This window comes from Miscanthus floridulus, chromosome 10 (assembly GCF_019320115.1).
Source record: "Miscanthus floridulus cultivar M001 chromosome 10, ASM1932011v1, whole genome shotgun sequence".
NCBI classification, from domain to species: domain Eukaryota; kingdom Viridiplantae; phylum Streptophyta; class Magnoliopsida; order Poales; family Poaceae; genus Miscanthus; species Miscanthus floridulus.
The window spans coordinates 64,214,174-64,286,262 of NC_089589.1; the positions used below are offsets into that span (position 1 = coordinate 64,214,174).

At 43.7% G+C, this 72,089-nt stretch overlaps 1 protein-coding gene and 2 pseudogenes across 1 annotated transcript; 1 reads left to right on the forward strand and 2 right to left on the reverse strand.

Annotated features, from left to right (window-relative positions):
- The first annotated feature begins 8,624 nt into the window (after positions 1-8,624).
- LOC136488768 (uncharacterized) lies at positions 8,625-20,957 on the forward strand (annotated as a pseudogene).
- Positions 20,958-28,144: 7,187 nt separating this feature from the next.
- Positions 28,145-34,573, reverse strand: LOC136486679 (calmodulin-interacting protein 111-like; annotated as a pseudogene).
- A 6,496-nt stretch (positions 34,574-41,069) lies between these two features.
- LOC136484795 (xylanase inhibitor protein 1-like) lies at positions 41,070-42,033 on the reverse strand. Its single transcript, XM_066481751.1, has one exon. The coding sequence runs from the start codon at positions 42,011-42,013 to the stop codon at positions 41,096-41,098; it is 918 nt and encodes a 305-aa protein (XP_066337848.1). The 5' UTR covers positions 42,014-42,033; the 3' UTR covers positions 41,070-41,095.
- Between the last annotated feature and the right edge of the window lie 30,056 nt (positions 42,034-72,089).

A 72,089-nucleotide genomic window follows, 5' to 3' on the forward strand; every position in this document is an offset into this window, starting at 1 on the left:
GGAGGACCAAGACACAAGTGATCTACCAAGCAAATGGCACCCTCCGGATGTGCTTTTTCTATCAACTATGTACCCGGCATAATCCGAATCAGAATAGCCAATTAATTCAAATCTAGCTCCTTTGGGATACCAAAGGCTAATGCTTGGTGTGTGCTTAAGATACCTAAGGATTCTTTTTACGGCAATTAAATGAGTTTCCTTAGGATTAGCTTGAAATCTAGCACACATACACACACTAAACATGATGTCGGGCCTAGATGCGGTTAAATATAACAAGCTACCAATCATAGAATGGTAGAGAGTTTGATCAACCTTGTTACCTCCCTCATCTAGGTCGAGATGTCCATTAGTTGGCATTGGTGTCTTGATTGGCTTACATTCATTCATCTTGAATCTCTTGAGAAGATCATTTGTATATTTCTCTTGAGAGATGAAAATCCCTTCTCTCATTTGCTTGACTTGAAAACCAAGAAAGAATGTAAGCTCTTCAATCATTGACATCTTGAACTCCTTCGACATCAATTCACCAAATTCTTTGCAAGAATCTTCATTTGATGATCCAAAGATGATATCATCAACATATACTTGACAAATGAAGATATGCCCATCAAGCTTCTTGGTGAATAGTGTGGTGTCGACCTTCCCAATGGTGAAGCCCTTCTCAATGAGGAAGTCCTGAAGGCGCTCATACCAAGCTCTTGGGGCTTGCTTAAGCCCATATAATGCCTTGGACAACCTATAAACATGATTAGGATATCTAGGGTCTTCAAACCCAGGAGGTTGATCAACATAGACTAGTTCATTAATAAAGCCATTTAAAAATACACTTTTCACATCCATTTGATATAATTTCATTTCATGATGTGATGCATATGCAAGAAGGATACGGATGGCTTCTAATCTTGCAACCGGTGCAAAGGTCTCTCCAAAATCCAAACCTTCAACTTGAGAGAACCCCTTTGCAACTAGTCTTGCCTTGTTCCTCACAACAACGCCTTGATCATCTTGCTAGTTTCGGAACACCCACTTTGTTCCAATGACTCTTGCACCTTTTGGCCGCTCTTCAAGAGTCCACACTTCATTGCGGGTGAAGTTGTTCAACCCTTCATGCATGGCATTTAGCCAATCCGGATCTTGAAGAGCTTCTTCAACCTTAGTAGGCTCAAAGCAAGAGACAAAAGAGTGATGAGCAATAAATGAAGCAAGTTTTTGTGAACGAGTCATTACACCCTTTGATGGACTCCCAATGATGAGATCTTGTGGATGATCTTGTAGTAGAGGTGTATTTCTTCTATTGACCACTTGAGGAGGAGGTTGTGGAGCATTAACATCTTGTGCTTGTACCACCATTTGCTCATGGGAGACATGAGTGTCTTCATTTTCTACTCTCCTATCTTTTTCACCATCTTGTGGCACATTTGATGAAGAGGGTGGATCAATCACTTGTACATCATCTTCATTATCTTTAGGCTTGATGTCTCCAACCGGAATGTTCTTCATAGCCTCCCTCAATGGTTCATCACCTACATCATCAAGATTCTCATGTGCTCCTTGAGAGCCATTAGATTCATCAAATTCCACATCATATGTTTCTTCAACCAAGTCAGTGGCATGATTAAATACTCTATAAGCTTTGGACTTTGATGAGTAACCAACAAGAAAACCAATATCACAACATCTTTAGAACTTCCCTAGGTGTTGCCGCTTCTTATAGATGTAGCATTTGCAACCAAACACCCTAAAGAAGGAGACGTCCGGCTTCTTCCCATTGAGCAACTCATAAGGTGTCTTGCCAAGGAACTTTTGAAGGAATAGGCAGTTGGATGCATAGCATGCGGTGTTGATTGCTTCCGCCCATAGAGCTTCGGGGGTGTTGTACTCATCAAGCATTGTTCTTGCAAGAGTGATCAATGTCCGGTTCTTCCTCTCAACTACACCATTTTGTTGAGGAGTATAAGTCGCGGAGACTTCATGTTTGATTCCAACTTCATCACAATAAGCTTCTATGTTTGTGTTGTCAAATTCCTTCCCATTGTCACTTCTTATCTTCTTTAGCTTCACTTCAAATTCATTTTGAGCTCTCTTGGCAAACTTCTTGAAGCAAGATGCAACTTCGGATTTGTCATGAAGGAAGAATACCCATGTATACCTTGAATAATCATCAACAATCACAAGACAATAAAGATTTCCTCCCAAACTCTTGTATGTTGTTGGTCCAAATAAATTCATGTGAAGGAGTTCTAGCACTCTTGTGGTTGACATGAAAGCTTTGATTGGATAAGTATTTGCAACTTACTTGTCGGCTTGATATGCACTACAAAGATTGTCCTTCTCAAACTTCACATCCTTCAACCCTCTCACCAAATCATTCTTCATTAGCTTCTTGAGTGAGTTCATCACAACATGAGTAAGTCTTCTATACCATAGCCACCCAAGTGTTGTTTTGGTGAATAGGCAAGTCTTCAAATTTGCATCTTCGGAGGTGAAATCCACTAGATATAGGTTGTTGTATCTAAATCCTTTGAATATCACTTGATCATCATCCTTCTTAGATACAACAACTTCCTTCTCGGTAAACAAGCATTGAAAGCCAAGATCACACAATTGTCCAATGGATAGCAAGTTAAAGCTCAATGAAGCAACATATAGCACATTTGAGATTGAATGATCATTTGATATTGCCACTTTGCCCAATCCTTAAACCTTGCCCTTTGAATTATCCCCAAATGTGATTCTTTCTTGTCCATCTACTTCTTCATCTAGTGAGGTGAACATACGAGGATCACCGGTCATATGTTATGTGCAACCACTATCAATAACCCAATGACTTCCACCGGTCTTGTAGTTCACCTACACACAAGAGATCAAGCTTTAGGAACCCAAACTTGTTGAGGGCCCTTCACCTTCTCAACAACTGACTTTGCAACCCAAATTTTCTTAGGCATATTCTTATTGGGAGGTCCTAAGAACATCACTTTCATCTTTCCACTAGAATCCTTTCTAAGCATGTAGTGAGCATTGAAGGCAAATGGTCTAGCATGCTTGGGCAAGGGTTGTGGTGGTGGAGTTTGGCACTCATGAGCAAAGTGGCCTTCTTGTCCACACTCAAAGCATCTCTTTGGCTTTGGCTTTGGCTTTGATTGTTGTTGTTGAGTTTGAGCCTTCTTCTTCTCTTGATTTGCCATGTACCCAATGCCACTTCTATCCATCTTCATGACGGTGTTCATAAGTAGCTCACTTTGAAGATACTTGCCTCTTGTGAACTTGCTCAATCCAATCTTGAGATGCTCTTTTTCCAACATGAGCTTCTTGTTCTCTTCCTTAAGAGCATCATTGTTCTTCTCTTCCTTGAGCTTCTTGTTTTCTTCTTTGAGCTTCTCATTCTCAAGGATCAAGTCACCATCATGATCAAGAGTTTCTAGCACAATGGTGTTGTGGCTTTTGATTTCTTCAAGATCTTTCTTGAGCTTTGCATTGTCATTCTTGAGCTTGACAAACTCATCATAATCATCGGCCTCAACCATTTGCTTGCCCTTGCTACTAGAACCTTGCTCAATGCTCTCAATGATCAAGTCATCACATGATGTAGCTATATCAATCTTAACAACATGGTTAGTAGCATCATGTGGCTCATTTGATAGAAATTCTTGAGCAATAACAAGATTATCATGATTAATCTTAAGAGTGGTATATTCTTCTTTTAGCTTGTTGTGGCTAGTGATGAGCTCTTTGTGCACCCACTCAAGTTTATCATGTTGATCTTTAAGCTCTTTCTTAGAAGATTTGAGCTCCTTGAGTTTGGATGACATAGCTTCATTTGCTTCTCTAAGCTCAACACTAGGCTTTTCGGCTATGTCACATTTAGCTAAGAGAGAATCATTCTTAATCTCAAGCTTTTCATTTTTAGCTCTAGTCTTTATAATGATCTTAGTGTATTTCTTTAGCAATTTAGCAAGATCATCATAAGAAGGTGATTCATATTCATCATCATCGCTATCACTATCACTATCATCATTATGAGCATGATCATCACCACTACTATCATCATCATGTGATACCTTTCGTTCACCTTTGGCCATAAGGCATAGGTGTGTAGAGGATGATGGCAGTGGTGGCGGTGAAGATGATGAAGAATCAATAACAATGGCGGCCACCTTCTCGTCGTCACTATCATCATCGGATGATCCACTAGATGAATCAATGTCCGTGAGCCAATCACCGATGATGTAAGCCTTTTCACTCTTCTTCTTCTTGTGGAAGTCCTTCTTGCCATCTCTCTTCTTGTATGGCTTGTTCTTTTTCTTCTCATCTTCATCTTCATTGCTTGAGTCATCTTTCTTGCCCTTGTTCTTGTTCTTGAACTTGTCTTTCTTGGGCTTTGTGCATTGGTGAGCTAGATGACCAAGTTCTCCACAATTGTAGCAATCCATCTCGGAGATTGGCTTCCTTCTAGAGCTTGTGAAGAACTTCTTCTTCTTGCCATCAAACTTGATGCCACTCTTGTTGAGCTTCTTTAGCATCTTGGCGGTTTTCTTCACCATGAGAGCAAGACTTTCATCATCAACTTCATCATCACTTGAGCTCTCATACTCAAGTCTTACTTTGCCCTTCTCTTGGCTAGCCTTGAATGCTAAGTCTTTTTCTTTCTTCTTTATAGAGGATGCGCCATCTTGAGGTGTGATGTGCATGTACATCTCATGAGCATTGATCTTTCCCAATATTTGTGTCGGTGTAGCGGTGGAAAGATCACCTTGATGTAGCACGGTCACAATATGCCCATATTTCTCAATGGGGAGGACACTCAAAATCTTTCTTACAACATCGGATGGTTGCATTTGAGTAAGTCCAAGCCCATTGACTTCCTCTACAAGAACATTCAAACGTGAATACATTTCATTAGCACATTCTTTAGGAAGCATTTCAAAAGAGTTGAGCTTTTTCATGATCAGATGATAGCGTTCCTCACGCTCACTCTTTGTTCCCTCATGGAGCGCATAAACGTCCGACCATAGTGCATGGGCGTCTTTGTGGTTCCTCACCCGGTTGAACACATCTTTACAAAGACCTCTAAATATGGTGTTTCTAGCCTTTGCATTCCATTTTTCATAGTTCAACTCATCGCCTTGTGGGTGTGCGGCATCCCGAGGTTTTGGGAAACCTTGTGAGGCGGCTCTAAGAATTCCAACATCTAGAGCTTCTAGATACGCCTCCATTCGAATTTTCCAATATGGAAAATCGTCCCCCTCAAAGATAGGAGGAGGTCCATCTCCGTGAGACATCTTTCACTAGGTGGTTAAGCCTAAATATGTGAGCACGAGGCTCCGATACCAATTGAAAGGATCAAGATGCCCAAGAGGAGGGGTGAATTGGGCTAATTCTAAATTTCTTTGTAATAATTAAATCCTACGGTTAGCCCAATTGACCCCTTGTGCCTAAAAAGTGTTTCTAGTTGTTCTACCGCATAAAAGACTTGCAACCTATGTTCCAATCCTACTCTAGCATGGCAATTCTAAGAATATAAATGACAAGAATTGAATTGCTCAAAGTAAATGCTCAAAGTAAAGAGAGGAGGAAGAACGCGACGATGTTTTGCCAAGGTATCGGAGAGTCGCCACTCCCCACTAGTCCTCATTGGAGCACCCGCGCAAGGGTGTAGCTCCCCCTTGATCCGCGCAAGGATCAAGTGCTCTCTACGGGTTGATTCTTCGACACTCCGTCGCGGTGAATCACCCACAACCGCTCACAACTTGAGTTGGGTCATCCACAAGCTCTCCGGATGATCACCAAGCTCCCAATCACCACCAAGCCGTCTAGGTGATGGCGATCACCAAGAGTAACAAGCACGAACTCTCACTTGACCACGACAAGCCTAATGAGAAGGGTGGATGCACACTTTGCTACTCTTGATCTCACTAATGAGGGCTCTCTTTGGGATTCTCAAATCTCAATCACCTCACTAGGACCTTGCTCTTCTTGGCACTCTCTAAGGTGTTTCTCAGCTGTTGGAATGAGCAAAAGTACCCCCACACACGAGTGGAGGTTCTATTTATAACACCGGCTGAAAAACGGACCGTTATGTGCCTCTGCGGGGTGATCGGACGCTTCGGTCATGTTGACCGGACGCTCTGGTCAGTACACCCCGAACTCCAGTGTTTATAGTGTGACCGGATGCTCCGCACTGACCGGACATGTCCGGTCGCAATTTTCCCTCTCTGGAACCTTACTGTAAACGACCGGATGCTGGCTCTCAGCGTCCGGTCACATGACCTTCCAGCATCCGGTCACACTGAACGAAATCTCCTCGGTCAAATGAACTGACCGGACTCTGCACCAGCATCCGGTCGCACCGAAGCCAGCGTTCGGTCAGTATTTGACCCTCCATTCACTTCCAACTCTCGATCATACGTGAATGAAGTTTGCTCCATTGGATCTAAGGGCTATGTAGGAGCTACCTAGCGCTAGTTTTAGCAAGTGTGCACCACACCTAACCCACTAGACTCACCTAGGTCAAGCTACCCGTCCGTACCCCCCTTAATAGTATGGCCAAAGGAAAAACAAAGTCCTAAACTACTCTAAGTGTCACTCCAACCCCAATCGACACTTAGAACTAGTCCATTCTTAACCTTGTCATCCATCCTTTGAAAACCGAAACGATTTCCATCGTAGGGCATGACCATCACGATGGCCCAATCGATCTCCATTACCATGACCTAACTCAATTGCATCTGCAAAACACACGTTAGTCACAGTAATCATGTATTGTCATTAATCGCCGAAACCCAACTAGGGGCCTAGATGCTTTCACCTTGGACGTCGGGCGAGGCGGAGCCCGCCCTTAGCCGTCGGGCGAGGCGGAGCCCGCCCTTAGCCATCGGGCGAGACGGAGCCCAGCCCTCGGGGGTCGGGCGAGGCGGAGCCTTCCGTCGTTCGGGCAAGAAGCGCAGTAGCGTTCTCGTCTGACCGAAAGTGTTAACGTTCGATGGTTATTAGTTCCTCCTCATTAGGTACCCCGGTATTAGGTCCCCGACAGGTCGGGACTTCCGACTGTCGAGAGTTCTGACTCACGTCGGGACTTCCGACGGCCACAGTCACTGTGCAGGCTAAGTGACTAGGCGTCAGGATTTTCGGCATGAGTCGTGACTTCCGACGGTTGGGAGTTTCGGCTTACGTCGGGACTTCCAACACCAACAGTCACTGAAAACACCACCTCGGTGCCATAGATAATGGCGCCAAACTCGGCGCCAAGATCTACGGCACCGAGCTCGGTGCCAAGTTTGGCGCTAGGATAATAACAAGAATAAAGGAGATAAGAAAGATAACAAAAAGACTAATCCTAAATAATATAAATGCCTTTTGAGATCATTTGGGGGGCAACAAAAACACAAATTGCAATTAACTAGCTAATAAAAGTGTGTACTAAAGTAGATGTTTTAGGCAATAATAATAAAGCAAAAGAGATGAAGAAAATAATAGGAAGACTTAATCCTTAATTATATATAAGACGTTTTAGAGATTAATATAGAGGGAGGACAATGAATCAAATCATAAATAGCAACATTAACTTGCTAATTGGACAACTATAAGGGCACTCACAATGCAAGAAACTATTAACAGTTTCTATAGCATAGGACATCGCACCAAGAAACTATCCTTCCCGGTGCAAGATTTTCTATAGCATAGGAAATAAGTAGTGATAGAAACCAAGTTTGCTCTCCCAATGCAGTTTGAGTAGTTTCTTGTCCATCGATAACTGTGAAGACCTAGTTTCTTAGTTAGACTTGGTTTCTTGGATTTTTTTCTCTCTCCTTATTAAATCACTTGCCACGTCAGCAAATTGCCTACGTGGCAATGCAATTAATATCTATAGAAACTACCATAGTTTCTGCATTTTGAGTGCCCTAAGTAGCTAATTGTGGAGGTGCAATGTGGGAGCATAAAAATGTTAGAGGGTCCCGAGCCCCCCTCAGTCCTCTTCCCTCTGCCATTGTTTGGCGACATTGCCTGTCGTCCACCCTTGTTTCTCAACCCTACTGTCGTGGGTTGGTTGCCGCGGTAAGCATCGTTGTTCGTCGGGTGTCACTGAGTGTGGGTCTCCGGTGGACTCAAGAACACAAGAGAAGACACGACGATGTATCCTGGTTCAGGCTATCGGAGCCCTACGTCCAGCAGTGGTTGTTCTTTATTTATATTTGAGAGCACCCGAATCGGGGGGGGGGGTTTACAACGAAAGAGTAAGAGATTTGACAGGGGGTCGCTCGGTGCTATCATAAGGCTCGTCGGCGGTGAGGTTTTTTCCCCGGTGGGGGAGAAGAACGCTCTTCTCTCTTGCCGGGTTGTTGGGGGGAGGAATGCTCGACCGTTCCTCTCAGCTTGCTCTGCTCTCGGGGCGGAGCTCAAAATGCTCTCTGTTCTGTTTTGACCTCCCCCTCTCTAGGAGCCAACCTCCCCCTTATATTCTAAGGAAGGTCAGGTACAAGCGGTTCGAGGTTTCTGTCTATGGTCTACGTGCGCCGAAGTCTAGGAGGGTGATGCTGCGGCGTGGATGGACCCTGGCGTTGTCGTGGAGTCGAGGGAGCCTCGGGCGCCACCTGGTTCTTCTGCCCTGACGCTCTGACCGTCAGGGGATGTCTGCTTGGACAGGCCTCCACTGGGTGAGCCTTCTCGAAGCTTCCATGGCGGTGAAGACGCCTGGCTTGGGGGGCTGACGAGCGGGCCCGGGAGACCAGGAGCCCCTGGAGCCGGTGGAGGGATTTGTCCACTTGTGTCATGCTACCTGCGTGACTTTATTAGAGGAGTGGGCGTAGCGCCGCGCGCCCGTCGGTCGGGGCGGCACTAGGAGCCCCTGAGCCTTGGATGCTCGGCGTGCTGGTCGATGCTCGGTGTCAGATATATGGGCCAGGGGTACCCTCAACTGCCCGTATATACGACCATGTCCAAGCCGTCGGCCCAGGAGCCATCAAGGAGGAGGCCCACGAAGCCCGAGGAGACGCGCGGGAGGATTTGGGGGCTTGGCCCAGACCCAACGGGAATGGGGTCTGGAGGTATGATTTGGGCGCCCAGCTAAATTTTAGGGCCACAGTAGGGGCCCCGCTGAAGCACGTTTTTTGGCCTGAGCCCCTATATTTAGCTATAGGGGCTCAAGTAGGGGCCCTGCTGGAGTTGCTATGACAAAGGCTGAGAGGTCTTCCTTTTTTTTATCATATATAAGCTGGTGAGAATTCTTGCCAAACACGGGCATAGTTAGTTACATCATTAAATCATTAAATGTGCCAACCTACCATTCTTCCGTCTCTGCCTTAAAATTTCTCAAAACTGGATATACTTTCAAAGTACGTAAAATTTGTCAATACCATGTGGGAGAAAAAGTTGTACGCCCTGGCTTAAACGTGGGTAAGGTAGTCCCTTACATAATTATCAGTAGAAAACACAATTGCTCTGTATTAATGAGAGTTTGTTTGACAGGGTGTACTAAATGGAAAAGAGATTGCCCTAAAGATACTTCGTGACATGGCTGCACTTGATGATAATGCCTTTAGGAATGAGTTCCAAAACCTTGCAAGACTCGATCATCGAAATATTGTACAGTTAGTGGGCTACTGTGACGAATCGGAGAAACAAACTGTAGAGCGTGACGATGGAACAGAAGTTATTGCTGAAAAGATGCATGTGCCCTCTGCTTCCAATACGTAGAAAATGGCAGCCTTCACAAGCATATTTCAGGCAAATAACTTGATTCTCAACAGGCCATACATGCAATTTCATTTACATTATAACAAATGATTCTTTGCCGAAGTATATTTAAGTGTTCTTTAATGTTTTCTTTTGTATGTACAGATGAATATCAGGGGCTTCACTGGCATATTCGCTACAAAATAATTAAGGGGATTTGTGAGGGTTTAAAACACCTTCGTGTGGGGTTGGAATCACCTGTATTGCATTTGGACTTAAAACCTGAAAATATATTGCTAGACAAGGAAATGGTGCCCAAAATCGCAGATTTCGGTTTATCAAGATTAATTGGAGAAGAAAGAACAAAACAAACAATAAATTCGGTTGGGACATGGTAAGCTTAAGTATGCCTCGACAAGTTGATTTGAAAAGGTTAAGGGTTCCTCTACGTGGGTATCATAATGACCAACCCTTCATTTTTCTTGCTATTTTAGCTTTTCATAACGATGCACAATTTTGAACATTGACATGCTAATATGTTTTTCCTCTTTAGTCACTGTGTATAACAATATTCCTATCTATGATGATGTGCAGTGGATATTGGCCACCAGAGTACGTGAAATTCCAGTTGCTCTCAGAAGCATTTGACATATTTAGTTTGGGTGTTATAATTACAAAAATAATGATTGGAAATGAAGGATACCACAGCTTCGCTGATATGTTACCTCGAAAACTTGTTAAGCATGTAAGAATACGTTTGGTCTTATATCAATCTTATTATTTATTTTTAAACAAAAAATGCATTTTGTGTTTAAACTTTGTTTGCAATATATATCTGCCTTCTAATTATAGGTCCTAATGTTGCAGGTACATAATAATTGGAAGAAAAGGCTACAGGAAACAATTGAGCCTACATCACTGGAACTAGAAGCATACTACTGCCAACAGGTGAAGACATGCATTAAGATGGCATCAAAATGTTTGAGCGAGGATCGGAAGGAAAGGCCAAGCATACAAGAAATTGTCTGTGCTTTAAATGAGGCTGAAATAATGATGCGAAACATACCGTTGCAAATAGAAAAGGTATGATCTCTCGTGGAGTATTGACAGAGTTAATAATTAATAACTGGACGCTCTCACACGGGGTACAACCTTAGAAGACATAAGCATTACTTATTAATTTATACATCTAACTAATAAAAAATACTTATATTAAATTATGTGTTTTTCTTTCTGTTCATTTTCTAACACAATAGCGTAACACTAAGACAAAACGGTTTTTGTCGATGCTACGGATTTATTCTACTAGCAACTCAGAAAGAAGAGGCGCCAGTAGAAATAGAATTGTATGCCCATGGCTATAACTGCCAGAGGAGATATCTTTACCGGCGGATTTCCTGATGGTATGAACCGTTGGTGTAAATTGGATTTATACTAGTGGGTGTTTTTAAGCTTATGACTAGTGTCAACATAAATCTAGGATTTCTACTGGCGGTAATCTTAAGAAAACCGTCCGTATAGATATGTTTACACTGGCGACTTTCTTAACCTGCCGCTAGTACAAATAATTTGAAATCGATTTTTTAAATTTTCAAATAACTTCAGATGAAGAAATGACCTAAACCAGAGTTGTAGTCCTCGAAGAGGTCAAAAAATTTCTGATTCAATCTATTTTCAGTTGAAGTCGTTTAGGGTCTCAACTATGCATTACAATATTCACTAAAATGAATACAAAAGGAATGTATTAACCACTTAGTCATAAGTGAATCTAAGGTTTAGTGGTAAGGAAATAATACAATATAAGATTGAAGTTGTGAGTTTGATTCCTGGCAGAAATGTTTTTTTGTACTAGTGTAATGATACTTTGCAATCTCATATATATAAGAGTAATATTGTTCTCGGTACTAGTGTAATGATACTTTGCAATCTCATATATATGCGAGTAATATTTCCCATTTGAATGATACATTTTTAGAACATAATGATACAATTATTTTGACGAGGAGGAAATGGTATCATAATCGTGGTAGATGCTATGTGTATCATACATCATACTGAAAACTTTTCCCTTTTGTGTAACAAATATTTGTTCAAACAAACAGAAGGTGGACCGCACATATGTGATGAAATACTATCCATATGAATTACTAAGAAGAATAACAGATAATTTCTCAGAAGAAAGATTACTAGGTGAAGGTGGGTTCGGACGCGTTTACAAGGTATGGTTAGCATTTACACTTACAAGGCATCCAAAAATCATCAGAGAACTCATTTTCCTAAAATGAGAAATTAATTAGGGAATTCATGAAGATGGACGAGAAATTGCGGTGAAGGTTCTTCGTTACTTTTCTGCATTCGATCCTGAGCATTTCCAAGCTGAGGTTGAAACTGTGGCAAGGTTCCGGCACGAAAATATCATACAATTAGCTGGATACTGCTATGAAACAGAACAGGAAATTTTACCATACAAGGGGAGACTTGTCGTTGCTGACCGCATCCATAGTGCAATCTGCTTCGAGTATTTGCAAAATGGAAGCATTGAACGGCATATTTTAGGTACCGCAATGCACCATGCAACATATATACAGTATAATTGATAATAAAAGTAAATAGTAATTCATGACTTATAAGTTAATTTGATATGCGAAATTTGTTTTGTTTTCCAGACGAATCTGATGGACTTGATTGGTGCACACGCTATAAAATAATTAAGGGGATTTGTAATGGTTTACGATACCTTCACGAGGGACTGCCTTATCCTATTATACATTTAGACCTGAAACCAAGCAATATACTTCTGGATGGGAACATGGTCCCTAAAATATCAGATTTTGGTCTGGAAAGAGTCTTCGGTGAAGATAAAATGAGGACAATAATGGGTTTCAGCCCAATGTGAGCAGCCGTAACTGAATGTTTGTTTTCTGTTTGGTAGTCATACACTTGCTCGTAGCAGAACTGTGTCAGATAACTACGATGTCGTGCAGGAGATACCTACCGCCAGAGTTCGTGACTATGCAAATAGTATCAAAAGAATTCGACATATACAGCTTGGGGATAATAATCTTAGAAATGATGGCAGGGATTTCAGCACACTCCTTATTGCATGACATGACTTCTGAAGAATTTATCAAGTTTGTAAGAAAAAAGTTAAATTTCGTATATGTACTATATGATCAATAAACATTTCTCTATCAATTCATTTGAGTAAATGTCCAATGTTTGTAACCACCATTCTATGTAACTATATACTGTTATGACCCTGTAGGTACTTGGGAAGTGGAGGAAAAGGCTAGAAGCAACATTGACAGGCCACCATCTATTAATAGTGGATATATATTGCAACCAAGTGAAGAAATGCATAGAAATTGCATTGGAATGCGTGGAGGCTGACAGGCAGAGAAGACCCAGCATAGGCCATATTGTCAATGCGTTGGACGAAACAGAAAACAGAATTCATGAAGCTGGTAAGCTGCTCAATTGATAACGTGCACCCGATGGAACGCCGCCTCTCTTTCAAGCCAAAATATTATCTTTTCCTTAGTTTTCGTTAGTGGTGAACTTTTTTAATTTTCTAATCTTATTAATCAAAAGCATGTCACTACCACAAAAATAATTTTAGGAGACAACCTCTGTTGTTAACGGCTGGCGGCCACCTTCATAAATGGTCGGGCGGCCTCATGGAAAATGCCTGTCTCCAAAAATTATTTACAGAGGCCAACGTCCCAAGGCGACCACCTATAAAAGTCATCGATTAACAAAGGCGGTCATCTTAGGACGCCTGTCTTTGTAAATTGATTTTCAGAGGCGGACACTTTAAGATGTCCATCTCCATAAATTGATTTCTAGAGGCGGACACCCGTCTCCATAAATTGATTTCGGGGAAGACGGAGCCCACGCGTGACCTCGTCTGGGTGCCTGCTGAGTTCGCCATGGGAGACCAGCTCACCCACTGCTGCGGAGCTTGCCCGTTGTGGGGGCCGAGCCCGCCCGCCCGCCGGGGAAGACGGAGATGGTGCGTGACCTTGGAGGGGCGCCCGCTGGGGCCGCCGCTGGGCCCAGCACGCCCGCCATCGGGGAAAACGGAGAGGGGTTGGAGGAGCTCTGCCACCGCCGGTTGGAGGAGATGCCGGCGCGGGCTTCTCTTGACGAGCGCGCTCGCCTCTTTCACGCCGGTTGGTGGACACTTTTGTTTTTGTCAAATTTACTCCTAAACACCACATCCAATAAAAATATTAATTTCTTGCTCCTGAGGAGAGAGAACAGCGGTGAAATATCTTTTTCGCCCTTTGTTCTTCGCTCCCATTTCTTTTCTTCCCCCTTCCACTTCGTTCCATGAAGACGCGCGCGGAGTGCAAGGCCACGACGAGCAGAGGCCGGGCTGGCCACGATCAAAGACCACACGGGCCATGGCGGGGAGGCCGTCGGCCTCGAGTTTGCCAGCTGCAGGGGCTTTCGACCGCTAGAGCGCGAGCTGCCGAGGGCAGCCAACTGCGATGGTACAGAAAGCGCGCGTGGTCGTCGGCCGCAACCTCACCAATTGCAGGGGCTGCCAGCCCCGGGAGGACCAGCCGCGAAGGCAAAAAGGGAGGAGCCCGGGCGAGGTGCTGGAGGAGCCCTGCAGAGCAGAGCTGGGGTCCTGGGCGGATGGGGACCGCGGCGGTCTAGGCGCTTCCGCGCTGGCGACCACCTTGTCGACCTCTCCCGCGCACTTCTTCGCGGCCTATGGCCTGCCCGATGCGGCCAACAGGCATCCATCTAGGTGACCGTCCAGCTCACCGTGCTGTCCTCCTCTCCCGGCGCGAGCACTCGCTGCTCGCCGCGGGCACTGACCGAGGCCACAACCACACCACCTGAGGGACCGTCAAGCTCGCCGGTCACCCGTGTCCGCGCGGAGGGGAGGAAGACAGAGAGAGGGGCAGAAGGACATTTCACCACTCTTCTCTCTCTCCTCCAAAGTAGAAATGAATATTTTATTGGGCACGGTGTCCTCTAGCAAATTTGGCAAGAAGCAAAGTGTCCAACATTTTCGGTGTCCACCAGCAAAAGGAGGTCACTTTCCAGTGTCCTGTAGCAAATTTTACCATTATGTATATATGTCCCATGCATAACACTGACTCCCGTTCCGTATATATTTTGTTTTATCAGAATCAGAGTGGAACGATGAAGATAGCAGATCTAGTTACACAAAGAATAGTTCGAACCGTCCATACAAGACAAGAAATTATTCATATAAATTACTGAGAGAAATAACAAATGATTTCTCAGAAGATAGACTAATTGGTCGAGGAGGGTCTGGAAACGTTTACAAGGTATGATGAGCATTTGCACCTCCAAGGCATCCAAAGGTCAGTACCATTGGAGAGAATAATTAAGAGCTTAACCTACTAAAATGAGATATTAAACAGGGAGTCAATGAAGATGGAAGGGACATTGCTGTGAAGATTCTTCATTTTAACGGCTTCAGTGGAGTCGATACTGAGCACTTCCAGAATGAAGTTTATAGTATGGGAATGATCCAGCATGAAAATATTGTACGATTAGTTGGCTACTGTGATGAAACAGAAAAGTTACTTGTAGAACACCATGGAAGAGTAGTTCTTGCTGATAAAATTCATCGAGCACTCTGCTTCGAGTATTTGCAGAATGGAAGCCTTACAAAGCATATTTCATCAGGTAAGGTACTACAACAATGAACAAATAATATATTATCTGTAACTGAAGAAAATTGTTGTTTGAAGTTAGAAACTATATATGTTTTGCAAAATAGAGTCAACTTTAGATGCACAAAATATCTGTTTTGCAGACGAATGTGATGGACTGGATTGGTGCAGACTGTACAAAATACTCAAAGGAATTTGTGATGGTTTAAGATACCTTCACGAGGAACTGCCTATTAGTCCAATTTTGCATTTGGATCTTAAACCAAGCCATATATTGCTGGATGAGAACATGGTACCAAAGATATCAGATTTTACTCTGTCAAGATGCCTTCAAGAAGGTCATACCGTGGTAACATCATCTATATACGGAACGCTGTGAGCTAATTTTGCAAACTAAACCCTCATTTTTATAAGCTCAAAGTCAAACTGCATTTATTTTACCAGAACTGTTTATGATATTTATGATGTTGTGCAGGGGATACATGCCGCCAGAGTTTATAAATAAAGGCATTATTTCAGTAAAATCCGACATTTACAGCTTGGGTGTCACGATTATATATATGTTAACAGGGAGGCGGGGATATACTATTGAGGATGAGATCATTTCCCAAGAGTTTATGGAGGATGTAATAAAAAGTTTACTTTAGTCTATGTACTAAGATTAAGAAAGATCAATAGACAATTATGTTTGACCAATTCGTTATGTCTTCATTTGTGTTAACTCCGTAGGTATTCAAAAACTGGAGGAGAAGGCTACAGGAATCATTGAAGGGCCGGTCACTGGAAGGATATTGCCAACAAGTGAAGAAATGCATTGAAATAGCATCGCAGTGTGTGGAGGGAGACAGGCACAAAAGACCCAACATAGGAGCCATCGTCCGTATGTTGGATGAAACCGAAACCATGATTATGGTTCATGATGCCGGTAAGCTGCTTGACGTGCATCCGATGGAACTCCGATTCCCGTTGAAGCCAAAAAAGGTTCGCCTCCCCCTTGCTGCGGCTACGCAACAAGGAAGACCACCGTGTGGCATTCAGGCTTGTGTCCAAAGGCCAGAAGATGTACCACACCAACCTGCCCCTCCTCGGCATTGTGCCACCAAAGTGTACCTACACCATCGCCCTGAGGATGAGTAACCAGCAGAAGCGACCACGATTGGACGGCGATGAAGGCTTACTGGTACAGAGCGTTGCAGTGAGCCGTCAGCAGTGTCTTGACCAAGCCTCGGTCGTCCGAGAGTTTCAAAGTCACTTTAACAAAGCACAAGAGTCGGACGACGATGAGGTGCAAGAGCAAGAGGTGACATTGGAGTTTGTTTCTTCTCCGCCAACTGAAGAGGCATCATCCAAGGTAAGTTTTGCTAAACAAAATGAAGCTTTTTTTTCCCCATTTACAGCGTGTTTAGTTCGATGAATTTGGAAATTTAGGCTACTGTAGCACTTTCGTTTTTATTTGGTAATTATTGTTCAATCATGGACTAATTAGGCTCAAAACGTTCGTCTCGTAATTTCCAACCAAACTGTGCAATTAGTTTTTTTTCGTCTACATTTAATGCTCCATGCACATATCGCAAGATTCGATGTGATAGGTACTGTAGCACTTTTTGAAAATTTGGGGTTCGAACTAAACACGCGCTTACCTCACCTGTGTGTGACGTAAATTGTGCACTTGTTTTCTTCTGCACTGGTCATCCTTAATTTCTGGGTTGCATTTGTCCGACAGCTGACTCGACCGGAAATCGATCTAATAATCTTTGGGTTTCTCTTTATTGCTTTGCTAAACAACACGTTTCGGATAAGAAAATTTATTTGATACGAAGCATGACTGGATTTCATGTAAGGCTCTTTTTGATCCCCTTGGCTAAAGTTTAGCCCAGGGCTAAAGATTAGCCCTTGAAATGAAGGGGCTAAAGTTTAGCCTTTTGGGCTGTTTGGATGCTCGACTAAAAGATGACTAAAAGGTGAAAGAGAGAGGAGAGAGAAAAAGAGTAAAGTCATCTGTTAGCACTTTTAGCCTCCTTTATTCTACCTTGCAAGGGCTAATGGACTAATGGAGGGCTAAAGATTAGCCCCTCCTTTTAGCCCTCCTGTTTGGATTCCCAAGGGCTAAAAGGGAAGGGCTAATCTTTAGCCCCTTGAATGCAAACAGGGCCTAACTTATATGAATGGTTTGGATCAGATCATAACGGCGCCGGATGCTCAGGAAGTGTCATCTATAGAAGTGCACCCAAAAGAGCCATGGTAAGTTCTCATTGATCAAGGATGAAATGGCTAACCTTCTTTTGGTTTTTTTACTTTTTTAGAGATGAGCTGTGCTTATGTTTCCAAAATGTAACCAATCGTTATACAACCAGCTTGCTTCCGCTCCTTATATGACAAGGCAGTGCTCCTGCCAATCTTTTTTTTAAAAAGAAAAATTCACGGGGCGTACTACGTACCAAGCGCTTGATTACAAAATTGTTCTGATTAATAATCAATGCCTTGGCTGTGTAATTTAATTTTTTCTTCAGGATTATGACAACTCATGAAAGAGGGAACTTTCGCATCTGGAACTACCAGACATTGGTGGGAGGCTACATTTTTTGTCACTTATTACTCATCGGAGTGTTCATCACGATTAAATAAATTTGAACTGATTAAACTAAGGACATATATTCATTCATCCACAGGCAATCTTGAATCCCATTAGATTACCAGAAGAATCAGGCATGCAATCTTTCTAACCCACTTCATCATTTGCCATTACTTTCTCCCGCATCATCCAATCTTGCTTATTAATCACAAACTCTGGAGTGTTGCATGCAGTTTATGTGGCTAAATTTATCGCACGAGAGGAATGGATTGTGGCTGGTGATGGCAATGGCTGCATCCATGTATTTGGCTACGATGAATACCAAGACACCACAAGCTTCGAAGCGCATAATGGTCAGATCATGTCCTTGGCTGTTCATCCCAAGAATTCTTATGTACTGTCATCATCTCATGAGGATCACCTGATTAAGCTCTGGCACTGGGACAAGTACTGGGACTTTGAGAAGGGGCCTTGGGTGTGCACTCGAACATTTGAGGGGCACTCTAATAAAGTGTCACATGTTATTTTTAACCCAGATGGCACTGACAGTTTCGCCAGCGCGTCCTGGGATGGCACGGTCAAGGTTTGTGTATATGCTCGTTTTCGAATCATTTTTAATCCATTAAGAACTTTTTGTGGTCTTTTAACATTTGATCGATATGAAATTTACTCTATTGTATGGTACGGTGTTTGATCAAAATTTCTTTGAGAATCTGTATTGAAATGGCGCTATGACTAAACTTCACAGATCTGGGACTGGGGTCTTAACTCTGATGTGTGTAACACCATCACGTTGGACGCACATCCGGATGGCCTTCTTTGTATTGATTACATCACTGGTGCTGATCCTCTGCATCTTATCACTGGCTCCAAGGATCAGACTGCGCAGGTTTCAGTTCCACATCTTCAGTTGTGGAAAACATTCATGACTCACCTCCTCTTTCCATGGTTCGTATCACTGCTATAATGCGTTCCGCCTTTTTGTTCAACCAGATCTGGGACCTGAAGATAAAGAGGTGCAGGGAATTCCTACAAGGGCATGCACACCATGTTAGTGTTGTCTACTGTCACCAAGAGCTTCATAAGCTATTTACAGGTTCACTTGATGGGACTGTTCGGATTTGGGATTCCATGACATACAGGTAACTTTTTAACACGACCATGGGCATTAACTTAACATATAATAGATAATTAAATATCAATTTCTTTATATAATTTGTCAAAGTTAAGATGGATTATCAGAGAATGCCATTCTTTTTTTAACTTAGATAGTATATATATATATGGTGAAATTTTAGTCATAATTATTGTTTTGAGAAAATTTCTTCCTTGGCTCTAAAAAAGTTCACTTTCCGTCTTACCCTTTTAGATTTGAAGTTACCTATTTGGCCCGAAATCCATCTTGCTTTCTTATATGGCCATTCCATTAGATTTGGCCTCTAATAATGTTAATTGGAGGACGAAATGACGATTTTACCCCTGGGCGAAATAGGTAAGTTCAGTTTTAATATATTTCATTTGGAGGATTATTTAGACTATTTTCGTATGGCCTGAGGTCATCATAATTGCTTCAAAAATAATGTGTACATTAGTTTTTGCAATTATGATAACTACAAACCATACAAAAATAGTCTAAATAATCCTCAAAATGAAATATATGAAAATTAAACTGTCTATTTCGCTCAGGGGTAAAATTATCTTTCGTCCTCCACCCGGGCGCCGATGTAGCGCGCCACTAAGGAAGTGACGACCCGATCCTTGCTCACTTGACACCATGCCCAGATCGCGACACGGCGCGCCACCAAGGGGGTGCCGACCCGGCCCTTGCCCATTTAACACCATACCCGGGTTCCGATATGGCGGTCGCTAAGAGGGTTACGCCCCAACGGTTTTCTTTCCGGTTTCATCTCCATTAGAATGGCTAGATTTAACGTTGGCTCGCCACGCCTACTACAACTCTCCTCCTTTACCAGGGCTTGGGACCTGCTATGTTGAGACAACATAGGCGGAGTTCCGGTTATGAATGGTTATTGCAAAAAAATCTCATGAACACATATAGTGCTCATAGTTGATGGAATAATCTGAGCTTCTTATATCTCCAAAAAAAAGAAGTTAACAATAGGTTTCTTATCTTACAGGCTTGAGAATATTATTGCTCTTAACCTCGGAGCAGTTTCCGATGTTGGATATATAGATGAGTTACAAAGGTAATTCAAAAATTTTTTTGTTTGTCAAATACTTCACTGACCAATTAGAACAATACCACTCTGATATTTATTGCCAAACAATTCAGGATACACCCAAAAAACACTATTTTTGACATAATTTTGGTGCGATTGGCTATGTAAAATTATGCGTGATATGAAATCCCACTAGCTATGAACCTATGAATAATGAACATCAAGGCTTATAGAACACACATTTATTACTCCTTCCGTTTCAAACTGTAATTAACTCATTTTGGTTTTTCTAGATTGATAGTTTTTATTATGTATACAGTCATGTATATCTAGGTGCATAGTAAAAGCTATATATTTACAAAAGTAAAATTACGTTTTGAAACGGAGGGAGTACTTTCTAGCTAGAATATCGCATGGGGCATGGAATCATATTGCAGATCAGGTCTAACAATATAATGAAAATTTTAATATGCTTCCATTTTTATTTTCATAACAGTTCATGTGAGTGTACAGTATGAATCTTGTTAATACATGGCAGTAAACACACTAAGATATCCAATGGCATAAGTGTGACACATGAAGTTGTTCGATACAATTTAAGTGGTGATAAACATGTATTTTGTTGAAAATAATTTGTTCGCTCACTAAAACTCTGCTGCTCAACTCTGCTATACCTCTGGCGCTACTTTGTGTAGGATTGTTGTCGGATGCCACAAAGGGATAGCAATGATGGAGATTAAAATTTGATGATCTATCAGCTTCGAGTGAAGGATGAAATGCAAATAATGCCATGGCGTGGCATTTGTTATTACTTATTACAGGTCACTTGACTTGCAACGAAAACGTTGCCGGGTCTTTGAGTGAAGCGAATGGATTTTGTTTCTTTATACTTTGGTTCTTGAACTTGTGTGGTAAAGGAGAGTATGTACTATGTATTGTGGTCTCTTCGTAATTGTGCCACACCAAGCAGACTGATAGAATTATGGCACATGCATGGTACATGTGGATGATTGAAATTGAATGTACCATATGATTTCTGCTGTTCCAGTTCAGGTTTCCAGATAGATGGAAGGGACACATTTTGCGAGAGCATTCGAGATTTGCGGAAATGTGCCGTGGGCTTGCCAGCAGGCCCAAAATAAAAATATAACTTGGGCGCACAACTCAATCAGTAGCTAGACAACTAGAAAAAGTCCAGAGCCACAGATGTTTATGCAAATCCTCCTTGCCCTGGGGCTGAATGTGAGTAAAACTCAGTGGTGAGGATGAGTGGCTCTTGTATAAAAAGAAAATGCTGAATAGCATCTCAATTCCTCATCATTGCATCTACTGGGTTATTGCTGGCATGCTTACTGCAGTACTGTGATTTCGCTAGTCTGGAGCAATCAGAGTATTCATTTCTAACCGATATCTAAAATTGGTGAGCTAACTGATGTCCAAAATTGGTGCCAACTACTAGCAACAGGTGAAATGCTCTACATGATCAGGGTTCCAGCATAAGTGCATAAAAAAACATAGCACATATCTTCCATAATCGAAGGTATCGGATGAGTAGTCAGGAACACGGAAACTAGAGGATCAGAACATTCAAGCAGCATTAGAAAGTCGTTCTAGAAAGTTGACTCAATGAGATGCAGCCCTGATGATAGCAACGCATAACAAGTGTTCAAATGATATATTACGAGTATGTAAACCTCCACATCAAATGGCTATGGAGGTAGATCATGCTGCAACCAATAACCTCTACTTAACATGACTTACAGCATGCAAAATAAGACAACAGAAAATCCCTCAAGTTCTAGGCACAGGAGATAGCAGTCTATGCAGACGCTTCAATGTTCTCTAGAAGGAAAGCCTTCCCATGGGCATGCTAATACAGGGAACCATGGACACCAAGCAGCTGTAGAATGGGCAAAAGACAAACCAGTGTTAGCTATATTTGTAAATCAATCAAACCCTCGCAAAAAAAAAATGTAAATCAATCAAACAAGTAAAATGGAGTTGCAGCATCAAAATGCAAATAAAAGTACATGATGCTAGCACATTAACACGTAGTGACTCGAACAAATCTTCACCTTAGCATTGATGCTATCAAGCAGGATCCTGTGCTCGCTGTCGTACATAAAAAAATGGACCAGAGAACTTGGTGAAGCCCCATAAAAAAATGGATACTGCCTACTCAGCACAGAGAACTTGGTGAAGCCCCATAAAAAAATGGACCAGAGAAGTCAAATTCAAACCTTTTATCAATACCATGACAATTATATCAAGACAACAGCAATCAGTAAGCATCTTCATTCCAAAATAACGCTTCCTGGAGTTCCTGCTGCAGATGATCGTTTGACCGCCAGGGAACTTGAACTTGGCACGGTGGCGGGATTCTTCAGCATGATTGGCATTGCTTTCCTCGCAGTGCACAGAAAGGAGGACCTGGCCAATGTCCTCACGAGCACAGGTACCCTGAGGCTTGCCAAAACCACCCCTCATTCCAGTCTGGAACTGATCCGCCCAGGCACAAGAAAGAATCCTGTCGATACAAAGGACATAGAACGGGTTGAAGGTATCCTTCCTAGCACTCTTGGTCACTACTAGTTGAAAGAAATGCGGGCAGCCTCATGACCCTCTGGAAACGTTCTCCTTCTCCCAACACACTAGGTGGACACAGAAGGGGAATCCATCCACAATATCTCATTAACATGCACATACACATGGGCCACCATAGGCCAAATTCAGAGATGGTGGGACACATGGGCCACCATCCACAATATCTCATTAACATACACATACTCATTAATATCTCATTAACATGCACATACACATGGGCCACCATCCACAATATCTCATTAACATGCACATCCACAATATCTCATTAACAACACACTAGGTGGACACAGAAGGGGAACCCATCCACAATATCCGCATGACCCTCTATTAATCCAGAGATGGTGGGATGGATTCTAGAAGCTTTATATGTTGGTCTATCCCACCTTTAACAACTAAGATGGGACTAAACTCTCCACAATATCTCATTAACATACACATGGGCCACCATAGGCCAAATTCCAAACTGGACCGGATGTCACATACATACCCCCCCCCCCCCCCCCTCAAAGGAACCAACGTCCTCGTTGGCCCAACATACCAACATACACACAACGGGGCCCTGACCCGCACGTGCCCGTGGCTGCGAAGGTTGGCTCCTATACCATTTGTAACGCCCCAGAGTCCAAACGGCTTATCCACTTTACATTCTGAGTGAGCCACACCACCACCATCCCACTTACGCTTTCGTCCTCGCTTCGTGTAAAAGGATTAACCCAGGGATGGTGAGATTGACTCTAGAAGCCTTATATGTTGGTCTATCCCACCTTTAATAACCAATGTAGGACTAAACTCTCCACAATATCTCATTAACATGCACATAGGCCACTATGGGCCAAATTTCAAACTAGGTCGGATGTCACAATTCTATGTCATAAAGAAGGCAATATGGGAACAGATCAACAATCAAAGTATACACAAATGGAAGGAAATATAATACAAGTCAAGCCATGCATACTGACAGTGTACACAAAGCTGCAATGTTTATTCCTTTATGGTACATAATACCAAAACTAACCTAATCATAATATGGTGTTAAATAATTACCCTATGCAGAAACCAGAATGACAACAGTGAAAATACAACTGTTTTTAAAAGGCCGAGACAACCTGAGCAACATTAGAATTTGCTGGCACTAGAATTTACTTCTACATGCTTTATTAGAGAATTATGATGGTTTTCCTCCCATTATGCATCTAATTACATGGTAAGAGGCTACATTTCCACAATAACAACACCTATACACAGCATAAAACACTTGTTCGGGTACTTGTACGTATGTCCCGACTATTAGTCGGTCGCATATACTCATCGGAAAACACTCTAAGAGGTAAACCAAAGCGCTAGTTTTATCATCACTCTTCAAATTCATGTAACGAGGTACGCACAACAGGATCCAACCAAACCCAAGATCTAAAGACAACCGTGCTGCGGCCATGGTAATTTCATGGCTCATCCTTCCTCATCCATATGAATCTGTAATTTAATTTTGTTTGCATCCCAAGTTCTGTGAAATACTCCGTACAGAAAGAAACAAGGAAAACTTTAGATTTTGGGAGAATCAAACCTGTTCACACATCAAGATTTATGAGATTTGGGGTTATGGAGGTCGATGAAACAGTTCTACTTTTCATTGAGTTTTATAGGTTTGGCTAAAGTCGGCTAATAAAATCTGATTCACAAAGTTTCCAGGATACACAGTAGTTCCTAAAACCAATTTCTGTTGTCTCCATGACTCCACCATAATTAGGTAGTAGCAAAACGTAAAGGTAGTGCCACAATTACAGGTTCTCCAGTAGTCATTACCCAATCTGTGGCAGAAATGCAAAAACTCAACTCAGCCTTCCATCCATCTTATGCAGAGATCAACAGCGCAACAGCGATGGTACAAATTGAGAACTGAAGATTGTCAAAGCGCCACAGTTACCTATATCATAAAGCAGCTAGATTCACAAAATATCGCTGCTGCAACCGTAGCATACACTACCATGCTACAATCCATAATCAACGCGACTACTGTCACAGTCAATCTCAACTGCATCACCAAAAGGGAGTGGTATCTGCCATTGTCACCTGCTAGTTCCTAACCATCTAAACCCACCTGCTAGTGCTAGCTCAGAGCTCCTGCTTGGCGAGGATCTGCTCAATCCACAACACGCGATGCGGTTCAGACATCGCCAGAAACATCATCCCACGGGGTCTGCCCTGGTTGAGGTAGAAGAGGACAGCCAGAAGCTGCTCCTCAATGAAGCCAGGGATGCCCATCACTGTGGGGTACAGATCAGGGTGTGGTTCGACTGGAGCAGTGGCAGCACGAACAGCAGATGCGAGACCAACAATGGCGTCATGGAGTCGAGCAAACTGCTGGGCGCTGTACTTCCTGCGCCTCCTCATCACCTCAATGAAGGACACTGCTACTGATGCCATAGCACCAGCAAGAAGGATCAGCTGCCGTAGACGATGTAGCCAGTCCACCTACAAGGGGTGTCCCAGAACTGCATCAGGAAGACGCAAATGGTCCAACATAAGAAGCTCAATTTGTACACCAGAAGGGATTCGTGTGCCTTTTTACAGTGACCACAAAATCCCATCAAAGATTAATGTTAAGAGTAATGGAACATACACTGCTCCTGCTCTGACAAGCATCAATGGAACCCCTAAAATTCCAAAATATGTATCATGGAATCAAGCTCTGAACTTTTATATAACAGAACATCAATCTACACTGTAAATGACATTCCGGCATATCTACAGGGCCAAGTGAACATTCAATTTTATATTTTTATGGATTTCTTGTGAACAGCCAGGGCCTACTAATGCGCACACAACCAATCTTAACCAACAAAAATGCCCCGATTCCACACCACAGGCTCTGGATCACAGCCAATCTGAATCCACCAATGCCCTCAAACATCCTCCGAACTCAGCGAAACTACGGAACTGTTGAATTTTGGCCGAGCAAAAACGCACCTCGGCGGCGGCGGCGGAGGAGGAGGAGGCAACGCTGGAGCGGCTGCCGGAGCCCACAGCAAAGAGGCGACGCTTCGCCTTGGGGCTGCCCGATCCCCCAACTCATCCGCCACCGGAGCACGCCGCCGGCGAGGCGTGGGCGGGGCCGAGCGGAAGACGGGGCTGTCCCTGCCTGCGGCGCTCATGGCTGCCGCCTCTTGGGTCTTGGCTGGGATGGCCTAGACGGAGTGGTGTGGGCACTTCGGGGACGGAGACGGATACGCGCCGAAATTGTTCGCCTCCGGCCTTAAAACGCACGGTGTGAATTTTCGTTTTCGCGGGCTCGCAAAAAGTCTTGGCGCGCAAATCTACCATGCAAGCACTTTTTTTTTGTTTTTCTTCGCTTTCGAGTTGTCATACTACGATTTACCGGGAACCAAACCAATGTGAATGAAACAAAAGAATAATTAAATCTGCGGTTTACTTTTAAAAAAATGATTACTAATACGTTTTGACGAGTACATGGCCCCAAGTATCTCCTATGCCATCCTATCATATATACTCTCTCCATCCCAAAATAAAGTAATGCAAAAAAAACAAGGAGAGAGATAGAGAGAAATAGAGATAATGTACTGGGGAAAAGAAAAAATATTTTTTTAATTTTTTTGAATGCCTCTCATCTGATGCAACAAAATTTAAACCCTATAAAGTCAAGTACTTTAGGACAGAGGAAGTACCTATATAGACGGAGGTGACTAAAAGTCATTAAGTGCTATAAAGCTTGGAACCACAAGATACCACATCAAGGACATTTCCAATCACAAATAAGTGATGTTTCGAGGTTCTGTGGATCAAATTCAATTATTTTAAGCTAGCTTCACCTAACAAGCCATGTTTAGGTGGCTTTACGTACACCTCTTGTAAAAGAAATGACTTCCCTGGTCCGTAGTTTCACTAGAAGAGCCATTTTATAAGCCTCTATTCTTTTGTAGATGTCACATTAGCTTTGTCCTAAGTCAAGTATTATTATCTTTGACCATCTATTTCAAAAACAATTCTTATAACTTCGCAACATATGAATTATATATCATGAAAATATTTCTCATAGTGAATCTAGAAACATAAATCTTATATCATGATTCATGAATCTTAAAATTGATGGTCAAAGATACAAATGTTTAACTAACCATCTATTAAAAAAATTCTTATAGCTTTGCAACATATGAGTTATGTATCATGGAAATATTTCTCATAGTGAATCTAAAAACATAAATCTTATATCATTATTCATGATTTTTGAAATCAATGGTCAAAGATACAAATGTTTGACTTAGAACAAAGCTAATATGACATGTAAATAAAAACTAAGTAGTGTATAGTAGAACTTTACTTAAGCTTTATAAAGAGTCAGAGAGACAAAAGCTAAAACTCCTCAAGAAGCACTGCCAAAAGACCCTTAATTAATTTTGACTTTTATATCTATTATAATATATTTCTACAATTTTGTGAGACTATTTTTCAAGAAAAATGTACCCCGTATCATCTCCTAACATACATACTTAATACTTGAAAAGTCTAGAATAATCAAAGTTTGGAATAACTAATTTCAAAAAATGATAAAACTTCACTAATATGTGACTGAAGCGAGTAACAGAATGGGAATGCCTAACTATGAGCCTAGAAGCATACTCTTTCTGCCCCTTTATATTTGTCGCTATGGGAAATATGCGGGTCAAACTTTCTCAACTTTAACTAGGATTGTACAAAATATTAGCAACATTTGTACCTCTAAATAAGTTTATTATGAAAATTGATTAAATTTTCTTATATATAAATTTTCAAAGTTGCGTTTGACTTTTCAGGAAGTGAGAACGATAGATAAAAGGGGACAGAGGGAGTAGAAGCGTTAATGAAAGGCTCGATAATATATCTCCATATCCTTGACATCATGTGCGCATCATATGCAAATCATTTGGGTACCTTCTTTACTATTACTTTTCCTTTTCTAATTTTTTTTTTTGGATGAACCTTCCTTATTACACTATAGTCTATACTTTAAGGTGCGCATTTTTATTTGTTCACATCACATCTCCTAAAACGCAGGTGCCTGAAATCTACCTTTTGTTCAGGCGACGTGGTGCTCCTTTGATCTGCCCTTTCTTTGTGTGAATTTAGGTCCATTAGATCTTCATCTGATGGCTCAGAGCCGTTACCTGAATAGATGTTATTTTTCAGGCACCTGAAAAATAGAGTTTATTACTTTTTGGTGGGCTGCTTTAGCAGGTGGTACACTTTTTTTACACAGCGCGTGCTGGGTGCGCGGCGTAAAAAACGGAGTAAACCTCATCGTGAACTGGGATCAGTGCCAGCGGTTGCCAGCACGCAGGCATATGTGCTTGTAAGGCACGGCGTGAACCAATGCGAGGATTAGAGAAACGCAACAAAAAAGCCTTCGCGAACAAATGCAGAGGGGACCAAAAGCACTGTCAATGTAAGCTTTCAAATGACTTCTCTATAATCTTGTGGTTTCGTTTCTCATTTGTTGACAAACGGACACGGGCACCGCACAGAAAACAAGTACAGAAAAGGTGATTCTAGATAGAACAAGATTCTGTATTTACATTTCAAAGAGCAAAGGTGATGTGGCAGAGATGACAAAAGGAATCGCTTTTAGGATACAAGTTGCAACAAAATTTCTGCGACTGTATCCTAACCATCTTCTTGCTTTCTCAGGGGTGCGCCGCCATCCACATATCTGCGGAAATCCTTTGTGGGTTTTTGGTAAAACTCGACATCAGACAGCTTTACACTGCTGATTGCAGACTTACTGTGTGCGCTTCAGATGAATTTAAACCACAGCGGCTGTTTCCGCAGTGGATATGTGAGGAGTACAGTGAAAAGCTGCGGCCACAGCATCGACTTTAGTACGTATGCTTCTAGGATTGTAGGAAGCATTACATGTGAAACCAAACAATGCACTGTATAGACCTAATGAACAAACTGTCCTCGGAAGTGCAGGATCAATTTTGTCAGGACGATTAGTAGCTGCAATAACAGTTACACCAACTCTCTGGTCCAAACCTGTTGCCACCAAATAGTAAATTACGCATCATCAAAATTTAGAGACCAATAGGTGCTTCTAAATAACAAAATGTGTCAGACAGCAAGTCACCAACATTCCAACTGTGGTGGAGCGAGCAAATGGCTAAGACTCCAATTGATCAATAATTGAATGGAAACGTCATTTGGTGCTTAGTCAACGAAAAAGTTTAGTGACCAGCGTTAGTGAGTATATATAAGGCGATTAGACTATAGCCTAAGGCAATTATCAGCAAGTTTATGAACAGCCATGAAGCAACATAAGAGAAATTTCGTTTATGGGGTGACAAGAACTCACCATCCATTTCCACAAGCAACTGACAAGAGGACTCTGTCAGCAACAGACGTGCCATCATTTTCAAGCCCACGAGTTACTGCAAACCCATCTATTTCATTGAAAAATAGTATTGCTGGTGCATTAGCCCTAGCCTTTGCAAATAGCGACCTCGCTGCCTTTTCAGAGTCTCCGACCCATTTGCTGAAAAATTCAGGACCCATAACTGCAAGGAAGTTCAATTTTGCTTCAGAAGCTGCTAGCTGCAGCACGAGCCATCAGTGGCTTGCTGCAACCTGGTGGTCCTATCATTAGCAATCCACTGGGGGGTTTGATCCCTAAACGCTCAAATGCTTCTGGGCATTTCTGCGGCAATTGGATGGCTTCAATAAGCTGCTCCTTGACACTGGCTTGACCACCAACATCTTCCCAACGTACTTTCGGAACCTCAAGCATTACCTGTGCAGAGTATGATTGACAATTGGCATCACTTTTACGCAGGTCAAATGCATATATATAGAGGAACTGTAATATAATAAGAAGCCAACAGTTACAGAGTTAAAGCCTTGCAGGTGGATAGATGATGCTATACCTCACGCATTGGCACTTGGTCTAATTTTCATTTCAGCCTTCTGAAAGTCATCATTGTTGACTAACAATATTTTTTCATCTTTCTCACTATTTGCAGAGGGACAATCATCCAATGACATGGTTGAGAAAGACAATGATAATGAGCTTTCATGATAGCCTAAAGGATGACCAGTATCTCAAACAAACTTATCTACACTAGAGTCAGGATGACCAAGTTGTAGACTCGAATTTTCTCTTAGGCTGATGAAACGGCAAAGAGCAATCAATGCAGCCTCATTGCATAGTGCAGCTAGATCAGCAACCACAAACCCATGGGTGTCTAGAGCAATAGACTCAAGTTCCTCATTACTGAGAGTGGTGAACTCCAATTAGAAGGTGGCGAAGTATGTCCATCCTCTGTGCTGGAGATGGCACTCCTAAAATCCAGTGAGTAGACAACAAATCATGGTCAACATGGTTTTAGACTCAACAATATATCATTGGACAACCATGTTAACTCAAGACTACTTAAAATTGTTACCATCTATATATGCAAGCTAACCTTAGTTTACTAAAAACTGCCTTAACTGGCAACTTTGGGACCTCCTATCTGGTTTTGAGCTACATCCTGAAGTTGAGGACTCACATATTTGGCGACTCTCCTCTAGTGGGCAATACTCAGCCAAATCTGCATATGAGGGTTTTTTCTTCGGCTCCACACTTTTTGCCCCCTATGAGCGGATCTGGAAAACATGGGCACCGGCCAAATGTCATTTCTTTTTGTGGCTGGTTGCACATAATAAGTGCTGGACCGTGGATCGTCTTACGTGGCGAGGATTGCCTCACCCTGAACAATGTCCTCTATGTGATCAGCATGATGAGACCATCAACCATATCCTAGTATCATGTGTTTTCGCAAGGCAATTCTGGTACATTCTGTTTCAGCAAGTCGGGCTCCATGTTCTAGATCCACAACCTTCAGACAGTTCCTTTGATGGGTGGTGGGAGAAGGCAAGTTCTGCTGTGAATGGTGAGACAAAGAAAGGACTAAATTCGCTAATAATTCTTGGGGCCCGGACATTGTGGAATCACCGAAACCGGTGTGTTTTTGATGGGGTAACGCCTAGCATCACCAGGGCCTTGGTCATTGCAGGGGAGGAGCACCGGTTATGGTGCATGGCAGGTGCTCAGGGGCTGTCCTTCCTGACTGCCCCACTCCCTGATGGTTAGCATGTATGGTTCGCTCGCCTCGACAGCTAGTTCACGACAGCTAGTTCACGACAGCTAGACCCATCTTTCTTCTTAATATAATGAAGCGCAGCTCTCCTGCATTTTTCGAGAAAAAAAAACTATAAGAACATAAAAAATAATTACCTACCAGGGACAACAGAAGACACAATACATTTCATTCCATTCCTTATAAGTCAAAAATATTGACCAATACTAAAGGCATGATGCTACATTTCATATAATTACCTAAAGGCATGATGCTACATTTCATATAATTACCTAAAGGCATGACATAATTCATTCCATTCCTAATGCATTCTGCATATCCATAAGTATTCATTTTAGCTACAGGCATTTAGCTTTAAAAGCATCATGTGTATGTAGAGGAGACTACATCAACGGCCCTTTTACTTTAAAAGCATATGGACAGCATAGTAGGATTATACCTATTTCAATTTCTTTATCCAATCTTCCAGAACACCAAAGTGCAGGATCGATACTATCAGGCCGATTAGTAGCCGCAATTAAGAGAACACGGACAGTCGGTCACTAGGGCCTATCTCGTCCATCAGTTTTAACAGAGTGGCCACCATTCTAATAGATAACTCCTCGCCCCCTTCCATCCTTGATGGAGCAATTGCATCCAATTCATCAATAAATATCTAAAAGGAACAAAGATACACAAGATAGATACATACTAGTGTTACAAATGGCAACATGTGATGAGATAAGAACCCTAATTATAGGATACCAATATGTCAAATATATAGTATTGCTCCTTGCTAACTAAATACTTCAAACCTTATACAATCAGTGATCTGCCCCCTGAGTGTGAAAAGAGTAACAAGTTTCGTTCATGAATTTAATTAGAAGATGTAACTTTAAGACTTCAGAGTTGCAGAGCACATCAAGACATTAGGGCAGCTTGGGCTCAATAATACAGTGCTACTATACAAAAAATCAAGTTGCTTGTATCATTAAAAAAACACTGGTCACAAAAGTCATAAAAAATGTTGTTATTTTTCTAATACAAAGGGGAGATTCAGCATTATAAATTACAATAAAGAGGTAACTCTAACAGGATTTTTCTTTGCAGTTGACATGACAGTAAAGATAATGCAGCTAAGCATTTGAAGAAAATCTAACCACAGCAGGCGCAGCTTTCTTAGCTGAACTGAAAACATCATACAGAGATTGCTCACTTTCACCATAATAATTACTAATGATCTCTGGTCCGTTGACTGTGAAAAGGTTGGCTCCTGCATCATAGGCATAGGAAGAGGCAAGAGAAGTTTTCCCTGTTCCAGGTGGACCATAAAGAAGAACACCTTTGTATCTGAAATTAATAAAAAATGTTACAAAATGAAAAGAATGATTTTTTATAGCAGAATACAGGGGGAAGGGTGTATCTGTTTACGCAATACCTTGGCAAACCAATATGATCAGCCAGTGAAAATGAAATTAGTCCTTTTATGATAGCTGACTCTTTAGATAAACCACCAAGCATTGGAGCATGATTGGAAACTTCATTTCTTTTATTATCATATTCATAAAGTTCTGACGGTAAATCTACCTTATCTGGGCTAAGCTTCTCTGTGCAAACAGAATCAGACAGATGCACTTTTGTGGTTCTATCAACAAGGAACGAAACTAGGGTTTCCCCCAAGTTAGCTGAGTCTTCTGCATTAGACAGTGTATTCCCTTTCTTGCACAAATCACCTTGGGCAGAGCCATCAAATTCTGCTCCCATCACCACAAACAAAGACAATTTTCCGCACATTGAAAGAGGAACAAAATTCCCTTTTAATAACTGTCTACCATTAAGCCACCGTTGAGCTGAAGTCTGCAACAACTCGTTTAACTTCTTCATCTGCTAATGCTGATCTTGCAGTGGTTTGATCCAAGCACATTGAAGAGCCACTGTTGAATGAAGAGTACAAGGACACCTTCCTATGCAGTGGAGCAGAAGGTATCTTCTTGCATGTCTCCATAACCATTCCATTACTTTCAGGACAGCAGTCAGACTCTGATTCATTGCTACTAGAAGATCCAACCTCAGGTGGAACTAGACTAAGGTCAAGATTCTTACATTTTATTACCCGTAAAATATCTGCATCATCACTATACCCGTAAAAGATTCTTACAAGCACTTCAACGAACATTGTGTCCATCACTGTCATGTTTCCATCCATCCATGCATCCGCCTTCTCCGTTGAAGTGCTTGTTTTTCTCACCCATCTCCCAGTTCAGTTCATGTCGCCCAGACCATATTCTTCCTTGGCCTATGGACTGATGGACACGATGCTAAACTGGAATAGGCACAAGGGCAGGCGGTGAACTGGAGTAGGCAGGTGGTAATTGGGGCAGGCAAGTCCTAGGCTCGAGCAAACTAGGTGCTGGAAAGAGGGCATGAGCTGAATGATTTGCACTCGATTTCTAGGCAGAATCTGGGATAACCTCTCATCAACTTCCAGAAAAAACCTAGGCAGATATGCAGGTTGCTTTACATCCATGCCTTGCTGCTCCCTTTTTACAGGCTGTAAAGCACAAAACAGTTGAACCCACCAACTACAAAATTATTATCCTAAATTTCTCCTCTCTATACATCTATAAACAATTAGAAGGCATCCATGGGAAACAATAAGTATGCAAGAACTATGATAAACAGCTTTTCGTACAGTACAAAAACCTCCATTTGGATTGGGTGGGTCAATTTGGTGGCCTGCAGATTTGATTTGGGGTGTGGTGGCTTAATGAAAAGGAGGGCTATGGCCTAGCAGTGTGCTCAAGGATGGGAATGAGGTCTGCCTCAAGAACATGAACTAGGTATCCAATAGAGAAGATAGATGGATTGACACAAAAGGTGCTATCGGTTTATTTCTACAAGGAGCTATCTTTTTTTCAATGGTATTAATGTGTAATCAGTCAGTTCAGTGGTATATTCAGAACCATGTTTTCTAAAAAAAAAAAAAAAAAAGCAACCAGTAATTTTGTGCTTAAATGCAACTATAAAGTCTGTTTCACAATCACGGTGGCATAAGTCCATGCGCATTTCAATTTGGCACATTAAACACACACACGTGGGTTATTCCAAAACACACACACGCGCGCGCGCGCGTGGGTGGATGGGTGGACTCATGCCGACCGGAATTGATACCAATTACTAAATGTCTGTCAAATTGGAGCTCATAAGACTGAAATGGTCTTCAGTGCCCTTGTGATAAATTCAAGGGTGCCTCCCAGTCAAAACGCAAATATAAATTTGAGCAAGAAATTGCACTCCCTTGAACTGATTCTGGATGTAACGAAGCTGGTTCGCACAAACAATTTGCAGAAACAAACAGTCGTAAGTCGAAGGGACAAAAGGTGAGAAAGCAGGAGCTCACGGAGACGAGGCACCCGGGCCGCATCCCGGCGCCGACCATGGCCGCCTCGGAGAGCCAGAGCCTCCCCAAGCGGCCGCCGCGGCTCCCGTCCCTGGGGGCCACTTCGGCGACGGCGCCAGCAAAGCATCCATCGCCGCCGCGTGGCACGAGCGCCGGGAACTCCGCTGCGGCGGCGGCAGCGGCAAAGGATGGGAGGTCGACGCTTCTCTCGCCGTCGATGCTTCCGGAATCTCGGGAGGAGCGAGAGGGAGGGGTGCGACGTCGATGGGTGCCTATTCTTGCCCTCGGAAGGAGGCATCGCGGCGGAAACAAAAGATGCGCGCGCTGGCGACGGCGCCGGGGGAGGGGGAGGGGCGCGTGCGACGGCGAGCCTAAACCATGGAGGAGTGGGAGAAGCGGCCAGTCGAGCGGATGAATTTTTTTTTTTAATTTTAACGCTTTTTGAAAACTAATTTTAAATCTAACCCCTCCGATTTTTTTTAAACTAACACTTTTGGCCGCGCCTATTGTCCTGGCGCGGCCAAATGCCTGTGCCGCGCCATGCATGGCTGACATGGCGGCGACCAGGAGCGCTGACCGCTGACGGGGCAGGGCCTGCCGCGCCACCGATCTTGGCGCGGCAGTGCCGCGCCAGGGGTCATGGCGTGTCTGGGCCAAATAAAACCCCGCGACCAGTCATGCCAGCCCGAGCAGCAAGCCTGCCCGCCGCGTCCGCCGCCAACCCGGCGGTACCTAGACGGTTTAATCGAAACGCGTCGCGCCGATGGTGGAAGTTATTGTAAGTATTGTTTGACGTAAAATGAATAGTGAATTTGTTTCTACATTTTGTTAAATTTTTTCAAGACCGAATAGAGAAATTGACGGTTTAATCGGCGGCGACACGACCATAGACCCCCGCTTCCTCGACCCCTCACGTAAGACGCCGGCCACCGGTGTCGAGATACCCTGGAACTGCCGTTTTTTGAACTAGTTTTTTTAAAACGAATATGAAGCAAATAACATAAGTTGACAAGCTACCACATAAGTTTGACTTAAGTTCGACATAACATAACCAAATAAGCCTGCAAGTTTCAGACCCCAATAATAGTTTGACCTAACAAACTAAGACCCAGGAGTGTAAGGATTCCTCGGACGCCTTTTTTTCTTCGGATTTGTTGGCAACACATTGGGAGTGTAGCCGACGTCGGTGTGGTCACGTCGTCGGTGCGTATGGCTCGTACCCTGCAAGTATGTGATATGCACGATTACTTAGAATTCTTTGTGGTCGTTAGTTCATGTAGCCTACGTATTTAAAGAAACTATCTTTGTTAGTACCTGTGATGCTCCTTGGTTGCCAAGCGGGGCACCACCTAGCTGAGACATGCCGATCTCATTCTGCGGCCAATCTTCCCACTTGTCGTTGTCGTCATCGTCGTCCTCGATTGTAGGGTCCTTCCCAGCGCTATAATGTGGTGGTGTACGCACTGCGGAAGTGGCACCTGTTACCGGCTGAGAAGAGTCGGTTGGCGTCCTCAAAGAGGCTGAAGACGTACCACCCGACCGCGCTGGGAGTGGCAGTTCCTCATAAGGAGTGTCCATGCAGCTTAACTTTTGAGCTAGCTTCCTGCAGCTCTTCTTCACCTTCTGCATAAATAGACGTTAAAGTTAGCGCATTTCACAAACGCATATACACTAAAGAAACAATTTTGGAACAGACTAGTTTATGTTTACCTCCACAAAAGCCTCGAGAACGCCTGGCCTCTGCCCTCTAGACTCGTGAAGCCGGTACGCTGCTTCGTTGGACAGCCTCGACAATTGTGTCATCTGGGTTCAGAAACGCGGTTGAACAGTTTTAGTATACATAAATAATACCAAATGGATAACAAATTGTACCATTCAAGTATCTTATCACGTATCTTTGTAGCGGGGCTCTCTGTAGTTGTGTGTCCTCTCTAGTGACAACGTCGTACACATCTTCGATCATATCTTCCTCCGAGTCCTCGTCAATCGCCTCCTCAGTGTACGGGGGCTTGATATGTGTCCTCATAGACCTGTGAAGCCAGCGCAGGTACTCGTCGAAGGTGTGCTGGTCATGTGGAGGACCCGCATGGATCGGCTGCCGTTCCTTAGTCTCCCATAAGTGGATGTGTGCGCTGTGTGTCATGCACCAATCCTTGGTCTTGTACCTCTTCCTACGGTCATACCTGCAACAAAAACGATGTTAGTTGTACCATACACACCTCTGGATTGTAGCTCTATTATTAATCGATAACGCACCCGTGCAATCCTTGGTTGGTGGAGTAAAGCGGTGGTGGGCAGCCTGTCATTCTTCCAAACTGTCTGTAGACCCTGACAGGCAAGTGAATCTCGACCATATAGAAGAAAATAAGAGGGATGTTGCAGCGATACTCCTCTGAGTCGTCCCTAGTGATAGGACTGAGATAGTACTGGAGCTCCGAAGTATCCCAAGGACACCAATGCACCTGAACATTTCATAATTGAGTTAGGCTGTGATATAGTGTAGATCGAACAAGACGCATATATGATAGTAGAGAGAGCATAACCTGGTGCTGTGTTAGGACGTCGAGATCGTCCGTGTACTCCCTGTACTTGCGCCTTGCATTCCCTCTAACTAACTCTGATTCTGTCCAGATAAACAGAGCTGTAGGGAGTGTATTCTGCCCATTTCATTGCTGCATTGAACACGATAATGAATATAATAAACACAAGTACTTACCGGTAAACCCATATTAAGGAGCCTCCCAACGGGCCATCGTTTCCAACACCAAACCTGAAGTAGGTACGAGCAACCCCCAAGGTTCGCATACCTTGAGGTGCGACGGCAGGCAACGCATAGCTGTCGATACGTCCATGCTAGGACAGCGATGCCCCAGCTGTACGCCGCTATATTCTCCCACGGCTGGCGTAGTATGTCAAGGAAGATCCAGCTGATGGTATTGCCCGAGGCGTCTGGAAAGAGGAAAGCACCAAGAAAGTGCTAGAGCCACACTCGAGCGAACCTGTCGATCTGAGGCTCCTCAGCCTGTGGGTCCAAGTAATCAAAGCGTTCCGTGATCCAGGACGACAAAACACCAGAAGTTTTCCTGAAATTTACCAAAGAAAATGAGACCCGATGGCTGCAGGAAAGCAATACAAATATTAAATAGGCTTGAATTTCTCACTTATTTTTCTTGGAAGCCTCGTCATCCGATGGAAGAAAGCCAGTAAACTAAGCCACCAGCTCCCTCCAGTGATCGTTGTCAACTATCTCTATCACTGGAAGCCCCCCCAACCGAAGGCCTAAAATAGCCTTCACGTCCTGCAACGTCAAGGTCATCTCACCACAAGATAGGTGGAACGTGTGGGTCTTAGGCCTCCACCTATTATAAGAATAGAACGACTGTTAGTTGCCTCAAATTTGTTACAAGAAAGTTTACGTAAAAGAATGCACTCACACTTGTCTATAGCTGCAGTAAGTAGTGCTGGGTCAAGGGGCGAAAGACCGCGGTTGACAACACGGACAAGCTCGAGACGGCACGCCATATGTACGGCACGTAACGCTCGTCCCACTGGTGCGCCCTGGTGTGCGTGTGGGGCCTCAAAAAAGGCAAGGCCACCTCTACGCCGTTTGTCACTCAAGATGTGTGTTCGGTGCTGGTCGTCGTACTCCACCTTAAAAATGGGGTACAACGGGTGCTGCGTGGGATGGGCTATCCTGTTATAAATTTATAAACAAAGCGTTAGAGTACTCAAATTAACAAAATTCAAATTAACATTATGTAGCATTGCAAAGTAAAATATTCCTAATAACGTTCGAATGGAATACGATCCCTCGACCGGCTCGCTACAATCCCTAACTAAATAACTAACTATAAACTAAATAATAACCGGATCTAGAAGTGACAAACGCATCGCTACAATCCCTAACTAAATAAATAACTACAAACTAAATAATAAATACCTAATCGATCCCTAAACCCAAAATCCTAACCTAAAACCTAAAAACTACATACGTATATCACAAATTAATTATCCTAAAACAATAATAATCATAATAACATAAAACCGAGAGGGAGGTACCTTAGGAGCGGGCGGCCTTGACGCGCCGGGGTTCGTGGCGCGGCCGGCGCGGGTGCCGCGAGGGGTGCGGGCGGGCGCGGCCGACGGGAGTGGCCTAGCACGGCCGGCGAGGGCGCGGGCACTGGAGGCGGGCGATGGCCGGCGGCGGGGCGCGTCGGCTGGCTGGCTGGCGGCGCGGTCGGGGCGGGTAGGGGTGCATGCGGCTGGGGGCTCGGGCGCGGGGTTTTATTTGGCCCAGACGCGCCATGATCCTTGGCGCGGCACTGCCGCACCAAGATCGGTGGCGCGGCAGGCCTTGCCTCGTCAGCGGTCAGAGCTCCTGGTCGCCACCACGTCAGCCCTATGGCGTGCCGCCATGCATGGCACGGCATAAGCATTTGGCCGCGCCAGGGCAATAGGCGTGGCCAAAAGTGTTAGTTTTAAAAAAATCGGAGATGTTAGATTTAAAATTAGTTTTTCAAAAAATATTAATATTAAAAAAAAATCATGGATGAAGGGGTCCGGTTCGAACCTTGGGCCAAGAACGGGTCCTTACTCCTTAGATGGTCTCCGATCGGGCAGACCGGGGAAAATATTTTTTTTTCAATTTTAAGATTTAAGAAAAGGCAACATATCAGGTGTAAACCAGCCAACCTGTGCAAACTTAGAAACTACCAATCAGAACCACTAGATGTTGATCCAATGGATGGGGTGAGGGGGCTTAAGCGCAAAAAAAGGCCGGTGGGTGGAGGGCTTAAGCGCAAAAAATCCCACCTCTCACCCCATCCATTGGATCAGCATCTAGTGGTCCTGATTGGTAGTTTCCAAGTTTACACAGATTGATTGATTTGCACCTGATACGTTGCCTTAAGAAAAATTCTAATTTATCTCCCTCAACAATCGTGATTGTCCAATTTACTACAAAACTAGTTTTTTAACTTCATCACATTTTAAAAACCTTGTTTTTGCACCTTGGATGGTTTTTATGATAATTTTGCTAATGTGGTGCTATGGCAGTGGGGGTAAATCACACTAGAGATATTTTTAAAAATATCCAAAAAAATCATAAAATATTTTTTTAGAAAAATATCTAAATTTTTTGCATCGAAAAATAATACAATGAAAAAACCTAAAATTTGGATTGATCTTAGAAAACTCAGAAAATTTGTCCGACCTCAAAAAATCATGAAACTACTTTTAGATTTTAAAAAACATTATGCTCTATCTTATGCTGCCTAGATTGAAATTGTTTAAATCTTAATGAACTCATCTTGGTGCATTTTGCTAGTAGAAGCTCTCATCGTCAAACTACGTAGAAGCATTGTCTGGACTACATATGTAACAGGGTAGGCGTTGGTCCCCTTTACTGGATAAATTAATTTTAAAGTAGTTATGTTAGCCCGTGTGGCTGCATGCGTCCTGCCGCATGCATGGTCCTAACTATGCTTTACGAGCGCTTCTACGTAGTCCGGATGATCAACATCGATTAATTATAATAGATAATGAGAGCTTCTACTAACAAATAAACACAAAAAAAAGTCTATAAATTAATATTCAAACAATTTCAAGCTAGGCACCCTAAGATAGAGCATGATTTTAGAAAAAAAAGATTAAAACTAGTTTCATAGTTTTTCAAAGTAAAACAATTTTTTCAATGAAATTCCTAAGATTAAATCAATTTTTAGGTTTCTTAATTGCATTATTTTTCATGTAAAAAAATTTAAATAATTTTTAAAAAAAATATTTTTATGAACTTTTGAATATATTTTTTAAAAAAATTCTAGTCCGATTTACCTCCCTCAACATTCAATTTAGTTCGATTTACAACCCCTACCACCACCACCCAATCCACACGTCAGCAAAATCACCAGCAGAACTATCCAAGGTGAAAAAACAAACAGACTTAAAATTGAAGATGGGTTAAAAAAAAATTGGTTCGTGTAGTTTATTATAGAGGAAAATCATATTACCGTGATCGTTTGTGGGAGGTAAATTGAATTCATTTTATATATATTCTTAGGTTCTGATTTTGCAAATGTAGCCTTATGCCACCGTGTAATTCAGGCATTATTATTTAAAACCTGGCAAGCCAGCCGGCGGTTTTAGCAGCTATTTCAGCTGTTGCTGATCTGTATTACTGAGACTGAACTACCTTGGATGGCTGAAAGCTGCTCCTGCAACGAGCAACCGAACAGACCCGAGTGGCGCGGCAGGAAGTAAAGACATCGGTATAGAACATTTGTTCATGAATACTCCTTGTTCCATTGAGTAGAACAACAAACAACATTAGACTGATTCATTGACCTGTCGTTTCAAAATAAAATCATGATCTGCAAAACAACTAGCAGAACATATAATAAACGACATTGGATCCATATAGCATTGTTATATATGGGTCTCGATCATTTTATTATGAATCTGTCTATGCCTCACTCGAGTGTTCTAAGCCGCCCGAATACTATTTCATTCACATCTTTTTCCTCCTCCTGACATGGCGTTGCCACCCACTGCTCACCACTCTGCCGCGCGCGGTAGGGTATCATCGAAGCTCTGCCGCCGTGACCGCGGCCATGTGGAGCTTTGGTGAGACCCTACCGCACCAGCGGCAACCTCCTTCTTTCCCACCGCCGCCTCCTACGTCACCGGAACCCTAATCATTGTCCCTCACCGCCCATAAAATTTCTTCTAAGACCGTTAGATTTGAAGAAGAAGAAGAAGAAGGGAAGAGAAAAAGAAGAGATCGAATCAGAGTGTTGATTGCTCCAAAACACTAGAGTGCATGCGTATAGAATTTCTGCTTATTATTAGTAGTACATACGTACATACGCATACTGATTAATAGCTGTAAACCAACAAGCTAAGTAACGTCACGCCCAGCCCTTGACGACGCCGCTGTAGCCGGTCTTCTTGTCCTCGTACCTGTCCCAGACCATGACGCCGCCATAGTTGCGCGCCTTCTGCACCTCGGGCAGCAGGAGGTAGTAGAGATACTTGAGGTAGACCGCGATAGTGCCCTGCGCCCCATCCGGCACGCCGCTCTCTGCCGCGGCGAGGCCGAGGTACACCTCCGTCTTGGGGTACCTCGCCGTCCACTTGTTCCACTCCTCCACGACGCCCCAGGTGCTGCCGTTCTTGAAGGAGCACTTGTCGTCGCCGTAGAACCTGACGTGGATGCGCTCGAACAGCCCCGTCTGCAGCGCCCGGTCGACGCGCCGGTCGGGGCACCCGCACCGCGGCGACGCCGTGAGCCGCACCCCCTTCCGGGCAAGGCGGCGCGCCAGCTCGTCGTAGTGGTCGGCGGCCTCGCCGTTGTCGATGTAGAAGTCGATGCCGCTCACGGCGGCGTCGCCGAACGGGCGGTACACGCCGCGGCGCCGCCCGCCGAGGTGCGCGTTCCACAGGTTGTCGGCGACGTCCGCCGCGGACTGGGAGGACGGGAGCGAGTAGTCGTGGCCGCCGCCGCCGATGGAGAGGAGCACGAGGATGCCTCTGGACTGGCAGTGCTTGATGTCGGCGCCGACGCCGCTCAGCTGGTGGCCCGACAGGTCGCCCCGCCAGTAGCGCCCGTGGCCGAACACGCTGTAGAAGGAGATGATGACGGTGGTGTAGAGCCCCGTGTCGCAGGCCTCGCGCAGGGACCCCTCGTCCTTGTTCCGGCCCCAGAAGACGGTCACCTGGTTCGTCTGCTTCGCCGTGGCTGGGCCCGCGGCGAGGCCAGAGATGAGCACGAATGCGACCGCGAGGAGCGCCACATCCACTTGGCGTGGACACCTTCGGGACGCCATGGCGCCTAGTCGCTTCTTTACCAACGTACTACTCGATGTGACATGTGTGAAAGGTGTGATGGATCGGAGCTTGCTGTGATGTCTATATATTGCACTTGGTACTTTGGTAGAGAGCTTTACAACTGCAGCAGGTAGTCGTTTCTCTTGTTCTTGTGTGCCTGCCGTGGCCGGAAAGCATGCATGGAAAACAGGGTGTAACGCGCGGTACACGGGGGCTTGACTTTTCAGTTTTCATTCAAGCACGGGAAAGAGGGGAACTTTATAACGTACGGTATTTACGGATGCATGGTACTCGTTTCCCGTTCCGTCCAGGAAAAAGTAGTTCTACATTTAGGACAAATCAATTTTTTTCTTAAATTTGATCAATTTTATTTATCTACATTTATATCTCCAATAAATTTACTATAGATATATATACACCCTATATAATTAATCTAAGTATACTTATTCTACATCGTAGATGTTATTTTAATTAATTTGGTCAAATTGTGCACTCCGTGGAAAGCGAGAATGGCATTAATTTTTGAGATAGAAGGAGTATATATATTGTTAGAGATGATTAGAGGTGGTAATGGATTAGAATCCAAATCCAAATGGAGAAGTCCAATTAAAATCTAAGGAAAAAACATAAATCCAATCCCAAATGACTAATGAATCTAATCCAACTTTAAAATCCAAATCCATCCACGACGATCCAACAATAGCGAAAGTAATATGTCTACGTTTTGACTCCATGTTTAAAGCTAGATCTCAAAATGAAAATCTTTTGCGTTCACACTTTAAATTCTTAACGAAATTAATTAAATTTTGTTGGAGACGATGATTTTATATATATGACAACATGCTAATATATGTATATTGGTTTGGCTATATATAATAGCGAACTCCATGTCAAAAGCCGAACCCTAGGAATAAAAATATTGCATTGACATCTAAATTTTTTTAATAAAACTGATCGAAAGTTGTTTGAAAGGACTAACTATAACAACCGTCTACTATGTGTATATTAGTGCGGCAAAATCAACATATCAGTTTCACTTTGAAAACCTAAGCTAGACATTAGACTGCAGATGAATTTTAATTTGAACATCATCGGATCCCATGGGGATAGATATAGATATTCAAATCTAAATAGATCTTATATAAGTATATTCAAAACAACAAATATCCAATTGAATTGTGGATGATCCAAATTCAGTACCAGCTCTGTCTATACATGCTGGTATGTAAGTTGCTGTCCATCCTTATCATCCATGCGCAGAGCTTGTCATCGTCATCGTCATCGTCATCCGACGACCCATTTCCCATTGACGACCGCATAAGGGTTGACTTTATTTGAAGACGCATGACAGAACCTGAAGAAACCCACGCCAGCTAATTGGTGTTCTTTCTATTTCTAGTATCTTATTTTTGATATTTTCACTAGTGTGTTTTAAACCTGCACGTCACCTGACCTCTATACCGCTGCAGGATTGAGATCGAACAGTTGGGACGCTTTTATTTCTTCTACCTCACGCTTGTCGCCAGCTTCATGATCGTAGATGCCATGATGCTGCCTCCCACGCGGCATCGTCGGTCCTCTCGGTCGGACTCTCTGCCGCGCCGCCGCCGGCTGTTGCTTATTCGTTTTTAGCAACACGTGTACCAAAGTACCGTGGGCGATGCTTTTTCATATATAGCTCGTTGGATCATTTTCTCATCATGTAATAAGCTTGGACCACTCTACATTGGTAAAATTAGTAGAATTAATTGTCTTAGAGCAGCATCTTCGTTAGATCTTTCATATTGCATCTCCTATAAGTTGCTTTAAGAGAGTATCCTAAAATTAATTTAGGATACATGAGAGTACTGCTGCAACAGATTAGCTAAAAACTTATCTCCATTATTTTTTTAGGAAGAGAGGAAAGGGGGTTGTCTCCTTTATTTAGGAAGAGATGGTGCTTCTTTTAGAAGATCTTTATAAATTAGTGTTTTAGAAATCGCTAGTGGTATGCAAGTACAATTTTTTGTTACAAAAGTTTTTTTTAAACATAGGCTAGCGCATCATACTTTTATCTAACTATTTCGACGCTATTGCAGAGAAAATAATTGTAGCTAAATTGAAAATAATTAACTGCTGATGTTAAAATGCCACCTATCTATGACGGGAAAATGTAATTTGGTTTAAGGAAAGGAAATGCTAGACATGGTTAAGGGCTAGGGCGCAACTAGTTGTACACCATACCACATACTGTCCACCCGGTGCCCTGTGGGCCACTGGGCCGTCGGGCTGCACGTACACCGGTGACGTGCATGATTGTGCCGGCCCATTGCATTATATATAAGTATATAATTATAATATAGACAAAGTGATCAATGCAGAGTATTTGGCCAATCAATCAGAACCTGTTAGGAATTTAGGCAATTTCATTATCAGTTTAATCTAGAAAAATAACATCAGAAGGTTTGTGACAATATATATGTGCATGTGTATATTTCTTATGAACACTACAGCATGCGGAGATGACATACTGGTGAATACAGTAAAACCACAAAGTACAGAAATCACAAAGATTAGATTGTACCCAGCAGAGGGTCCCATGTTGAGGGCATCGGAGGCTCCATTCGCACTAGTCGACATAGTGCGTTGCTCGAAGTCGTGGACCACAGTCGATGCAGGAAGATGTTCGCAGTGCAGTCCCACGAACGGATCACCCGGAAGAAGACGGAAGAAGACACCTTGATGTTCCGCAGGCAATCACCAGGAAGAAGATGTACGTGGACGAGCAGTCGTGGATCGCTTCCCAAAAACCTAATCGCCGCTCACCCCGTGCAGGGTTCTCAGGCGGACGAGGGTTCCGAAGGCACCTGCTCTCCCGCTATTCCGTGCGCGCAGAGTTACAGGACGGGGAAGCCAGGAAACTGCTAATCTGTGGTTCTCTCGAGAGTGGTTGCCGGAAGAACTTGATCTCCGCTGACGGAGGACTCGGATATATGGGTGCGACGGGAAGGAGAGAGGCAGCGGAGAATCCCAGGAGACGGAGATGGAGAGACGGAAGCGGAAAGGACGGTAACTGCCGCCATCAGTTCGCCTCCACCATCAAGGGGAGTCGCCCACGCCCGCGGCCATGGCCTGGCCTGGCCGGCGGCGGCGGCGGCGCGCGCGCTCGTGTGGCACGCCTTTATCCTTTTCTCAGCTTCTCAATTTAGATGAATAATTTCCAACCATATAAGCTGAGTCAGCGTTCGGTCAAAATCCTGTATGGTATTAAGCCATACAACACTTAATGTTACGTACCATAGAGTTTTATTTGATTTATTAAATATTATATGGGCCAAGCCCAAATTATATCCAACAATCCCCACCAAACTCTAGGGTTTGTAACAAAGTAGTCTCAGAACCATATTTCTTTTATATACCAGTGTTTCGATGGAGACTGTTAAGTTGAACATCCATCTAGAACAATAGTTTCACTCAGTCACAACTGAACAATGGACTAAGCCTTAAATTGATAGTTTTGTGTGAGGTGAATGTCACTAAAGTCCTTAGCTGATACTGGGCAGCAAAAGGCATCACCTCTATTTGAAGCATATAAGTCATACTTCAGTGCCTTTCATGAGTATTTAGAGATCACCCAAATCTCATAGACTGTGACTAGCAGTCTGACTCATATAGGTGTGTTCCTCAAAAGATATTCTGTAGGACAACATCTTTGCTTTGACAAGCCACTTGGAACGCATTAAGGCAAAAGCCAGTCTACCTTACAGAAAGGAAAGATATGCATCAGAAATGAGTCTTACTAAGGATCTTTCCTTATAATTTACTACTAGCTTGTTTCACTGTCCTACTTCATGGGATCTCCGATCACATAGTAAATTTCAAGTGGGTCTCAAACCCATCTCTCTCGATGCACTTTCTATCACATTGCGTGATAGACCCTTAGTGCACCGATCTGTTAGATTGTTAGACATGTGACTTAGTCCAACGCTATTACTCTAGAGTTTCTCAATTTTCTGACATATTTTAGTCATCTCTTAACATGCCTTGTGAACTTTATGTTATCCTTGGATCTGTTAACCTTTGTAATCACAGTCTGGTTATCACAGTTCATAGAAATAGCCAGTATGAGTTTCTCAACAACCGGTAAATCCATAAGGAGATCATGAAGCCACTCAACCTCAGATCCAGTAGTGTCTAATGCTGTGAGTTCTGCTTCCATTACAGACTTCGTTAAGATAGTCTGCTTGCAAGACTTCCAGGAAACAGCACCACCTCCAAGCGAAAACACATATCCACTTGTGGCATAAAGCTCATCAGCATCAGAAATCCAGTTGGCATCATAATAGCCTTCCAGCACTTTCGAATGTCCGGTATAACAAATACCATAGCTCATGGTCCCTTTTAGGTAGCACATCACTCTCTCAAGAGCTCGCCAGTGATCATCTCCTGGGTTTGACACAAACTGGCTCAGCTTGCACACAACAAATGAGATGTCAGGCCTTGTTGCACTAGCAAGATACATGAGTGAACCAATGATCTGGAAATATCTCAACTGATCCCTTGCTATTCTCCGATTTTTCCTCAATAGCACGCTAAGGTCATAAGGTGTAGGAGCAGGTGCACAATCACTGAACCTAAAGCGACTCAGCACCTTTTCCACATAGTGGGTTTATAACAGAGTTACCCCACCATCACCTTCTCTTAGAAGCTTGATATTAAGAATAACATCAGCCTCTCCCAAATCTTTCATCTCAAAATTTTTAGATAGAAATTCCTTCACCTCCTCGATCACTTTGAGGCTGGAACCAAGGATCAGTATGTCATCAACATATAAGCACAAAATGACTCCTTCACCACCACCATACCGATAGTACACACATTTGTCAGCTTCATTCACAACAAAGCCAGCAGATGTTAAAGTTCTGTCGAACTTCTCGTGCCATTGCTTAGGAGCTTGTTTTAGGCCGTATAATGACTTTAATAATTTACACACCTTGCCTTCTTGACCATTTGCTACAAACCCATCAGGCTGATCCATATAGATCTCCTCCTCCAACTCTCCATTTAGGAAAGCTGTCTTAACGTTCATTTGATGAATGATAAGACCATAAGAGGCTGTCAGGGAAAGCAAAACTCGAATTGTGGTCAATCGGGCAACCGGTGAATAAGTATCAAAGAAATCCTCACCTTCCTTTTGAGTATAACCCTTGGCCATAAGCCTTGCCTTGTACCTCTCAATAGTACCATCAGGCCTAAGCTTTTTCTTGAACACCCATTTGCAACATATAGGCATGCACCCATAGGGACGATCAACTATTTCCCAAGTTCCATTAGACATAACAGCATTAGACATAACAGAATCCATCTCACTCCGTACTGCTTCCTTCCATAAGTCAGCATCAGGACAGGAATATGCCTCTTCAATAGTCGTTGGTGTGTCATCCACAACGTACACAATATAGTCATCACCAAAAGACTTTACAGTCCTCTGTCTCTTGATTTTCCTGGTGACTATAGTGTCATCCTCCTCAGGATTTTGCACATAGGGTTCCTCAATTTGTTCTATTGGAATAAAATTTTCATGCTCATGGGGAATTATAAATTCATGACCAGTTGTGCTAGGTGCATTTTTCATGGGAAACTTATTCTCAAAAAATGTAGCATCTCTAGATTCTATGATTGTATCAACAGCCATCTCAGGAACACTAGAGTTTATAATTAAAAATCTATAACCCACGCTGTGAATAGCATAACCAAGAAAGACACCATCAACAGTCTTTGGTCCAAGCTTTCGCTTTTTGTTTATTGGCACATTCACCTTTGCCAAACAACCCCAAGTTCGCAGGTAAGAGAGATTTAATATCTTCTTCTCCCATTCCTCGAATGGTGTGATTTCTTTGTTCTTTGTGGGCACTCTATTCAGAACATGACACACTGTCAATATAGCCTCACCCCAGCATTCCTTAGATAGTCCCACAGTCTCCAACATGGCATTAACCAAATCAGTTAGAGTGCGGTTCTTTCTCTCTACAATCCCATTAGACTATGGTGAGTATGGTGGCATCCTCTCATGAATAATTCCATGCACCGCGTAAAACTCAGAAAATTCATTTGAGAAATATTCTCCCCCGCGATCAGACCGCAAACGCTTGATTTTCTTCTCAAGTTGATTTTCTACCTCAGCTTTATAGACCTTAAAATAATGCAACGCTTTATCTTTTGTTTTCAGCAAATGCACGTAGCAAAATCTAGTACAATTGTCTATAAATGTCATGAAGTATCGTCTACCACCTTTAGTCAATTTGCCATTCATTTCGCATAAATCAGAATGAACGAGTTCTAATGGTGCCAAGTTCCTCGCCTCAGCAGCCTTGTGAGGCTTGCGCGGTTGCTTCGATTGCACACACACCTGGCACTTAGAATCTTTGACTAAGTTAAATTTCAGGATTAAATTTAGATTTGTAAGCCGCGTGAGACAGCCAAAATTAATGTGACAAAGTCGTGAATGCCATATATTCGACTCATCCGAAACATTAACATTGTTCACCACTTTATTACACACATCATCAAACAAAGATAAGCGGAACAAGCCTCCACAATCATAACCTTTTCCAATAAATATTCCATGTCTCAACACAACACATTTATTGGACTCAAGTACAATTTTAAAGCCATCACGACACATCTAAGAAGCGCTAACAAGGTTCTTTTTGATGGAGGGGACATGCTGCACGTTCTTTAATAGCATTGTCTTTCCCGAAGTAAACTTCAGAACGACCGTACCAGCACCAAGAATATGCGCATGCGAACCGTTTCCCATCAGCAAGGCTCCACTCCTGCCGGCCTGATAGGAAATAAACAAAGAAACATCAGCACACACATGAATATTAGCACCGCTGTCCATCCACCACTCAGGTGAAAGACAAACTGAAAGAACAAAGGGTAAAGAATTACCATACCCAGATGTTCCTCCTCCAGTCTCGCTAATGACCACGTTTGCTGATTTCTTTTCTTGCTTATATTTGTGGTCTGGGCACGCACTTACCCAATGCTCATCACTCCCGCAAACAAAGCAATCTCCACCTTTCTTGTTGTTTTTCTTCTTAAACTATGCAGTTTGCTTAGGCTTTGCATTGTTGTTCTCTTGAAAGTTCTTCTTCTTTTTATTACGAGATGCAAATAAGTTTTTCTTCTGCACCATATTGGCGGCGGAAGACTCAACTCCTTTTCCACGATTGTCTTTTGCTCTCGCCCTCTCCTCAACATCAAGAGATCCAATAAGCTCAGCCACGCTAAACTCTTGTCTCTTGTGTTTTAGAGAAGTAGCAAAATCCCTCCAAGAAGATGGCAGCTTAGCGATTATACCGCCGACCACAAACTTATCGGGCAACAAATATGGAAAATGTTCTAGTTCGTTTGCTAGCACCTATATCTCATGAGCCTGTTCGACCACAGAACGGTTTTCAACCATTTTGTAGTCATACAGCTGCTCCATAAGGTACAACTCACTACCAGCATCAGAAACCCCAAACTTTGCCTCAAGAGCATCCCATAACTCTTTACCTGATGTGCAAGATATGTAGTTTTTCTCATACTTGGGATGAAGTGCACTAATCACGGCACCTCGAAATAGGTTATCGGTAGCCAAGAACTTTTTCTCCTCATCGGGAGTAAACTGTTCAGGCTTCCCCTGTGCAGCGTGAAAGCAGTTCATCGCAGTCAACCACAATACCATCTTGGCACGAAATATCATGAAATTCTTGCCATCAAAATTATTTGGCTTCAAAGCAGCAGCAAAACCACTGACAGAAAATTGCCTAACATTAGGTTTTTGGATTGTTAGGAATTTAGGCAATTTCATTATCAGTTTAATCTAGAAAAATAACATAAGAAGGTTTGTGACAACATATATGTGCATGTGTATATTTCTTATGAACACTACATCATGCAGAGATGACATACTGGTGAATACAGTAAAAACACAAAGTACAGAAATCGCAAAGATTAGACTGTACCTAGCGGAGGGTCCCATGCCGAGGGCATCGGAGGCTCCATTCGCACTAGTCGACATAGTGCGTTGCTCGAAGTCATGGACCACAGTCGATGCAGGAAGATGTTCGCAGTGCAGTCCCACGAACAGATCACCCGGAAGAAGACGGAAGAAGATGCCTTGACGTTCCGCAGGCAATCATCGGAAAGAAGATGTACATGGACAAGCAGTCGTGGATCGTTCCCCAAAAACCTAATCGCCGCTCACCCCGTGCAGGGTTCTCAGGTGGACGAGGGTTCTGGAGGCACCTGCTCTCCCACTATTCCATGCGCGTAGAGTTACGGGACGGGGAAGCCAGGAAACTGCTGATCTGTGGTTCTCTTGGGAGTGGTTGCCGGAAGGACTTGATCTCCGCTGATGGAGGACTCGGATATATGGGTGCGACGGGAACGAGAGAGGAGCGGAGAATCCCACGAGACATAGACGGAGAGACAGAAGTAGAAAGGATGGTAACTGCCGCCATCAGTTCGCCTCCACCATCAAGGGGAGTAACTCCCGTTGTTATGTGGATTAAGTGGTAAAAGACTAGCCACGCCCGCCCACTCGCTCGCCACCCGCCTGCCTGCCTGCCTCGCCTCGGCCTTGGCCTGGCCCGCGCCCACACCCTGGCCCGACCGACAGCGGCAGCGGCGCGCGCGCTTGTGTCACGCCTTTATCCTTTTCTCAGCTTCTCAATTTAGATGAATTTCCAACCATATAAGCTGAGTCAGCGTTCAGTCAAAATCCCGTATGGTATTAAGCCATACAACACTTAATGTTATGTACCATAGAGTTTTATTTGATTTATTAAATATTATATGGGCCAAGCCCATATTATATCCAACCGAACCTGCTCCAGGGATCTTAGTCCAAGCGAAGCGCTTTTCGTAAACTTCTTCATCCTCGTTTCATTGTATCAAGCCTTTTAAGCTTGTACCTCGTTCTTCTGACTCGTCTACGCATGAGATTGCTAAACTAGCTAAGGATTGAGATCCAGGGTCAAATGCAAAGTTGGATGATCGCCTTCCGAAAAAGCAGAGTACTCGTATGTTTTTTTTTAAAGAATTACACGGTATAACGTAGATACCGACAACACGCACGCACCCTCATCCCTATGAACACACGTATGCAAACCCTACCCCTATGAACACCTTCGAAGGATTAAACCGGTAGATCTCGAGATTCATGAAGTCACCACAGGCGCCTCGCTGTCAACGGGGACATCGCCTACCACTGAAAGCATAGCGTTGTTAAATTTTGGAATAAATCCAGGAAAGTAGAATGTTCATTCAGAATAATTCCATCAGATATCCGATAGGGTCTCTTATCCTTGAAATCTCGTGATATAAGAGATTTAAGTGCTCCACCAGGTATCACATCACATCTCCTATCCCTATAATTTCTAGGAGGTTTCTTAAAACCAAACCTCTCTCTCCTAAATAAAGGATCCCCTGCCTCTCTTGTCCGCTCGGCCAGCCGTGTCTTGGGTAACTATTTCCAAGTTTGGGTGAAGAAGTCATGGAGGTCACTCCTCCATCAAAGAAGAAAGGTGAAAGCACCTAGGCCCCTAGTTGGGTTTCGATGATTAATGACTACACAAGATTACCATGACTAACGTGTGTTTTGCAGAGGCATTATAAGTTAGGTCATGGTAATGGTGATTGATTGGTCACTTATGGTATTCATGCCCTGACGATGGAATCATTTCGGTTTTCAAAGGATGGACGACAAGGTTAAGGATAGACTAGTTGTAAGTGTCGTTTGGTGTTGAGAGACACTTAGGTTAGTTGTAGGACTTTATTTTTCCTTTGGCCATACTATAAAGGGGGCATGGATGGGTAGCTTGACCTAGGCGTGTCTAGTGAGAAGAATGTGATGCACATTTGTTCAATCTAGCGCTAGGTAGCTCAGATGAAGCCCAAAATCATCGGAAGTCAGAAACCGTTTTGAATCGGGACATGAAATGGAGCGCATCACTGCTGGTGGCAGCAGGCAACCCTAGTCACCGGCATGGGGGTGGGGTGCACCGTCCAGGGGTGTCACCACCCCTTTTTTCTAGAGACTAGAGTCTCAGGCTAGTCACCGGATAGGACACCGCCCCTAGGGTTGCGGTGCCACCACCATTTGTTCCGAGAGCACCCCTAGGCTTTGGTGGCACCGGACAGGGCACCACCCCTGGGGTGGCGGTGCCACCGCCGTTTTATTCTAGAGAGGAGTGTTTTGGGGCTTGGTCACCGCTCTAGGGGTGGCGATGCTAGCCCAGTAATGGCTAGTTCAAAAACTAGCCATTGGGTGGCACCGGACAGGGGGTGGTGGTGTGTCACCTTGTTGTCTGGTGACCCCGACTTTGCTGAGTTGGAGGGCAACGGCTAGTTTCTTGGCTTGGGGCTATTTATACCCCTCCATCTCGTGCATTGAGGCTCTCTTGCCCATTTGTTTAGCCGAGGAAACCATTTGGTGTGCAAGGGAGAGCAAGAGCCTAGTGGGGTGATTGAGATTTGCTAATCCAAGATTAAGGACCTTATTAGTGCATAGAGAGTAGCAAGTGTGCATCCACTCTTCTCATTAGGCTTGGTTGGGTCAAGTGAGAGTTTGTGCTTGTTACTCTTGGTGATCGCCATCACCTAGACGGCTCGGTGGTGATTGGAAGCTTGGAGATCATCCGGTGGAGCTTGTGGATGACCCAAGTCATGGTGTGAGCGGTTGTGGGCGATTCACCATGATGGAGTGTCGAAGAATCAGCCCATAGAGAGCACTTGATCCTTGCGCAGATCAAGGGGGAGCTACACCCTTGCGCGGGTGATCCAACAAGGACTAGTGGGGAGTGACGACTCTGCGATACCTCAGAAAAACATCGTTGCATTCCTCTCCCTCTCTCTACTTTGAGCATTTACATTTGAGCAATTCAATTCATATCTTTATATTCGTAGAATTGCCATGCTAGAGTAGGATTGGAACCTATGGTGCAAAACTTTTATGTGGTAGAACAATAGAAACACTTCTAGGCACAAGGGGATGAAATAGGCTAAGTGTAGGGCTTAATTATTGCAAGAAATTTAGAATTAGCCCAATTCACCCCCCTCTTGGGCATCTTGATCCTTTGAATTGGTATTGGAGCCTCATGCTCCTTAAATTAGGCTTAATCGCCTAGAGCAAGATGTCCCACAGGGATGGACCCCCTCCCAACTTTGAGGGAGATGATTTTCCTTATTGGAAAATTCACATGGAGGCGTACCTAGAGGCTTTAGATGTTGGAGTGCTTAGAGCCGCCTCACAAGGCTTCCCAAAACCTAAGGATCCTGCTAACCTTCAAGGTGATAAGGTTCACTACAAGAAGTGGAATGCAAAGGCTAGAAACACCCTTTTTAGAGACCTTTGCAAGGATGTCTTTAACCGTGTGTGGAACCACAAAGATGCCCATTCACTATGGTTGGACATTTGTGCGCTCTATGAGGGAACCAAAAGTGAGCATGAGGAACGCTATCACCTTGTGATGAAGAAGCTTAATTCATTTGAAATGCTTCCTAATGAAAGTGCTAATGAAATTTATTCACGCTTGAATGTTCTTGTAGAGGAGATCAATGGGCTTGGACTCACTCAAATGCAACCATCCGATGTTGTGAGAAAGATCTTGAGTGTCCTCCCCATTGACAAGTATGGGCATATTGTGATGATGCTTCATCAATGTGATCTTTCTTCCACTACGCCAACACAAATATTAGGGAAGATCAATGCACATGAGATGTACATGCACATCACTCCACAAGATGGCTTTTCTTCCACCAAGAAGAAAGATTTGGCATTCAAGGCTAGCCAAGAGAAGAGGGGCAAAGTAAAAGTTGATCATGATAGCTCAAGTGATGATGAGATTGATGATGCAAGCCTTGCTCTCATGGTGAGAAGAACCGCCAAAGATGCTCAAGAAGCTAAACAAGAATGGTGTCAAGTTTGATGGCAAGAAAAAGAAATTCTTCACTAGTAGTAGAAGGAAGCCCATCTCCGAAATGGATTGCTACAATTGTGGAGATCTTGGTCATCTAGCTCATCAATGCCCCAAACCCAAGAAAGACAAGTACAAGAAGAAGTATAAGGGCAACAAAGATGACTCAAGTGATGATGATGATGGAAGAAGAAGAACAAGCCATACAAGAAGAAGGATGGCAAGAAGAAGGAATTTTACAAGAAGAAGAAGAATGGCAAGGCCTATATTGTTGGTGATTGGGTCACGAACATTGAATCATCAAGTGGCTCATCCGATGATGAAAGTGAAAATGAGAAGGAGAAGGTGGCCGCTTTTGTGATTGGCTCTTCACTATCTCCACCGACACCACCGCCATCATCCTCTACACACCTATGCCTTATGACCAAGGGTGAACAAAAGGTACAAAATGATGATGACTGTAGTGGTGATGACAATGCTAGCGATGATGAGAATGGTAGTGATAGTGATTAAGAATTTGAATGGCCTTCTTATGATGATCTTGTCAAATTGCTAAACCAATACACTAAAATCATTAGAAAGCCAAGAGCTAAAAATGATAAGCTAGAACTTGAGAATGACTCACTCTTAGCAAAGTATGACATAGCCGAAAAAGCTAGTGATGAGCTTAGAGAAGAGAATAAAATTATGTCATCCAAACTCAAGGAGCTCAAAACCTCTAAAAGGGAGCTTAGAGAAAAACATGATAAACTTGAGGGAGACTCAATGAGCTCACCACTAGTTACAACTTGGAAGTGTACACCAATCTCAAGATTAATCATGACAATCTTGTTCTTTCTCATGAGTTATTGTCCAATGAGCCGTATGATGCTACTAACAATGTTGTTAAGATTGATATAGCCACATCATGTGATGACTTGATTGTTGAGAGCATTGAGCAAGGTTCTTGTAGCAAAGGCTAGAAAGTGGTTGAGTCCAACAACTATAATGATTATGTAAAGCTCAAGGATGAGAATGAAAAGCTCAAGAAGGATCTTGAAAAGCTAACAACCACCAACACAATTGTGATAGAGAATCTTGACAATGATCATGATATGGCTCTTGAGAATGAGATGCTTAGAGAAGAGAACAAGAGACTCAAGATGGAGAAGAATCATGATGAACTTAGAGAAGAAAACATGAAACTCAAGTTGGAGAAAGAACATCTTAAGACCGGTTTAAGCAAGTTCACAAGAGGTCAATATCTTCAAAGTGAGCTACTTATGAACACTATGATGAAGATGGATAGAAGTGATATTTGGTTCTTGGCAAATCAAGAGAAGAAAGCTCAAGCTCAACATCAACAACAATACAAGTTAAAGCCTAAGCTAAAGAGATGCTTTGAGTGTGGACAAGAAGGTCATTTTGCTCATGAGTGTGAAACCCCATCACCACAACCCTTGTCCAATCATGCTAGACCCTTTGCTTTCAATGCTCACTACATGCTTAGAAAGGATTCTAGTGGAAAGATGAAAGTCATGTTCTTAGGTCCACCCAACAAGAATAGGCCTAAGCAAATTTTGGTTGCTAAGTCACTAGTTGAGAAAGTCAAGGGCCCTCATCAAGTTTGGGTCCTTGAACAACAAGCTTGATCTCTTATGTGTGTGCAGGTGAACTACAAGACCTGTGGAAATCATTGGATTATTGATAGTGGTTGCACTCAATATATGACCGGTTATCCTCATATGTTCACCTCACTAGATGAAGAAGTAGATGGTCAAGAAAGGATTACATTCGGTGATAATTCAAAGGGCAAAGTACAAGGGTTGGGAAAAGTTGCAATATTAAATGATCACTCAATATCAAATGTGCTATATGTTGCTTCATTGAGCTTCAACTTGCTATCCGTTTGTCAATTGTGTGATCTTGGCTTTCAATGTTTGTTCACCAAGAAGGAAGTGGTTGTGTCAAAGAAAGATGATGATCAAGTTATATTCAAGGGCTTTGGATACACCAACCTATATCTAGTGGATTTCACCTCTAAAGATGCAAACTTGAAGACATGCTTATTCACCAAAGCATCACTTGGGTGACTCTGACATAGAAGACTTGCACATGTTGGGATGAGCTCACTCAAGAAGTTAATCAAGAATGAGTTGGTGCGAGGTTTGAAGGATGTGAAATTTGAGAAGGACAAACTTTGTAGTGCATGTCAAGCCGGCAAGCAAGTTGTAAACACTCATCCAACCAAAGCTTACATGTCAACAACAAGAGTGCTAGAGCTTCTCCATATGGATTTATTTGGACCAACAACTTACAAAAGTTTGGGAGGCAACCTCTATTGTCTTGTGATAGGTGATGATTATTCAAGATACACTTGGGTGTTCTTCCTTCATGACAAGACCGAAGTGGCCGCATGTTTCAAGAAATTTGCCAAAAGAGCACAAAATGAATTTGAAGTGAAGCTCAAGAAGATAAGAAGTGACAATGCGAAAGAGTTTGACAACATAAATATGGAAGCATATTGTGATGAAGTTGGGATCAAGCATGGGGTCTCCGCAACCTACACTCCTCAACAAAATGGTGTAGTAGAGAGAAAGAACCGGACACTAATCACCCTTGCAAGAACAATGCTTGATGAGTACAATACACCTCAAGATCTATGGGTGGAAGCCATCAACACCACATGCTATGCATCCAACCACCTATTTGTCCAAAAGTTTCTTGGCAAGACCCCTTATGAGTTGCTTAATGGGAAGAAGCTAGACATCTCATTCTTTTAGGTGTTTGGTTACAAATGCTATATTTACAAGAAACAACAACACCTAGGGAAGTCCCAAAGCTGTTGTGATATTGGTTTTCTTGTTGGTTACTCATCAAAGTCCAAAGCATATCGAGTATTTAATTATGCCACTGGCTTAGTTAAAGAAATATATGATGTGGAATTTGATGAATCTAATGGCTCCCAAGGAGCACATGAGAATCTTGATGATGTAGGTGATGAGCCATTGAAGAAGGCCATGAAGAACATTCCGGTTGGAGACATCAATCCCAAAGATGATGAAGATGATGTACAAGTGATTGATCCACCCTATTCATCAAATGTGCCACAAGATGATGATAAAGATAGGAGAGTAGAAATAAAGATACCCATGGCCAAATAGTGGCACAAGCTCAAGATGTTGATGCTCCACAACCTCCTCCTCAAGCGGTTGATAGAAGAAATTCCCTCTACTTCAAGCACATCCACAAGGTCTCATCATAGGGAGTCCTTCAAAGAGTGTAATGACTCGCTCTCAAAAACTTGTTTCATTTATTGAACATCACTTGTTTGCTTCTTGCATTGAGCCTAAGAATATAGAAGAAGCTCTTCAAGATCTAGATTGGATAAATGCCATGCATGAAGAATTGAAAAACTTCACCAGCAATGAAGGTTGGACACTTGAAGAGCGACCACAAGATGCAAGAGTCATTGGAACAAAGTGGGTGTTCTGCAACAAGCAAGATGATCAAGGCATCATTGTGAGGAACAATGCAAGGCTAGTTGCAAACGGGTTCTCTCAAGTTGAAGGGTTGGATTTTGGAGAGACCTTTGCACCAGTTGTAAGACTTGAAGCCATTCGTATCCTTCTTGCATATGCATCTCATCATGAAATGAAATTATACCAAATGGATGTTAAAAGTGCATTTTTAAATGGCTTCATAAATGAACTAGTCTATGTTGATCAACCTTCTAGGTTCGAAGACCCTAGATATCCTAATCATGTTTACAGGTTGTCTGAGGCGCTATATATATGGGCTAAAGCAAGCCCCAAGAGCTTGGTGTGAGCGTCTTTGGGATTTCCTCATTGAGAAGGGCTTCACCATTAGGAAGGTTGACACCACACTATTCACCAAGAAGCTTGATGGAGAGATCTTCATTTGTCAAGTATATGTTGATGATATCATATTTGGCTCATCAAATGAAGACTATTGCAAAGAGTTTGGTGAATTGATGTCGAAGGAGTTTGAGATATCTATGATTGGAGAGCTTACATTCTTTCTTGGTTTTCAAGTCAAGCAAATGAGAGAAGGGATTTTCATCTCTCAAGAAAAGTATACCAAGGATCTTCTCAAGAGGTTTAAAATGGATTAATGTAGGCCAATCAAGACACCAACACCATTTAATGGACATCTCGACCTAGATGAGGGAGGTAAATTGGTTGACCAAACTCTCTACCATTCTATGATTAGTAGCTTGTTGTACTTGACCGCATCTAGGCCTGACATCATGTTTAGTGTGTGTATGTGTGCTAGATTTCAAGCTAGTCCTAAGTAAGCTCACTTAGTTGCTATTAAGAGAATCCTTAGGTACCTTAAGCACACACCAAGCTTTGGTCTTTGGTATCCCAAAGGAGCTAGATTCCAACTAGTTGGCTATTCAGATTCAGATTATGCCGGTTAGAAAATTGATAGAAAAAGCACATCTGGAGGTGCCACTTGCTTGGTAGATCACTAGTGTCTTAGACCTCTAAGAAGCAAAATAGTGTTGCCTTGTCCACCGCCGAGGCAGAGTACATTGCCGTGGGTGCTTGTTGTGCACAAATTCTTTACATGAACAAACTCTTCTAGATTATGGTGTAGTTCTAGAAAAGGTACCTCTTTTGTGTGACAATGAGAGTGCGGTAAAGCTTGCTAATAACCTGGTTCAACACTCTCACACAAAGCACACAGATATCTGTCATCACTTTCTTAGAGATCATGTTGCTAAAAATGATATATCACTAGAAGGTGTAAGGACTGATGATCAATTGGCGGATATCTTCACAAAACCATTGGATGAGGCTACGTTTTGTCGGTTGAGGAATGAGCTCAATTGCTTGACCTAAATAACTTCACTAAAAATTGAGCTTGTGTTGTCCCTTGAATTACATTGTAATATAAAACATGTTTAATTTTTAGTAATGCTCTTAGGGCTTGTTTAACATGGTTAAGATAACCACTGAAAAGCATGTGAAAAAGCTTAACCTTGGATCAAACTTGGCAAGTAACTAGATTTAATTTCAAATATTGCATTGCATATGCATGTTTGTTGTCTTTGTCATTTCTTTTCGGTTAAGTTTGAGCATCCCCTGTGTTCGTCCACCGATAGGTGGAGAATTTGACGCTCCTAATGGTTATGACCCCTATGTGGTGGCCACATGATGTCTCCTTGCTCTTTTATTGACTATTTTTCTTAAAAATTTAATAAGCCTATGGCAAAATTATTTTGAAAATGAGAGCTTGAGTGAGGATGACTCATACCAGTCCCAACTGGTGTTTAGTTGCTTCTCTTTGTGGTTGGGAATTGGTTGAGTGCAGGTTCGGTGAAGACAAAATTCAAAACAGGAGTCTGGAGGACACTGGATTGATCATCAGACCCGTACTGTTCATGTGGCGGTGCCAGCCAAAATAGGGTAAAATTCATTGCAGTCACCGCCCCTACCAGTGTACACCGGACAAGACATGGCGGTGCACTGCCCCTGTCACCGCCTCGTGCACAGTCTCTGTCTGGTGCCAGTTTGAAAAGCGTGGTAACTTATTCTGTCACATGGGGCCCGATAATCAGTTGCCTCCTTTCTTCTTCCAACTTGCACCCACATTCATTCGAACCTCCGCGTATCTGTACATCACCGGCAACTACTCTCCCTAACCCTAGCTGCCATGCTCATCCTCACACCTCACCTCTGGCTGCCTGAGCTCGCCCTCACCTGTGCCTTCCTTCGCCGCAGTCGTAGCCACGCCCCTACATCCCGCGCTCTCCCGCATTCTCACCATGCCGTGTCATGAAACCCTAGCCACCACGCGCCCTGGGTCTCCGGCCGCCGCTATAAGGAAAATGGACCCTAGGCCCATTTACTTTGGATTTTGGTGTTTGATGACCAACACAACCAAATTGGACTAATGAATTTGCAAGTGATTGTTTTATAGTTCAACAGGGTGCAAGACGTGACTTGGACGAAGGCGATGTGATGATCCGATGATCAACACCTTAAGCAAGACCCTAGAAGCACAAGAGAAGACTCAAGATATCAAGCAAAGTCCAAGCATGAAGATAGGAACCAAGTCGGACGTAAGATCTTGAAGATACGAGCTCACAGAGGTGACCGGACGCTGGAAGGTGATCGACCGAACGCTTCGATCAGTGACTCGGCTACAACAGGCATCAGCAACAGTGATCGGACGTTGAACAAGTAAAATGACTGGACACACCGATGGCACTGTTCATCATCCCAGCAACACATTCAACATTGACCGGACGCTGGCGGCAAATCGATCGGACGCAGAACAGCAGCGTCCGATCGAGTACAGAGAGATTCTAGAGCGGCAAAATTGTGACCGGACGCGTTCGGTGGCATATGACTGGACGCTGGCAGCGTCCGATTAGTTGATCGCGGCTCTAACGGTTGGGACGACCGGATGCGTCCGGTCAGGACGTGATTAGCGTTCGGTCAGTAGCAGAAAAGCGGGATTTCTTCCCCAACGGCTACTTTCTCAGTGGGGCTTATAAATAGACCCCCAACCAGCCATTTAAGGGGTGTGGAGCTGAGGAAACATACCAAGGGTGTTGATACACCATTTTAGTGATCTCCACTTGTATAGTGCTTAGTGATTCATTAGGTGATTAGCGTAGGTGCTTTGCGAAGTGCTTAGGTTGATTAGACCACCGCTTATGCGCTTGCTCTAGGTTTAGGCCAAGTGTTTAGTGAGGTTTGCATATCTCTTACCACTCGGTGCTTGCACACACCATTGTTGTACATTGGAGGGGCATCTAGTCTTGCGAGATCACACCAACCGCGTTTGTGGTGTGGCCGCCACCGTGTACCAGAGGAAACAAGGCCCACGACATTTTGGCTGAAAGCTTGATAGTGAAGACGACGGGGAGCATCCGGGAGAGGCTTGCTGGAAGGCCCGTCGGTGACCCACTTGCGTGTGGGGAAGGCCTAAGGCTATTCATAGAGTTACCCGACCAGGAGCTTGGCCCTTGCGAGGGATTCCTTGTGAGGGGCTCCAATGAGGACTAGGGAGAAGCTTGCGCGCTTCTCGATACCTCGGTAAAAATACCAGAGTCGTCGATGGGAGTTTGCATATCTCTACCTCGCTCGTTAGCTTCCACATTTACATTGATTGTATTACTCCTTTTGCGGTACAGATAGCAACACACTAGCAAAACCGTAGTTGCACATTTTGATAGTTTATCTTTTGTATAGGTTTTGCTAAGGTTGGAAAAAGAGGCCATAGTTTAGAGTTAGAATTTTAAGTTGCCTAATTCAACCCCCTCTTAGGCGTCACGGTCCCCTATAGCCGCACCACCTCCTTGCGCTACCGTGACCTCGGCGCGCTCACGTGGAGCCTCTCCAACGCCACCACTCGTCCATGAGCGCCATGCCTTGAGGAATCTTCACACCCATGCTTCTAGAGGTCATGCTCTCCGTCGTCGTCGCTAGTTACTTCACCTGAGGTTGTGGCTCCTCTTTTGCATCTACGGCGACCATCGTTGTGCTCCTATGATGTGTGCTCACCATCCTGGTGTCTTCCTTGGGTAGCGGCAGCTTCTCCCGTGGTGAGCATCTCCACTGCCCATCTTGTGTTTGACAAAATGCCCCAAAGCCGAATCTTTGCTATTTTGCTTACTTTCTCCTGTCATTCCTTCGGCAATTGATGTACTCGGCCACATGACCTCTTTCCTATTGCTTGGAGGTCAGATCGTCATGATTGTCAAGTAGCAAATCCATGCCATCATTCTATTATCTAAGTTACTTTGCTTCTGATAGGACCTTCTCACCTCTAGGAATATAAATGCTTATATATCTCCATCTACTCTATTCGTGCAACAGTGTCAGTGCTTGAGGTGAGTTAATTAGTGGCAATTGGCAGTGAACTCGGGGCCAAGCCTGCAAGTACGGAACAGAGGCCAAGTCTCTTGAGTGACAGATGGCAGTGATCTAGGGGGAGTGTCAGTGGTCAGCAGCAGCTGTATCCTTTGGCAATGATTCTCAGTTTCAGGGGGAGTTTTAAAGTTTGACAGTTTGACTTGGCAGTGAGTTCTCTCAGTTTTAGTGGTTTATCTTGTTACTGGTAGCTATGGCGCGTTCTAAGCACACCGGTCCCGTTCTTCCTACTGGTGGGGGTGGTGATGCTCAGGACCCTCGTCGTCCGACGAGGGACAAGGGCAAGGGCAAGGTGATTGAGCAGACCAAGAAGTAGAAGAGGAGACACCGAGAGGTCAAGTAGGCACTAGCAATAGCAATAGCAATAGCCTATGACAGAGGTGTGAGAGGTGGCAACAGTGGAGCCCTATGTATTGGATCTTCAGCCATAGAGACTTAGCAGTCAGAGCCACAGCAAACAGAGATGCCTCAGCTCCGTCGGTCATCTCATGCACGCACCACTATGCACCTAATGCTGAGTCAGCATCAGCATGAGCCTTAGGAGCCAGTGGACCTCGAGGAGGACTTGCCTCTAGTGCCACCTAGACGTTGCTTCAAAGAGCGTGATGAGCAGGGTCTTGAGCAAGTTCAGGACAACCCTCACCTGATTAAGCTTCGTACTGCCACAACCGGACATGTCCGTTATTTTTGGAACATCCCACTTGAGGAGTGGCTACCTGCACAGAGAGAGGAACTTGCTTTAGCACCATTCAGCATGACTGGTCAGGAGTCGTTCTACCTAGTACAGAGGCTTGAGAGAGTTGGTTTGAGGCCCCATAGAGTTCTAGACTTCGCCTATTTGAGGAGAGCAGTAGGCACTCATGAGATTTCATAGTGCATCACCTACTTGCCAGGACATGGATGAGTGGGTCAGAGTGTTCTATGCCATAGTTTGGGTTGACCTGAGCCACGAGTTTATTTAGTTCTGTTTCGAGGGTGAGACCTACAGGATCTTAGCTTCTGAGATCAGACAATTGTACGGGTTTCCAGAGACACCAGTGAGACTACATAGTTTGTGTTATGGTATAGCTGACCCTCCTCGAAGCCCTCACGGTGGGACATAGCCACCAGTAGCCCACGTGGCCACCATCTTTCATTCGCCATTTGACGAGGGGTCCAGATGGAGTCTGAGGGATATGATCCGTCTAGCTCAGGTGCTTGAGACAGCGATGAGGAAGACCTTGCTACCATGAGTTGGTTTTAGAGAGGCCTTGACACACCTGCAACAGTGGTTACTTGGTGCACTTGTTTCTCACACCGTGTTCGACGTTGTAGACTTCCTGCTTTGTGAGATTGAGGATATAGTGATGGATGGATGCGTAGCTCATCGTCAACTTCCCAATGCTCACTACCTATCACATATCTTTGAGAGGCTGATCCACCACCCTCAGTACGTCATGACTCATGATACTCATGCTAGAGCTTTTGGGACGTATAGGCTAGTTGCCCTTGGGACAGATGAGCGACATAGAGAGGTTGTGCATATTGAGCAGCCTAGGACAGTGGACCCTCAAGATGAGTCGGTCCATGACACTAAGCAGGAGTTTAGTGGAGCTTATGATGAGGACTTTGATGATGACGATGATGATGATGAGGATGAGCCACTAGAGCCAACACTAGCACCTCCGCCTCCGCGACCCCATGACCACGAGGCTAGTGGTTCCCACTCTGCTCTGCCAGTTCCTCCACTGATAGACCCCACTCTGGCAGCTTTACTTCAGTAGATGATCTCTGAGCAGTAGAGATAGGCCGCCGAGATTCAGAGGATCGTAGCTGAGTAGGCACGATGTGAGGCAGAGGCACGTACCGAGCAGGCAAGGCTAGGGCAGTAGATGCTTACTTTGTTTGAGAACATCCAGGCTCGGTAGGATTCCTTCCAGGACTGCATGCTTGCTAGTGAGGCACGTCACTTTCACTACTTTGACCACATTCTACAGCAGACATGCATCTCACCTCCACCGCCTCCAGTCCAGATAGCAGCTCCTACATCGGTTCAACAGGTCTCTTTGGCCCTAGCTATATAGTACAGTGTACTTCAGGGCCAGAGCTTCCCCTAGGTGTCTTCGATCCACCCCACAACCCTTGACTTCTCCTCTCTAGTAGCTCAGGGTGTGGATTTGAGGATTACCGGCATGTCTCAGCCTCTCTCGCTTATAGCTACTCAGACATCGTTGGTGATCATGGCAATTACAACAGCTCAGACTTCTCAGATAGTCTCCGCCACACACAGCCAGGTCATAGGAGAGTCTTCATAGGTAGTGCCATCCACTCTAGCTCCTGTGCTACCTATAGCTCCACCTTAGACAGGTACTGATGACACTCTTCCTTCCTAGTTGCCTCGTCTGACTCGCAGCAGCAGGCAGTCCTAGTGAGTCAGCCTCCTCCACCTGCTACTTCAGAGGCTCCGGTGATAGTGCCAGTGATAGTTGCAGCTACAGCCCCCGTCGGTCAGCCAGAGAGACAGAGTTTAGGTTTAGATTTTGACTGACAAGTTCGAGCTTACACCACGCACCTCTGCACCTGACTCTACTGCTCCTACCCCACCTCAGGACCCTTAGGTTTTGGTGCTTGATGCCAAAGGAGGAGAGGGTGAGAGTATGTGAGATTGGGGGAGAGCTTGTGAGAGGGATTTGATATCTTTGTGTGCTACTCCCATATTGTGTTGGATGCATGTTTACATTTCCGCTATGCATTGTATTATATGTGTGCTTGCATGTGCGATGACTTGTGAGACATGTTGACTTATCATTATATTTTTATATCATGTCTCTGTTGTGTTGCTCGTTTATTATGCTTCCACCAAACTCCGATGTTAAACGAGCTTCTACCTTCTTGTACTCGCACTTAATTCTTATATATTGAGTACGTGTTGTCGACTTGGTATGCATGAACTTGTTCTAACCTCTTTGCTCTTATTGCCACAAGTTCATGCAAACCAAGCGGTTGAAAACCTCAAATCTCTCCTTTACACATACTCAAGGTTGTGTTTTCATCAATCACCAAAAAGGGGAAGATTGAAAGCATCTAAGCCCCTAGATGGGTTTCGGTGATTAATGACTACACAAGATTACCGTGACTAACGTGTGTTTTGCAGAGGTATTATAAGTTAGGTCATGGTAATTGTGATTGATTGGTCACTTATGGTATTCATGCCCTAAACGATGGAATCATTTCGGTTTTCAAAGGATGGACGATAAGGTTAAGAACGGACTAGTTCTAAGTGTCGTTTGGAGTTGAGAGACACTTAGGTTAGTTGTAGGACTTTGTTTTTCCTTTGGCCATACTATAAAGGGGGCATGTATGGGTAGCTTGACCTAGGTGTGTCTAGTGAGAAGAATGTGGTGCACATTTGTTAAATCTAATGCTAGGTAGCTAAGATGAAGCCCAAAATCATCGGAAGTCAGAAACCATTTCGAATCGGGACTTGAAACGGAGTGCAACACTGCTGGTGGCAGCGGATAGGGTGGTGTGCACCGCCCTGGTCACCGCCATGGGGGTGGGAGTGCACCGTCCAGGGGGCGGCGGTGTCACCACCCCTTTTATCGAGAGACTAGGGTCTCGGGCTAGTCACCGGACAATGCACCACCCCTGGGGTGGCGGTGCCACCACCGTTTTATTCCAGAGAGTGGTGTTTCGGGGCTTGGTCACCGCCCCTGTGGTGGTGGTGCACCGCCCTAGGGGTGGTGGTGCCAGCCCAGTAACGACTAGTTCAAAACTAGCCATTGGGTGGCACCGGATAGGGGTGGCAGTGTGCCACCTTGCTGTCTGGTGACCCTGACTTTGCTGAGTTGGAGGGTAACGACTAGTTTCTTGGCTTGGGGCTATTTATACCCCTCCATTTCGTGCATTGAGGCTCTCTTGCCCATTTGTTCAGCGGAGGAAACAATTTGGTGTGCAAGGGAGAGCAAGAGCCTAGTGGGGTGATTGAGATTTGCTAATCCAAGATTAAGGATCTCATTAGTGCATAGAGAGTAGCAAGTGTGCATCCACTCTTCTCATTAGGCTTGGTTGGGTTAAGTGAGAGTTCGTGCTTGTTACTCTTGGTGATCGCCATCACCTAGACGGCTCGGTGGTGATTAGAAGCTTGGTGATCATTCGGCGGAGCTTGTGGATGACCCAAGTCATGGTGTGAGCGGTTGTGGGCGATTCACCACGGTGGAGTGTCAAAGAATCAGCCCATAGAGAGCACTTGATCCTTGTGCGGATCAAGGGGGAGCTACACCCTTACGCGGGTGCTCCAACAAGGACTAGTGGGGAGTGGCGACTCTCCGATACCTCAGAAAAACATCGCTGCATTCCTCTCCCTCTCTCTACTTTGAGCATTTACATTTAAGCAATTCAATTTATATTTTTACAACCTTAGAATTGCCATGCTAGAGTAGGATAGGAACCTCGGATGCAAAACTTTTGTGTGGTAGAACAATAGAAACACTTCTAGGCACAACGGGGTGAAATGTGTAGCAGAACTGCCCAAAATAACACACTTCCAGAGACGCTTGTCTCCCTTTAAACACTAAGCACCCCGAAAGTGGGTTACCTCTAGCAGTTCTGTCGAGCACACCCCAAGGGAGAACTCGAACCATCCACATTTTACATCTAGGATCCAATAATGAGAACAAGTTTACAATACTTAGTCCATTTCATACAATAGGAGTTCTTAGAAATAACTTATTACAATACCAAGTTCAGAGTGCGAAATTTAAATAGCGAAATTGAAATAAACATCTAATGATAAGATACAAGGATCCATCTGTGCCCACTAGAAGAATCCTCCACACAAAGCCACTCCTCAAGCTGCACCTACAATAGGGGTAAATAAACCCTAAGTACACAATGTACTCGCAAGACTTACCCGACTAGTGGGAATAATTTCCCGATTCCAAAGGATATGATTGGTTTTATGGTTTGCTGGGTTTCTTTTGTTTGCGCAAAAGCATTCTAGTAGTGAATCCTTATGTAAGTATTTAATTAGCAGTCATGATTAATTCATTAGCAAACCATTCTATGTAAGCACCTGTTCTACTTTCAAGCAAGAGTTGAGCAATTAGATCCATTCATCATCTTTCATCTTCCAGTTCTTACTACGGTGCTAGACCATAGCCAAGTCGTACCGTGTCACACGACGATTCATGAACCAATGTAGCCCAGCTAGGTACCCCGAAACACACGCCCCGCTTGTACCCCAGGCACAAGCAAGACCAACCCACCACTCTCCTATCAAGGGGTCCAGGTCCCCGTCCAAACTTGGACCCCAAGCCCCCACACTTGAGTCCCGGACTCCATGTGGTGGTTAGACCTCCACCATCCCAGCCTCTAATCAGTCAGTCCGGAAAGAGCCGGAACCCACAACAAGAGAGCAACGAGCCTTTCCGCTCCCATAAGCAAGTATGTGCTCAGGATAATAAGTTTGTGACCTGACTACCATCCACAGCAACGGACGGTCCTTAACTGGCATGGATAGGAAAATAATGTAACCAAGCCATGCTCCATTGGCCGCAGGACACAACCTATTACACCCACCAATACCTATACCATATCCCTGCCCGGACTTAATTTTCCTTTTCACCATTTTATTAAGAGAGTGATAATAATAATTACCTATTGTGAGTAACGGCAAGTTACTCACGCTACCGAAGATCCTAAGCATAGCAGCTACTCGACCTATACTGGTAGGACTCATAGGTAAAAGTATCTATGCATGTAGTTTCAATATAACTCCTGTAACATAAATACACATCTCATATATATATAGTGATTATTCAAAATAAGGGTTATGCACCGGGGCTTGCCTTGAGCAGGCGGGTTGTCAGCTATGTCAATCATCGGTGGCTCTGAGGCTTCCTCCTATACGAAGACCTCCTCCTCGTACTCCTCAATCACCTCCTCGCACTCCTGCTCTCCGACGGTCTCAAACTCCACCAACGCGTTCTCTACATGCATGCAATGATGATGCAACACTTAGCATTTTAGCAACAACAACTCTTAAACTAAGAATACCTTTACCAAGCTACTAAACTAGCTCTAATGGCTAAGATACTAACTACCTATCATTTCCACCAAGACAGGTATGGATTCATTTAACAAGTATTAACTTAGCAACTAAAATGTAGTCTTATTCTTATTAGCGATTTAACTTATATTACAACAAGGAGCATCTGACTATCCTAGTGCTTAGCCTATTCTAGGGCTACAAAAATTACAGGAAGCACTTAATAATGCAATGAATCTGCTGTAAAATTTTCAAAGCTAAAGCTATCACCATTTTGCCACAAATATTCCCACATTATTTAAACTAATAATATTAAGCATTTCCAAACGATTTAATAGACCTCAGTTTCATTACAGATATGTATGAAATAATTATACTAACAGGTAGATAATGTTTTTAAGAACCTACCAAAATTAGTTTCACAATTTTTGGACATCTACATTATTTTATATTAATTACCAAAGTTTAGCTCAGAATTAAAATGAAAAGCTATTTCTATTTCCCACGAAAAAGATAAACCGAATTTGGCCCGACGCGGCCCACGCGTGCGCTGGCACTCTTACAAAAACACCCATGCGTTATCAGACAATAGCGTGAACACTACATGTACTATTTCTATAGACAACGACTTTGCAACGGAACCCTTGGATCTTTTCACCCTCGCACCGGAGAGGTCCCCGAAACACCCGTGCTCGCCAGTGTGGCGGACGGTGGCACTAGACGGTACGCCAGCCACTCGAGGCTCGCACCGACCCAACTAACATGCTGAACCCCATCTATGACCCTAACACCTACCCTAAGCGGCGATACCGAGCAACGGGGCGCACCGAAGTGAGCGGCCACCGCGCGCGGTCGCCCACGATGGCGGCGCGGTCATCCCGGCGAGCTATAGTGCTAATAGGATGGTAGAGATAGGAGATAAGCACCAGGGGCACACCGCGAACCCTACCAAAGTGGTGGTTCATCCGGCGACTACCTGAGCAGGGCTAACCACGTGCGCGCGACGAGCATGGCGACGAGCCATGGTGGACATGACCACGTCAGCGGCAGCGAGGAGGCGGTAGCGCTCCCACTAGCGTGCGCACAGTGGAGAGGGAGCCAAGGTGAGCTAGTGGTGCAGAGGAATTTGCGCAGGGTGAAGTGGTGGAGGGCTGGCCATGTACTGGGCGGTGACGGGTCTTAACGGTGCGGTGGTGGGGCGAAGCTCCAAATTGGAGCTTGGCCTTGCACGGTTCAAGTTTGGGTGCGGGCGGGCAGCGAGAGGACATGAGGGCACAGGCGCAAGCATGTGGAATTGATGGGGAATGGCCTCTCGCATGCAGGCGTGGCTCGGCGGCGGCAGCAGAGAAGAGGACAGGGGAGGAGCGGGAGATGTGGGGACGTAGTCAAGGCTCGGCATGTGCTTGCTTGGTGGGACGCGGTTGATGCGACCGGAGCTACCACGGCCACACGCTCGTTGCCGATAGGACCCACGCGCCGCAGTGCCATAAATGGCAAGGCGATGGCGACACAGCCTCGTGCGCGCAACGTCAAGGTGGGCCAGCGGCGCAGCGTAGCGGTAGGTGCACAGCGTGGTGACGAGACGTCAGCGGCAACAGCATGGCACGGCGGGCAGTAGCAGCCGCAGCCACGGTGGCAGGGCGGCCGGGCACAGAGGGGACCGACGGCTTGCGGTGCACAGATCGAGGCCACTCGGCATGGTGATCGCATCCAGCCGGGAAAAGCAGCCCGAAGACACGCCGTGCACGGATTTTAAAGCACCCAAAACGACTAAACGGTTGGCCCTACACCCAAACCATCTTCACTGTACTCAAGGTGGTATATTGGACTACTAAACCAAGCTAAAACACAGCACCACCTCTTAACCCAATCTTGCAAAATAAATCGCTAAACAAGGCAATCTCTAACTGTCCACAAGCTTAGAAATTTTCTAAGTGTTGAGTTGAATTCTATTTCAAATTGCATTTCTAAGCTATTGAAACTACTAGTTAGCAATATTATTTTTCAACACCAAGTATTTCATTGTCATCTACAAAGTTCATATTTCAAACTTCATTTAAGTGTCACATACATGTTCTATAGTATTTTTGTTCAATAAAAATTGCTTTACAACCCTACGTGATAATTATACGAATCACGAACGAACTTTTCGTTTTGCATTTTTATTTGTCGTTTCAGTCACAATGCTTCACCTACACATTTCATCTCATGCATTACCACATAAATATGATGCTCATAAAGTGTTTTAGAAAATGATTTGCGGTGTAACACCGAGGGTGTTACAAAATGGGTTAAGTGTAGGGCTTAATTATTGCAAGAAATTTAGAATTAGCCCAATTCACCCCTGTGCATCTTGATCCTTTCAAAAGGGACAACGACAGCCAACTACTCAGAAAAAGAAGATGAGGCCTTGGTTTTAGCACGGGAGAATGTGAGTCTTGCTGCTGTCACAGGAACTGATCAAAATAGTAGCACATATTGGAAGCGAATTGGACAGCACTTTCATCGCAATGTTGGACTTATGCTAGATTCAAATTTGATATTTTAAATTATGTATTAAAAATGTTGGATAATTGTGTGGTAGAATGATAAAATCATGAATTTTCTGGAGTGGGAATGGAGTTTATAATGAAATGTGTATGCAAAAGGTAGGAGAAATATAATAAAATATAATATAATCTCTCTGTTCTAAATCATAAGGCATTTTAATTTTCTTGGAGAGTCAAAGCATCTCAAGTTTGACCAAAATTCTAGAGAAAATTATAAAGATTTATGAAAACAAATAGATATACTATAAAATATGATTAATGAAGAATCTAATGATACATAGTTAGTATCATAAATGTTATTATTTTATTATATAAATTTGGTCAAACTTGAAATACTTTGACTCTCCAAAAAAGTTTGAATTACTTATAATTTGGGATGGAGGGTGTAGGAGACAAGTTTTAAGGAATATAGGAGACTCTAAACTAACATATAGGAGATGCCGGATAGGATATCTAGTGGAGTTGCTCTATACTAACGTGATGTTGGTTTGCTGCAGCACACAAGATCGACCATGCAAAGCCGATCGAAATTTAGGGTCTGTTTGAGACTGCTTTGCTCCAGTTTTTCTAGCTCTGCTCCACTAGCTCCACCATAGAGTAGCTTCACTCTAGAGTTCTTGGAGCAGATGGACCTGTTTGGCATGCAACTTGACTCCAGCTCCATGAATAAAAGGTTTCTAATATGCCCCTGATTGATGTTTGGTTCATGTTTTGATTTTGTAAGCATATATGAGTGTCTATTTGTGGAGTAGCTCTAGAGTTCTTGGAGCAGATGGACCTGTTTGGCATGCAACTTGACTCCAGCTCTAGGAATAGAAGGTTTCTAATATGCCCCTAGTTGATGTTTGGTTCATGTTTTGATTTTGTAAGCATATGTGAGTGTCTGTTTGTTTTTACTAGTTGAAATATTATGTAGAAATACTATAAATGCAAATAATTTAGTACAAAGACACACATTTGACTCTCTTGTGATACAACCCAAGAGTGCAAGCTGACTATGACAAATCATAGTATTGTACTAATACAGCCTGCAGCTACAAAGCAATCCAATAGTAGGTTTCAGAATATTGACAAAACCAAAAAATCATATGTATGATACACATACATTTATTGAATTTCTATTTCAGAACAGCAATACGATCCAAATTATCCAACCAACTTGCACTGCCATATCTGAATTTACTCATGAGGTGAGCGCACCAAACTACATGAGACACTGAACGAAATGAGCTTCGTGCGTGGGCTCACCCTCGCTGCATTGAACACATTGATAGTCGCTGCCACATCACCGTAGGACACACTACCCACAGATATATCTATCGCATGAGCCCTGGAGCCTGACCCAGCCACTGGCGGAACCAGGGGGCGGTGCGCCCCCCCCCCCCCCCCCCCCCCACCCCCTGCGCCTAAGATATGGCAACATTTTTCTTATTATCTAAAAGTTTTTATTTGTATTTAGTGCAATAATTTAACAAAATTATTGTATTAAATATAAATAAAAAATATAAGATTATACTAATAAAAATGTTGTCATATCTTAGGGGGGGGGGGGGGCGCCGGATCCACCACTGTGTTCCATATATCCATTCCACTGTATGGAAAAATGGGTGACTAATTTTATTTTCATTGTGCAGATACGATTGAGACATGTATACTAAACG

Coding starts and splice junctions, on each gene's coding strand:
- LOC136484795 (XM_066481751.1), bottom strand. CDS start 42,013: ATGGCGTCCCGAAGGTGTCCACGCCAAGTGGATGTGGCGCTCCTCGCG.